Source organism: Rana temporaria, chromosome 2, assembly GCF_905171775.1.
Source record: "Rana temporaria chromosome 2, aRanTem1.1, whole genome shotgun sequence".
Taxonomy (NCBI): domain Eukaryota; kingdom Metazoa; phylum Chordata; class Amphibia; order Anura; family Ranidae; genus Rana; species Rana temporaria.
This window is the reverse complement of record NC_053490.1, coordinates 522,160,590-522,232,678: the sequence shown is the minus strand read 5'-3', so window position 1 is coordinate 522,232,678 and position 72,089 is coordinate 522,160,590. Positions and strand designations below refer to the sequence as shown.

The 72,089-nt window shown below is 45.1% G+C and overlaps 1 protein-coding gene across 1 annotated transcript; it reads left to right on the top strand.

The window, feature by feature from the left end:
* Positions 1-35,055: 35,055 nt before the first annotated feature.
* MAEL (maelstrom spermatogenic transposon silencer) lies at positions 35,056-70,171 on the top strand. The gene is made up of 13 exons (XM_040339085.1): positions 35,056-35,285; positions 38,493-38,603; positions 46,487-46,522; positions 47,960-48,035; positions 52,737-52,892; positions 55,004-55,045; positions 55,740-55,867; positions 59,109-59,163; positions 63,316-63,457; positions 63,661-63,723; positions 64,658-64,793; positions 66,176-66,233; positions 69,945-70,171. The coding sequence occupies exons 1-13, from the start codon at positions 35,154-35,156 to the stop codon at positions 70,058-70,060; spliced, it is 1,251 nt and encodes a 416-aa protein (XP_040195019.1). The 5' UTR covers positions 35,056-35,153; the 3' UTR covers positions 70,061-70,171.
* Positions 70,172-72,089: the final 1,918 nt, after the last annotated feature.

The window sequence follows — 72,089 nt, the reverse complement described above, 5'->3', positions numbered from 1 at the left end:
GGGTTGATGGGGACTTTGGCGGCGGGTTGTCAGGTGAATGTGCCACTTGCCACCAGATGCAGTGCCTCTTGCCGCCCATAGCCTGCCACCAGATGCAGTGGCCACTGTCACTCCCTCTGCATGAGCCTCGGGCATAGAAGAAAAGGAGTGGCGTCACTATCTGGAGAGTGAAGATCACACCAGTTCCTGCTGCTTGCCGCTGGGTGCTGGAGAAGGAGGAGGTGCCGAGGTGGGTGGGGACAGCAGTGCTGCACTAGGCGCAGACCTCGCTCCCGGTCTCACTGTCTGAGAGTAAATTGTCACTGGTTGCAAGATGCCAGGCAGCGCTGACCCTAGCAACCAGTTCTGAAATGTAGTTATTAGTTAGTAGGGAGTGGCTGTGTCCTCTATTTCATTCCGGGACATTGTATTGTCCCGGAATGAAGCTGCCCGGGAACCAGGGACAGACATGTCAATTGCGGGACAGTCCCGGGCAATCCGGGACATGTGGGCACCCTACAATGGCGGCCTCCAGCAAGAAGAAACAGGAGTAATGCTGGAGGCAATTTAGTGCGCACATTCATTTTGGTAGCATAATTATTAATGTGGAATATATGTTGCTTTTGTTAAAGAACATAAATTGTTATCAAACTGTGATGAGTAAATTTCTGCTGGAACACCATAAACAAGCGTTTAACATTTGATGACTTTTTAATCATTTTTCCACTGTAGGAGACACACAGAGAGAGAGAGAGAGTCGGGATGTCAGTTTCTCTGAGCTCAGGGCTCGCAGTGTTATTGAAACAACTTATATAAGAGGTGATGAGGGGGCAGTCAGGTTTCTGTGAAATGTGTCATTTTCCCACTTGCAGATATCAAGGCATTATTACACAATTACACAGGATGGGAAAAAACGATTTATGTGTGTGTTCAGATCAACTTGAAAGCGACTACATAATAAAAAAAAAAGAAAAGAAAGGATAAAATAGATCAGGGTAACAGTTCTTTGCATGGTCTCCTTTGCTACTCTGATCCTCCGGTGCCTCCCTCAAAATCCTGCATCTTCCAAGCATAGAGGGAAGCCTCGTACACATGCATGGTTTTATTGGTAAGAAAACTGCTGGCAGAGCTTTCTTGCCGAGTATACCGAGCGTGTGTAAGAGGCTTTGAGGTTTCTCTTCAAGAAAACTGCCCAGAATCTCGACGAGAAAAATAGAGAACCTGCTCTCAATTTTCTCGTCGTGAGATTCTCGGCAGTGTTTTCTTGCCGAGAAACCCGAGCGTGTGTATACTTACCTCTCCATGGAAACCCGCACATGCTCGAAATTACTTTGACGCATGCGCGGTAGCTTCCAAGGCATAGGTAGGGTGAAGCAAGATGGCGTCACCGCATATGTGCCATTCAAAAGAACGGCGGTTCAACAAAAAGGGAGTTTAACAAAACACATGGCCACTGATTAAAATTAGAAGAAAAGAGGTTTAACCTTAAACTACCTAAAGGGTTCTTTACTGTAAGAGTGGCAAGGATGTGGAATTCCCTTCCACAGGTGGTGGTCTCAGCGGGGAGCATCGATAGTTTAAAAAAACTATTAGATAAGCACCTGAACGACCACAACATACAGGGATATACAATGTAATACTGACATATACTCACATACATAGGTTGGACTTGATGGACTTGTGTCTTTTTTCACCTCACCTACTATGTAAGAAAAGTCACCTTGTGGTGGAGGACCAAGAACGGTTCCTTACAGGGAAGGACAGCCAATTTCGAAAACCCTATAAGGCAAAGCAATGGCAGAGGAGAGGCTAGATGTCCCGAAAGCTGCCCATCAAAAAAAGACCTGTCAGCATCCTAAGCAAGTCTACTTGAGTCCGTAGAGCAATAAATTTTTCTTTTGGGAGGATCACTTGCGCCTAGACAGTATCCAGCCTCTGGTCCAAGATTAAGGCAGATTGCTGTAAATTCAGAGCCCATCCAAATCTCTCCAGTATGCATACTATTTAACCACTTCCATACCGCGCCATAGAGAAATGACGGCGTCAGGAACCCCTCGCCGATCCGGGTGGACGTCATATGACGTCCTGTGTTCCCGGCGATCTAGGGCGCGCGCTCGCGGCAGTGCTCGTGACCCGGCGCGGGTGCCCGCGATTGCCGCCGCGTGCCCGCGATTGCCGGTAATCACGGCAGGAGTGTGGATGTGTGTGTGAGGAGACCAATGTTTGTTCCCAGTACAGAGGAACACACATCGGTCTCCTCCCCTTGAGAGTCCCCTCCCCCCTACAGTTATAACACACCTTAGGATCACATATTAACCCCTTCAACGCCCCCTAGTGGTTAACCCCTTCCCTGCCAGTCACATTTACACAGTAATCAATGCATATTTATAGCATTAATCGCTGTATAAATGTGAATGGTCCCAAAAACGTGTCAAAAGTGTCCGATGTGTTCGCCGCAATGTCACGGTCACAGTAAAAAATCGCAAATCGCCGCCAATACTAGTAAAAAAATGTATAAAATAAAAATGCCATAAATCTATCACCTATTTTGTAGACGCCATAACTTTTGCGCAAACCAATCAATATACGATTATTGCGATTTTTTTTTACCAAAAATATGTAGAAGAATATGTATCGGCCTAAACTGAGGAAAATTTTTTTTTTTTTTATTAAATTGTGAAATTTATTAAATAAAAAAGTAAAAAATAGTGTTTTTTTTTTAAATTGACGCTCTTCTTTTGTTTATAGCGCAAAAAATAAAAAACGCAGAGATGATCAAATACCACCAAAAGAAAGCTCTATTTGTGGGGGGAAAATAAAGATTTAGTTTGGGTCAGTGTTGCATGACCACGCAATTGTCATTCAAAGTGCAACAGCGCTAAAAACTAAAAATTGGTCTGGGCAGGAAGGGGGTGAAAATGCCCTGTATGGAAGGGGTTAAAAAACATTGGTCTCCAGCAGAGAAGCAGTTTGCTCCCACAGAAGTACGTTGTCCAGGTACCCTAAAATGGATATGATGCCTCGAGTCCGCAGAAGCCCCAGAACTGGAGCCAGGACTTTGGTGACAACTCTGGAGGCTGTAGACAGGCCAAATGGCAGGGCAACAAATTGGAAATGGCAATCATCCACTACAAACCATAGAAATTTTTGGTGAGGGGTAAAAATCGTAACATGCAGCTTTGATATCCATTGATGCCTGGAAATCTCCCTGCTGGAGACAGACCGCCACTGACCACAACAATTCCAACCTGAATTTATGCACCTCGCAGAAATCTGTTGAGTCTCTTGAGATCCAAATTGGGGTGAATATCGTCCATCTGGCTTTTGGAACTGTGAAGAGGTTCAAGTAGAAATCCTTAAATCTTTCGTCCTCTGGACGAAATAGATAGATGACATAGATGATCAAAGGCGTTTAAAAGAACAATTTCTGTTTGCGGATTCTAAGAAACATTTGAAAACATGAAGCATGGAGGAGAAAAGCCTTGAAATTGCAGCTTGTAGCCCTGAGCCACTATATTGCAGACCCACTCGTCTGCAATCTACCGCCGCCAAATCTTCCTGTGCTTGCATGGCTTTATTCTTCTAGGTATTCTGGTTTCCTCTCACATCCCAAATGCTGGTACGTTAATTGACTCCTCTCTAAAGTTGGCCTCAGTGGGGCAGATTCACATAGAAATACATCGGCGCAACGTATCAGAGATACGCTACGCCGCTGTAACTTACTTTTGGCTGGTTTGAATCCTGGAAGGCGATTAGGGGGCGTGTTTCATTTAAATGAAGCGCGTCCCCGCGCCGAATGAACTGCGCATGCTCCGTTTCTAAATTTCCCGCCGTGCATTGCGTGAAATGACGTCGCAAAGACGTAATTTGTAAAAAATTAGACGTGACTTACGTCCATCCCGATTCACGGACGACTTACGAAAAAAAAAAAAATTAAAATTTCGACGCGGGAACGACGGCCATACTTAAAGGGGGTTTCCACCCATTTTGTACGTTTATTAAAAGTCAGCAGCTACAAAAAGTGTAGCTGCTGGCTTTTAATAAACCGACACTTACCTGCTCCACGGCTCCATCGACGCGCCGGACGGGGCTCCGCTCCTCGCCCCCCCTCGCCGGCCGGCGTCTTCATGCTCAGTGTGGGCACCCGGCCGTGACAGCTTTCGGCTTCACGGCCGGGCACCCACTGCGCATGCGTGAGCGGCGCGGCCCGGCGAGGCTCCGTCTGATTGGACAGGCGATCGCCGAGGACCTGTCACGTGTCCTGGGCGATCGCCTACAGCAGCCTACAGGAATGTAGGTGATTAAGCTTAATCGCCTAGGCGATTAGGCTTAATCGTCTACCTGGAAGGAGGAAGTGGGACAGGAAGTCCCACTCCTCCTGAAGCCCCCACTCCCCCCCAAAAAATTACATGCCAAATGTGGCATGTAAGGGGGAGAGGAGTGGGTTAAGAGGAAGTTCCAAATTTGGGTGAAACTCCTCTTTAACATGGCAAATCTAACTATACGCCGCAAAAAAGCAGCTTTAACTATACGCCGGAAAAAGCCGACTAGAGACGACATAAGAGAATGCGACGGCCACGCGTATGTTCGTGGATCGTCGGAAATAGCTAATTTGCATACCCGACGCGGAAAACGACGTGAACGCCACCCAGCGGACGCCGAAGTATTGCATCTTAGATCCGAAAAGGCGTACGAGGACGTATACCTGTCGGATCTAACCCAGATGCCATCGTATCTTGGTTTGAGGATTCAAACTAAAAGATACGACGCGGGTAATTTGAAATTACGCGGCGTATCAAGTGATACGCCGGCGTAATTTCTTTGAGGATCTGCCTCAGTATGTGTGTACATGTGATTATGGGGACTTTACATTGTAAGCTCCTTGAGGACAGGGGCGGATGTGAAATTACACCACATAATGTGCTGAGTAAATTGTCTGTGCAATAATGAAAAATGGACCTACAAAGATACACCTAAAAAAAAAAAACTTCCCATGCACAAAATGTATATTCCTGTACTGCCATCCAGTGGTGAAATATGATATCGCACCAAATCTTCCTACAAAGGCCAAATTACAAACCTTGGGCACTAAGGGCCAGATTCTCGTATCCTGGCGTAAAACTGTGCGGGCGTAACGTATCTCGTTTACGCTACGCGGCCGCAAGTTTTACGGGCAAGTGCTTGATTCACAAAGCACTTGCCTGTAAAGTTGCGGCGGTGTAGCGTAAATCCTCCGGCGCAAGCCCGCCTAATTCAAATGATCCAGGTAGGGGGCGTGGATCATTTAAATTAGGCGCATTCCCGCGCCGATCGTACTGCGCATGCGCCGTCCCGAAAATTTCCCAACGTGCATTGCGCTAAATGACGTCGCAAAGACGTCATTGGTTTCTACGTTAACGTAAATGGCGTCCAGCGCCATTCACGGACGACTTAGGCAAACAACGTACATTTTTAAATTTCGGCGCGGGAACAACGGCCATACTTAACATTGGTTGCCCCTCATATAGCAGGGGCAACTTGACGTGTCGCAAATGCTACGGAAACGTCGTAAATTCACTGCGTCGACCACGCGTACGTTCGGGAATCACGCGTAAATAGCTAATTTGCATAGGCGACGGGGAAAACAACGTCGTCGACACCTAGCGGCGGGATCCAAGATCTGACAGCGTAAGAGCCTTACGCCTGTCATATCTAATAGATATCTATGCGTAACTGATTCTAAGATTGGGATTTACGACGGCGCAAATGGCGTTGCGCCGTCGTAAGCCCTTTGAGAATCTGGCCCTCAATCTCACACTACAGTACAACAGCAGCCAAGATAATTTTTTCTAGTTTTGGATAGAGTGGGAAAGTTTAGAATCTCTGGCAGGTTTCCTCTTCTGTCCGGTCTGAGTATTTCAAAACATGCTAATCTACTGGGATTTTCAGGCACAACCATCTCTCAGGTTTACAGAGAATTGTCCAAAAAAGAGAAAATATCCAGTGAGCGGCAGTTGTGTGGAGGAAAATGCCTTGTTGAGGTCAGAGGAGAATGGGCAGACGATGATAGAAAGGCAACAGTAACTTAAATAACCACTCGTTACATCCAAGTTATGCAGAATACCATCTTTGAACGCACAACCAGGTCCAGTACAAGCGGGTGGGGTGACTGCCCTAGGCGTTGTCTTAATCTGTGGTGAGGGGGGCGCACTAGGAGCGTCTTGCTGCTTCTCCTGCCTGACAGGAGTGACTATCATTCTCTCTCCTGTTACTGCATAATGTATGGATTCCTGACTCCTCCTTTCCAGCAACTTCAACTCTGCCTTCTCTCCCCTGCACCCATTAACCACTTAAGGACCCCTTCACGCCGATTTACGTCGGCAGAATGGCTCGGCTGGGCACATCAACGTATATGTACGTTGCCCTTTAAGCCCAGCCGTGGGGTCGCGGGCGCGTGCCGAAGCTCCGTGACCGCGGACCTGAAGAACGGGGAGAGGTGTGTGTAAACACAGCTTCCCCGTTCTTCACTGTGGCGCCGTGATCGATCGTATGTTCCCTTATAAATGCAATAAAACTATCCCCTATTTTGTAAACGCTATAAATTTTGCGCAAACCAACTGATAAACGCTTATTGCGATTTTTTTTAACAAAAATATGTAGAAGAATACGTATCGGCCTAAACTGAGGAAAAAAAATGTTTTTATATATTTTTGGGGGATATTTATTATAGCAAAAAGTAAAAAATATTGCATTTTTTTCAAATATGACGCTCTATTTTTGTTTATAGCGCAAAAAATAAAAACCGCAGAGGTGATCAAATACCACCAAAAGAAAGCTCTATTTGTGGGAAAAAAGAAACGCCAATTTTGTTTGGGAGCCACGTCGCACGACCGCGCAATTGTCAGTTAAAGCGACGCAGTGCCGAATCGCAAAAACTGGCCGGGTCCTTTAGCTGCCTAAAGGTCCGGGTCTTAAGTGGTTAATCACTGCTCTCCTTCAAAGCTCCCCTCCCCCTGTCAGCTTGTTCTCCTTCCCAGTGTTGTGCCCAAAATAGGTTACCCCAAGAAATCCTGTTTCCCCTGGCTCTCAGCTGAGATTGGAACTCCACCCCTCCTCCTAACTGCCACCCCTCGGCACTGCAGCTCCTCCCACTCCCCCTTTGGAATGCGCGCCCCCGGTTTTCATGGAAAAACTTGTTTCGGTACAACAAACACAGGGAGTTCTCCCTGCGTTCCCCATTACTGGTACAACAGACACATGGAGTTCTCCCCGCGGTCCCCATTATTATTACTCCTCCCACCTATTATATATATATATAGCTATAGATATATCAGTATACATGTCAACATTATCATGTCTTACTATTATTTTATCTCCCTTGTATTATTTTATCGAATTAATTACCCCTCCTATTATTTTATCTAATTCATTATTGCACCTCCTGTTATTTTATATTATTTATTATTAACTCTCCTATTATTTTATATTGTTAACCTTCCTATTATTTTACATGATTTAATATTATCCCTCCTATTATTTGATGTCATTTATTATTACTAGGGTTGTCCCGATACCAGTATCGGTATCGGGACCGATACCGAGTATTTGCGGGAGTACTTGTACTCCCGCAAATACCCCTGATGCCTAAACGGCAGTTTAGTGTAGTACTGTAAACGTAATTTATTTAAAAAACATGCAACTGTTCCACTCACATTTAAAAATGCACAAGCCCTGGTGCATACAGGTGGGGAACTTAGCCATAGTGTCAGGTCACCTGTGGCCAGGTGACAGATGCACCCTGTTGGAGACGGGAGTGCACCACAAAGTAGTGAACCTAATAGCCGACTTCTGCAGATGGACAGGAAACGTGAACCCAAGATTCCCCAGGGCGCAGAGTCTAAGGTCCAGCAGGTGTTCACCAGGGCCTCTAGTGATGAGGATGGCCTTCGCTGCAGCTGAACCCAGGTCGCGACCCCTGGGGTCCCCCAGGTCACACCCCGTAGGGAGAGAGGGGAAGCAGCCACTGAGAACACAAGGGATAGTGATGGGTAAGCCAAAGTCGGGGCAACAGGCAGTCAAGGGTAACCAGGGGACAGGCCAAAAGTCAGGGTCACAGGCAAACAAGAGTAGTCAGGGACGAGCCAAAATCGGTACACAGAAAGGTTAACGTATCACACGGCAGACAGGAACAGCTAACAAGGGCATGAGGAGACCAGCAGGAGCTTGTGTGGAGGATTTAGACTGAGCACAGACATGACAAGCCTTAACAAAGTCTTTGACCTCCGAGCATGTTTGATGTTTGGGGTTGTATTTTAATGGAGCTTTTCATTTAACCATTGGTTAAACTACCATTGGTAAAGCTTACCAATTAAATGTAATACAGCCCTATATTTCTTTAAATACATTCTTAATGTAAAATAGTCAATGCATAAATTAATTATTCATTCATTCCATTTTTAACCAGCTCACGCTAATATACGTCGGCAAAGTGGCACAGGTGCGCAAAACAACGTATCTGTACTTCGCTGCATCACCCATGGCTAGCGGGCGTGCATGCCTGCCACGGGAGCGTGCCTGTGGGTCCTGCGGACTCAATGTCCGCCGGTGGCCTGTGATCGTGGCACGGAGGGGCAGAATAGGGAAATGTAAACAAGGCATTTCCCTATTCTGACTAGCAACATGAAAGGGATCTACTGCTCCCAGTGATCGGGAGCAGTGATCTCTGTCATGTTCTAGTGAGCCAATCTTCCCTACAGTTGGAACATGCTGAGGGAACACAGTTAACCGCTTCCCTGCCAATGACATTTACACAGTAATCATTTTTATAGCACTGATCGCTGTATAGATGTCAGTGGTCCCAAAATAGTGTCAAAAGTGTCCGATCTGTCCGCAACAATGTCGCAACTAAAAATCACTGATCGCCGCCATTATTAACCACTTCAGCCCCGGACCATATTGCTGCTCAATGACCGGGCCCCTTTTTGCGATTCAGTATTGCGTCGCTTTAACTGACAATTGCGCGGTCGTGCGACGTGGCTCCCAAACAAAATTGGGGTCCTTTTTTTCCCACAAATAGAGCTTTCTTTTGGTGGAGGATCCAGTACAGAGGCTGTATGAAGGATCTTCTCCACAACATGAGACAGCAGCTCTGCCAGATGAGCACCCGTGGGAAAAAGAAAGACTTGCGCTAAACCTCATAAACGCTGTGTGTGCATAAATGATATGGCAATTGACAAATAAACATTCACATATGTAAATAAGGAATAAACAGTGATTGTTTCCCAAAAACATATAGAAGTCCTTGTGTATATAATGTTATAGGAGTCCTCATAAATTAGAAGCCAGGTACTTTCCAAAAAGAGAGGGCCCATAAATCAAACAATCAAGAAAAGACAAAAAATTGGATGAAACAAAATTGTCTATAGATAAAAAGGGAAGAAAAACAAATCCTCCTCCACCCATGTGAAAAAAAATCCTAAATGGTGTATTCTTGAGTGATGTACATACAGTATATGGTATTGATATTGGGTGACAATTCAACAGAAAGAGACCTCCACCGAAAGAGCACACCGATCTGCTTACCAGATCTCGTTGGTCCCTTATTACAGGGGACCCCAGGTCGCGTGTGTGGTAATACAAACAGCTGGGCTTATCGAGATATGGGCAGCCTGATAAGGGTCATCTCCACAATACAATTCTGCAATAATGATGATCACATGTACATGAAGAGACAAAAGGGATGCCTCGATTGTGTAAAACCTTTTAAAAATTTATTGTAGAGTAATCATATGTAGAAAAACTAGGGTTTAGGAGACATTTACCATATACACTTGCGCTGACGTCATCGGCACATGCGCACTGAAGAAACGGCTGCTCGTGCCATTTCTTCAGGGCCAGTGCCATGACTGGCGGCTGCCGTGTGGGAGTGACATCATCGCGGCTCCGGTCAATCACAGCGACGAAGCCTGCGAACATGGAAATAACTCCGGAGGCTCCGGAGCAGAGCACTCCGGAGCCTCGGCCGTAGGAAAGTCCCCGGCTTAGGCCTAGCTCCGGAGCGGCGGCCATCTTGCTCCACCCCCGTGTGCTTGTCAGAGCACAGCGTGACACGCCTCCCCGCCTCAGCGCGCTCACTACAGACCCGGAACTGCCTGCAGACATGTGGAGACAGCATCTCGGTGAGCTCTGCACCTGCAGGTAGGAGCTACACCATCACCTGGGGAGCATGTCTGTACACCAGAGTGGAGGGGGGTGACGCCAGGGTGGAGGGGGGTGACACCGGAGTAATGATAGTGATTAGGTGGGTGTAAAAAGATTTGGCTTATTTTTTTTTTGCCGATCCGAAAATGATCCGATCCGTGACTCCTGATCCGAGGATAGATCCGATCCGTGATTTTTTTGATCCGTTGCACACCTAGTTAGGGGTCCCTACAACTTGGGAAATTTTATCAAGGGATCACGGCACTAGATAGGTTGAGAACCACTGATCTAAGGTAAGTATTTCATAATGAGCTAGTATGCGATGCATACTAGCTCATTATGCCTTTTACGGGATTTGTTTTCTTTTTTGTGCTTTACAACCACTTTAAAGTAACCCAAAAGGCTTCTTTAAATCAAATACATTTTTTCAATATCTTACATTTTTAAAGTAATCTTACCCTAGTTACATTTTGGCATTTTCTGATGTCTTCTATTTTTTCACCCAATGGCTTTTTTATGGGTAAATAGCCTAGTTAAAAAAATGAAACATTAAATATTACATTATGTAGATTTTCCCAAAATTATTGGAATACTTTCCAATGCCTTGGGTTTTATTGTATTTAACAATATGATAATTACAGCAAGAACAAAGAGAAAAGGATAGGATATACAATGAACATTTAACTGAATGTATTAACCACTTCCCGACGGCCGTACGACTATATACGGCCGCAGGGTGGTTCTACTTCTCTGGGGCGCCGTCATTTGACGTCCGCCCCTTTCCGCGTTCCCCGCGCATGCTCCCGAGCGCGCAGCGGGGAACTTCTGTGCTGGCCGTGTCCCTTGGACACAGCCAATCACAGATCGCCGTGAACGGCCAATCGGAGTGGCCGTTTGCTAGGCCATCTGTGCGGCCAATGAGAGATGATCTCATATGTTTACATATGAGATCATTTCTCATTGCCGGCTCTCACAGACAGCGGTGCTGTCAGGGAGAGAGGAGACCGATCTGTGTCTCTTGTACATAGGGACACAGATCGGTCACCCCCCCCCCCAGTCACCCCCCTTCCCCCACAGTTAGAACACTATATAGGGAATACATTTAACCCCTTCCTCACCCCCTAGTGTTAACCCCTTCCCTGCCAGTCACATTTATACAGTAATTAGTGCATATTTTTTTTAGCACTGATTGCAGTATAAATGTGAATGGTACCAAAAATGTGTCAAAAGTGTCCGATGTGTCCGCCATAATGTCGCAGTCGCAATAAAAATCGCAGATCGCTGCCATTACTAGTAAAAAATAAGTAATAAAAAATAATAATTCTGTCCCTTATTTTGTAGGCGCTATAACTTTTGCGCAAACCAGTCGCTTATTGCGTTTTTTTTTTTTTACTAAAAATATGTAGAATACTTATCGGCCTAGACTGAGGATAAAAAAAAATTAAGAAAAAAAAATGTAGCTATTTATTATAGCAACAAGTAAAATTTATTAATTTTTTTTCAAAATTGTCGCTCTATTTTTGTTTATAGCGCAAAAAATAAAAACCGCAGAGGTGATCAAATACCACCAAAAGAAATCTCTGGGCCAAATTCTCAAAAAACCTGCCTAACTTAACTTTCAGCAGTTAAGTTACACAGGCGTTAAATTTCTACCTAAGTGCCCGATCCACAAAGCACTTACCTAGAAATTACACGCCGTGTAACCCAAGTGCCTCCGTCGCAAGGCGGTCGTCTGATCGAGGGGGCGATTCCTATTTAAATGAGGCGCGCTCCCGCGCCGGACGTTCGGCGCATGCGTGTGACGTAATTTTTCCAGACGTGCATCGCGCGAACATACTTTACGCCGGGCTTTGTGGATCGCGACGGGACAATAAAGTTGCGTCGGGTAAAAAAAAAAAAATACGCGCCGGGAAAAAACATTTGAAATTTAAAAAAAAACGCGGCGATCGAAAAAAAGGTTTGTTTTTACAAGGTCTAAACAGTTTAGGCCTTGTAAAAGCATCCCTAATTTTACGCATGCAAAACGTAACTTACGCAGAAAACACAAAGCTAAAAAGCTTTGTGGATCTGCCTAAGTCCCCAGCGGCGGATGCGGTACTGCATCCTAAGATCCGACAGTGTAAGTCTATTACAGATGTCAGATCTTATGCCTATCTTTGGAAAAATCCTTCTGAGGATCGTTTCCAAAGATAGGCACAGGGATACGCAGGCTGAACAGCAGTTCCGCCTGCGTATCTCCTTTGAAGATTTGGCCCTCTATTTGCGGGGAAAAAAGGACGTCAATTTTGTTTGGGAGCCACGTCGCACGACTGCGCAATTGTCAGTTAAAGTGACGCAGTGCCGAATCGCAAAAAGTCCTCTGGGCAGGAAGGGGGTTTAAGTGCCCAGTAAGGAAGTGGTTAATATTGCAATATTGTAGATCATTGTGAGAAATAGCAACAGCAAATAAATACATGAATCATGCCTCCCTAGATATATGAAACCTCCCAGTCTATACTGTATTTCTCTTCTATTGCATATGATATCGTAGTAGTAGAGTGTGGGAGATATGTCTGAGGTGTAATGGATTTAAAAGCCATTTTAAACGAAATAGAAAAAATATTTAATTGTTTCCAAGAAACACTCCGAAGACTGGAAAAATGTCAAGTGTTGGATGTTGCATATATACCGTATATACTCGAGTATAAGTCGAGTTTTTCAGCACATTTTTTTGCGTTGAAAATGTCCCCCTTGCCTTTTTGCGCTTAATCTAACCGAACTTTGGGGACCCGATACCGGCCGGCGGTCCCCTGGACCCCAAGTTCTCCTCTACAAGTGTGCAAAGTTTGCCGTGTGTGGGACCTACGGCCGGGGAGCAACATTTTTCAAAGTCGGGCACCCCTTTCATAGACTCCCATATTAAACGGTCATTTCGGGGACCCGGTACTGGCCGGCCATAGGTCCCCTAGACAGGGAAACATGCAGCCCCAGTTCTTCTCTACTAGTGTGCAAAGTTTGCTGTTTAGGGGATCTACGGCCAGGGAGCACTGATTTTTCAAAGCCGGGAACCCCTTCTATATACTCCCATGTTAAATGTAAGTCTAGTCACGGACAGTAAGGCATGGACTCAGTGAGGCATGGACATGGACACAGTGAGGCATGGACATGGACACCCTAGGCTTATACTCGAGTCAATACGTTTTCCCATTTTTTTGTGGTAAAATTAGGTGCCTCGGCTTATACTCGAGTATATATGGTAATACCTTTATTTAAAAATCCACTGAAAATTTCTTACCAATAATGTCCAATGATGCGACTAATTGACAGCTTCAATCAACACATTAAAATTAGAAATGATTATCTGCAAAGTTAAAGCGGTTGTAAACCCGCAAATACTTTTTTTTTTTCTTGCACCTGCAAGGCAAAAGCCATAATGAGCTAGTATGCACCGCATATTAGCTCATTTTGAAATACTTACCTCGGAACGAGGTAGGGAACTTACCTGGTCCACGCCGAGCGCGTCTTCCGGGTATCACCGCTCCAGCGCTGTGATTGGCTGGAGCGGCGATGACGTCACGCATGCGCAGGAGGTTTCCTTTCCGGCATGGGTCGGCGGGGTCGGCCCTTCAGCCGAGGATCCCCCCTGCGCATGCGCCGCTGCAATCAGCGGCGCATTGCGAGGGGAATATCTCCTAAACCGTACAGGTTTAGGAGATATTCTTTATACCTATAATAAGGCTTACCTGTAGGCAAAAGTAAAAAAAGTGGGTTTACAACCACTTTAATACATAAACAAAAATTAGTTAACATACATTTTTTGCAACATTTTATGGAGAAAATAGAACATTGTTAATTACCTTTCTTAATGCTGGGGGTTTTCCTTGCCATATATTGCTCATTGCATACGTGTTAATCTGACATGCTTTTTTTGTTAACTTTTTGTTAAAGTTTGCCACCAATAAACAGATGTAGGCATTTATGATCTGCAAAAACAATATTATGAGAGTAAAACCATAATCAAAATAAATCCAAAAAGCATGCGCTTAAAACATGCTAGTGTTAGTGAATTATCAATTAACCAAAAATTTTCAAATAACTCACTTGGCTTTCCAGCTCATTTCCTGGTTTAGGACCAAGGATATGATTGTTAAAAATGGAATATAGACCAAATTTTGACATAAGTATATGTCCTGTTATGTTTCTCCATATCTCCAGTGCAACTATAAAAGGAAAGTAAATTATTTATTTTTAGAAGAAGAACATATTAACGCATTAACCGCTTAAGGACGAGCGCATGATGATATAAGTCGGCACAATGGCACGGCTGGGCAGATAGACATACCTGTACGTCCCCTTTAAGATGCGTCATTGTGGGCGCGCACGCCACCGAGCTCCGTGAGTCCGACCGCGGGGATACCTGCTTACGTCTTACGGACGGGAAGAACAGGGAAATGCTGATGTAAACAAGCATTTTCCCATTCTTCCTAGTGACAGGACACTGATCCCTGTAATCGGGAGCGGTGATCAGTGTTACACATAGCCCACCCTCCCTACAGTTAAAAGCACTCCCTAGGACACACTTAACTCCTTCAGCGCCCCCTTCTGGTTAACCTCTTTACAGCCAGTGTAATTTTTACAGTAATCAGTGCATTTTTATAGCACTGCTTGCTGCATCAATGACAATGGTCCCAAAATGGCGTCAAAAGTGTCCGCCATATTGTCACAGTCACGATAAAAATCGCTGATCTCCGCCATTACTAGTAAAAAATAATAATAATAATGCCATAAAACTACCGATTTTGTAGATGCTATAACTTTTGCACAAACCAATCAATAAACGTTTATTGCGATTTTTTTTTCACCAAGAATACGTATTGGCCTAAACTGTAAAAAAAATATATATATATTTTTGGGGACATTTATTACAGCAAAAATAAAAAAATATTGCATTTTTTTTCAAAATTGTCGCTCTATTTTTGTTTATAGCGCAAAAAAAAAAACCGCAGAGGAGATCAAATTACACCAAAAGAAAGCTCTGTTTGTGGGAAAAGAAGGTCGTCAATTTTGTTTGGGAGCCATGTCGCACGACCGCGCAATTGTCAGTTAAATCGACGCTGTGCCAAATCGCAAAGTACTTTTGTTGAGCATACCTTGAGCATGTGGACTGTATGATTTTTCTTGCGTTTTAAAATCCTCCTTTGGAATGACGCCATCTGCTGAAACAACTTCTCCGATTTTTCTAAACATATAGGCCCAGATTCATAGAATCAGTTTCGCATAGAACAGGGGTCCTCAAACTACGGCCCGCGGGCCACATGCGGCCCGCGGAGGACTTTAATCCGGCCCGCCCGTCCCTGACAGGCAATGCCGGCCGGTTACACAGCAATCCTGCTGTGTCACGGAGATCTCCGTGAAACACAGCGTTAACAGTTCCGGCGCGCTGTGTTAAATGTCCCGCCCTCCTCCTCCTAGAAGACTAGCTTGTGTGATAGAGCCAGTGTGCTGTCTGTCACACAAGCTGGTCTAGGAGGAGGAGGAGGGCGGGACATTTAACACAGCGCGCCGGAACTGTTACAGTGGGGGAGCATCGTGACAGCCAGACTGACACAGCACAAAACAGTAAGGAGGCTGTGAAGTGCTTACAATGGGGGGGCTGGCTTGCGATTGTGAGGGGAGCTAAAGTTTATTTTTAATGATGATGATGATGATGGGGGGTGGCTATATTGTGAGAGGAGCTAAAGATTATTTTATTGATGATGATGATGATGATGATGGGGGGGGGGGGGGGGGGTGGCTGGATTGTGAGGGGCGCTAAAGATTATTTTAATAAGGATGATGATGGTGGCTGGATTGTGAGGGGAGCTAAAGATTATTTTAATAATGATGATGATGGTGGGGGGTGGCTGGCTTGCGATTGTGAGGGGAGCTTAAGATTATTTTAATAATGATGATGATGATGGGGGTGGGGGGGCTGGCTTGCGATGGTGAGGGGAGCTAAAGATTTTTTAATGATGATGGTGGGGGCTGGCTTGCAATGGTGAGGGGAGCTGATGGGTTTTTAATGATGATGGTGGGGGGGGGGGGCCTGGCTTATGATGGTGAGGGGAGCGGATGATTTTTTAATGATGATGAAGGGGGGGGGGGGGCCTGGCTTACGATAATGATGGTGGTGGGGGGGGGGGGGGTTTAAACCAGGGGTCCTCAAACTACGGCCCGCGTGAATTTTTAATGATGATGATGATGGTGGGGCTGATGATTTTGTAATGATGATGATGGTGGGGGGGGGGGGGCTGATGATGGTGAGGTGGGCTGATGGTGATGTAATTAATGATGGTGATGATGGGGCTGATGATGTAATGATGATGATGGTGGGGGGGGGGGGGGGCTGATGATGATGATGATGTAATGATGATTGGGGAGCTTGCAATGTTCTTGATCGGCTTGCAATTAATAATTGTGGGGGGGGGGTTGCAATGAGGGGCTTACAATGATGATGGCGAGGGGGGCTTGCAATGAGGGGATGATGGTGAGGTGGGGGGGCTTGCAATGATCATGATCGGTTTGCAATTAATGATTGTGAGGGGGGGGGCTTATAATGATGAAGGGGGAGGGTTGTATTTGTTCCCATTTTGTTTTTTTCACTTCAAAAACATATATGTGCAGTGTGCATAGGAAATTGTTCATAGTTTTTTTATAGTCCGGCCCTCTAACGGTCTGAGGGACAGTGAACCGGCCCCCTGTTTAAAAAGTTTGAGGACCCCTGGCATAGAATATTTGTATTAGATCCGACCGGCGTAAGTCTCTTACGCCGTCAGATCTTAACTGCATATTTACGCTGGCCGCTAGGGGCGTGCACGCCGATTTACGCCTAGAAATATGTAAATCAGCTAGATACGCGAATTCACGAACGTACGCCCGGCCGACGCAGTACAGATACGCCGTTTACGTTAGGCTTTTCCCGGCGTAAAGTTACCCCTGCTATATGAGGCGTACATGGACGTAGTTCCCGCGTCAAATTTTTAATATTTTACGTCGTTTGCGTAAGTCGTCCGTGAACGGGGCTGGACGTAATTTACGTTCACGTCGAAACCAATACGTCCTTGCGGCGTACTTTGGAGCAATGCATACTGGGATATTCTGCGGATGGCGCATGCGCCGTTCGTGAAAAACGTCAATCACGTCGGGTCACAAGTTATTTACATAAAACACGCCCCCCTGTTCCACATTTGAATTAGGCGGGCTTACGCCGGCCTATTTACGCTACGCAGCCGCAACTTACGGAGCAAGCGCTTTGAGAATACAGCACTTGCCCGTCTAAGTTGCGGAGGCGTAACGTAAATAGGATACGCTACGCCGGAACAAAGATACTCTCTTCTACGAGAATCTGGCCCAGTTTTTAGAATTTTCTCTGTAATGTTGTGTTTTTCTTGCGTTTTATAAGGGGCTCTTCCTGTAGGTATTCTAAAAACCTTAAAATTGTCAATATTTACCATTTCGGTGTTATCTTTCTCATCTGTGATTTGGCCAACTTTGCCTTCCAAACCTAGGGTTGAAGGGTTCCAAAAATTTGGATTCTATCTTTCCCCCCCTTTTCTTTGGAGGGATTTGACATATTTTTGTAACAATATAGGAAAAAAGACTGCGCTAACAAAAAAATATAAAATAACATCAATAAAGATCAAGCCAGCAATAAAATGTGATAAACATAAATAACATAATACAAAAAATAAACTGCACCAATTTTGGCGCAGTTTATTTTTTGTATTATATTTTTTTAACAACTGTGTCTCCTACATGGTAAATATTGCTTTTCAAACCTTCATTGCTTTTTTTTATATTTTCGTTTGCTTCTATTATGTTCTTTTGAACAATTTCAGATATTTGTTTTCCTAAACTCAATCCCTCCAAAATGTCTTCAGTGGCCACAGCTCCTTCTACCATTTCATGTGTTAGTTAGAAGATTCCAACAATAGACAGTCAAGAATTATTACAGGCTATAACCTTCAATAAGGGGAATTCTATTTAACAGAAAAACATTACTAGAAATAATTTAAACAAAATGATAAATAGAAAAATAGAAATCAATTACAGTAAAACCTTGGGAGCATTGCGAGCATAATTTGTTCCAGAAACATGCTTGTAATCCAAAGCACTTGTATATCAAAGCAAATTTCCCCATAAGGAATAATGGAAACTCAAATGATTTCGTTCCACAACCATTTATTCATAAGTCCTTCAGTTTATAGTCCATATAAAAAGATTATAGCAGGTTGTGTAACCATAAAACGTCAATTTACAAATGGAAGCCTCCACAAGGGGATTAGAAGTAAAATCCAGCAGGAGCTACAGTGTATAAAAGAGAAGAGAGGCGCCTCTAAAGCCCTGTACACACGATCAGTCCCTCCGATGAGAACAGTCCTCGGACTGTTCTCATCGGTTAATCGATGAAGCGGACTGATGGTCTGATGTGCCTACACACCATCAGTTAAAAAAACGATCTAGTCCAACGCAGTGACGTAAAACACGACGACGTGCAGAGAAAAATTAAGTTCAATGCTTCCAAGCATGCGTCGACTTGATTCTGAGCATGCGCGGGTTTTTAACCGATGCTTTTGCGTACTAACCATCGGTTTTGACCTATCGGTTAGGCGTCCATCGGTTGAATTTTCAAGCAAGTTCTAAAGGCCAGATTCTCAATGGCGTTACGACGGCGCAACACCATTTGCGCTGTCGTAAGTCCTAATCTGGCCCAGGGTATCTATGTGACTGATTCTTAGAATCAGTTACGCATAGATATCCATTAGATCTGACAGGCGTAAGGCTCTTGCGCTGTCAGATCTTAAATGCAATTTTTTTCCTGCCGCTAGGTGTCGCCTCGTCGTTTTCCCCGTCGTCTATGCAAATTAGCTATTTACGCGAGAACGTACGCGCGCTCGGCGCAGAGAATTTACGACGTTTCCGTAGCCTTTGCGACGCGTAAAGTTGCCCCTGGGTTTAGGATGCGCAGCCAATTTTAAGTATGGCCGTCGTTCCCGCGTCGAAATTTAAAAATCAACGTTGTTTGCGTAAGACGTCCGTGAATGGCGCTGGACGCCATTTACGTTAACGTCTAAGCAAATGACGTTGGTGCGACGTCATTTAGCGCAATGCACGTCGGGTAATTTACCCGAGGGAGAATGCGCAGTACGCTCGGCACGGGAACGCGCCTAATTTAAATGGTGCCCGCCCCATTTGATTTGGGCGGGCTTGCGCCGAGCGCATTTACGATACACCGCCGCAAGTTTACAGGCAAGTGTTCTGAGAATCAGGCACTTACGCTGTAAACCTGCGGCGGTGTAACGTAAATCACATACGTTACGCTGCCCAGGAGCAACGTAATTATATGTGAATCTGGCCCTAAGTGTTTAAATCTGAGACACATTTAGACCTTAAATTTTTAGACCGAAGGATAACTGACCGATGGGGCCCACACACGGTCGGTTTGGACCGATGAAACGGTCCTTCAGTCCGTTTTCATTGGTTTAGACTGATCGTGTATACACGGCCTAAGTGTTGCAATATGGTTACATTTAATGAAGGTATAATAATCAGCAACTCACAAAAATCTCATTTGACTTTGATGAACATGCAGTATATTTTAAATGTTCAGAACCTTGCATTTTCTGGGAAGAAATAAAAATAATAATAATTATATATATACCGTATTTATCGCGGTATAGCGCGCTCCCGCGTACCCCTAAAGTTGCCCCCGAAATTCCTGTAAAAAAAAATGTTATATATGATTTTATTACTTACAGTTTTGGTGTCTTCCCAGCGTCCATCGTCCGGTCCGGCGTCTGTCTGTGGCCTCGGTGGTGTCCTCCCGGCTTCTCCAGCGCGCGCCTCAAGTCGAGTCCCTGCTTCCCGCGCTCAGTTCGAACGCCTCCGCCGACATATACCGAGTGCAGTACACTCGGGTACATTCGGCAAGGCTCGGCTTCACTCGTGCTCACGCTCTGTGACGTTTATGCATGAGCACGAGCGAAGCCGAGCCTAGCCGAATGTACCCGAGTGTACTGCACTCAGTATATGTCGGCGCAGGAATTCAAACTGAGCGCGGGAAGCGGCAATCGGCGTATATCGCGCACCCATGATTTTCCCCTTATTTTAAGGGGAAAAAACGAAGTTACTTACCGGTAACGTTCTTTCCCGTAGTCTTTCAGGACAGCCACCTGAGAGACCTTGGCTCCTCCCCTCTGTAGGAAACACCGCGCCAGCCTTCTATAAATTTCCTCCTCCCCTGCTGGCTCCTCAGTTCTTTAAAGAGCACCTCCAGTTTCTGGGGAGACACAAGAATATATGATACAAATAGTTAACTATATCACATTTCCTGCAAGGAAATTCTTTACTTACTTTTGGGTGGGTTACCCGGCTGTCCTGAAAGACTACTGGAAAGAACGTTACCGGTAAGTAACTTCGTTTTTCCCCTAATCGTCTTTCAGGACAGCCACCTGAGAGGATAACTGAGCACTTACCCTTAGGGCGGGACCACAGCTTGTAAGACCTTACGACCAAAGGTCTGATCTTTTGCTGATAAGAGATCCACCCTGTAGTGTCTCACAAAGGTGTCGAAGCTGGACCATGTTGCCGCTTTACAAATTTGTTCCGGCGTTGCTCCAGCTCTTTCTGCCTGTGAGGCTGCCATTGATCTTGTGGAGTGCGCTCTGATGCCCTCTGGGATCTGTATGCCTCCTAACTTATAAGCCTGTTCAATGACTTCTTTTAGCCATCTGGCTATGGTGCGTCTAGTGGCATTGTGCCCTTTCCTAGCACCAGTGTGTAAAATAAATAAGGAATCTGTCTTCCTGAGTGTTTTTGTTACTTCTAAATAATGTAAAACGCATCTTCTGACGTCTAAATTATGATATTTAACCTCTTGTTCCTTAGTAGGATTCTGACAAAATGAGGGTAACACAATTTCCTGTTCTCTGTGGAATCTCGAGACTACTTTCGGTAGAAAGCCCGGATCCATCCTGAAAATAATGCGGTCTGAAAAAACCTGAAAAAAGGGGGGTCTGATAGATAACGCCTCTATCTCACTGACCCTTTTAGCTGTCGTAATTGCTACCAAAAAGATTGTTTTTAACGTCAATGTCTTTAGGCTACAATTTTTTAATGGTTCAAAGGGGTCTCCTGTCAATGTTTGTAATACTAGTGACAGGTCCCATTTTGGAAAAATTGTACATCGTATGGGTGTTTGTCTGCTCAGAGATTTGAAGAATCTGACTATCCATGGGTCAGTAGCCAGACGTTTTTCTTGAAAAACTGATAGAGCTGAGACTTGGCTTTTCAGGGTACTGATGCTTAGTCCTTTCTCTACACCCTTTTGTAGGAACTCTAAGACTGCTACTGAGCTCTGAGTGTTGAAAGTATTTTCTGTGCACCAGTTATTAAAGCACTTCCATACTCTTTGATATATGTTACGTGTTGCTATTAAGTGGTTTGAGAAACCTTTAGCTTTCAGTAGCTGCTCCTCAGACACCAGGCGGCCAAGTCCCACCTTTTGACCTGGGGGCAGTATACTGGTCCCTGGGAGAGCAGATCCTCCTGTACTGGAAGCAGCCAGGGGGGTTCTATAGCTAGTTCTTTTAGCATAGAGAACCATGGTCTCCTGGGCCAATGGGGTGCTATGAGGATTAGGGTTGTCTTCTCTATGCGCAATTTCCTTATTACTGCTGGTATCAGTACTGGAGGAGGAAAGGCATAGCACATCTTGAATGCCCAGCTCTGTGTCAACGCATCCACCCCTAGGGCCCCGTCCTCTCTTTTTAGAGAATAGAATCGCTTGACTTTTCTGTTTTCTTTCGAGGCAAATAAGTCTATTTGAGGTGTTCCCCATTTCTGTGTGATCTGGTTGAACACCTCTTGATTTAGCGCCCAGTCGCCCTCCTTCACTTGCCTCCTGCTGAGGAAGTCTGCCACTCTGTTTAGGTCCCCTTTTAGGTGGACTGCTGATATCGAGAGTGTGTTCTTCTCTGCCCATGTCAGGATTTCTTGTGCAAGTGCCCACAGGGTTCCACTCCTTGTTCCTCCCTGTTTGTTTATGTAGGCTATTACTGAGGCATTGTCTGATCTGATTTGTAGGTGATGAGCCTTTAGATCTTTTTGGAAGGATTGAAGTGCTGACCCTACTGCCTTTAATTCCTTCCAATTGGATGATCTCATCCGTTCCTTTTTTTTCCATGTCCCTTGTGTTATTTGGGAGCCTAGATGCGCTCCCCAACCTGTGCCACTTGCATCTGTGGTCAGGATTTTGGAAATGGGCAGTGTCCAAAGTCGACCTTGGTTTACATTTTCCTTTGTCCTCCACCACCACAGGGTTCTCTTTACTTTGGTTGGTAAAAGAACCTTGACGTCCAAGGACTCTTGCTTGTGGTCCCATGTTTTTAGTAAAAACATCTGTAGTGGACGGAAATGTAAGGATGCCCATTGTACTGCTGGGATTGCAGATGTTAATAGCCCCAGGGTTGACATTAGTTTTCTGATGGTACATGTTGAGTTTGTTTGTAGTATACCCATCTCCTTTTGTATTTTTGCTATTTTTTCTTCGGGCAGGAATACTTTTTGTTGGACTGTGTGTCCAGTACAAATCCCAGATAGATTAATTGTTGTGTTGGTTGTAGATTGGATTTTTCCAAATTCACTAACCAACCTAGGTTTTTCAGAAATATTTGTGTGATCTCGAGATTTCTCCGTAATTTTTCTGGAGTTTCTGCGAATAGTAGAAAATCGTCTAAGTATGCAATAATCGATATGCCTTGGACTCGTAAGGGTGCCAAGGCTTCTGCCAGAATCTTTGTGAATATTCTGGGTGAAGAAGAAAGGCCGAAGGGCAGGGCTCGGAACTGTAGGTGTCTGACTTTGTTTTTGGTTTCTATTGCCAATCTGAGAAATTTTTGGCAGTTTTGGTGTATTGGGATGTGTAAATAAGCATCCTTTAAATCTAGGGAAGCCAGAAAACAATTTGGTGGTAGTAGGGCTTTGACGGAATAAATTGAGTCCATTCTGAACCGTTTGTATGTTATGGACACATTCAGGGGTTTGAGGTTTAAGATCGGTCTGACCTTCCCGGTGGGTTTCACTACTCCGAACATATGGGAGTAGAACCCTGTTCCCCTTTCCTCTTTTGGCACCTCTATCACTACTTCCTGCCTTTTGAGATCCTCTATGGCCCTCATTAAGCCGTCTGCTTTCTTTTTGTTTTTTGGAAGCTTGGTTACGTAAAATCTGCTTGGGGGTGGTTTTGAGAACTCTAGGTAGTATCCGTCCTTTATCGTTCTCAAAATGTAGTGATTGGGAGTTGTTTTTTCCCATTGTGGTAGGAAGGCCCCCAGTCTTCCTCCTACCTTGATCACTTCGTCATTTTTTGTCATAGGTTGGTTCAGGAGGACGAAAAAACGCTCCTCCTCTACCTTTCCCTTTTGGGACCCAAGGCCTTTTTTGGTTGTCTACCTTGGGAGTAGTGTAACGAGGACCTCTGGGGGTCCAGGTTGCATTTTTCTGTCTCTTCTTGTTTTGTTGAGGCAGATTCCAGGGTGCTTTGCGTTTCAGCGGAAATGCCTTTTTCTTATCCGCTGTCCGATCTAGCACCTTTTCCAACCCTGGGCCGAAAAGCAGGCCTGTGAATGGGATGCCACATAGTTTGGTTTTAGACGCGCAGTCCCCCTGCCATGTCTTTAACCATAAGGCCCGTCTTGTGGAGTTGGCTAGTGCGGATGATCTGGCTGCCATGCGCACTAGTTCTGCTGAGGCATCTGCAATATAGGCTATACCTCGCAGTAATGTGGGAAAAGAGGATAGTATATGCTCTTGCGCAGTTCCTTCCTCGATATGGGTCTGTAATTGATTTAGCCAGAACTCCATATTTCTCGCCACGACTGTGACTGCCATTGCTGGCTTTAAACTTCCCAGCGTGGAGTCCCATGACTTTTTAAGTAATGAGTCCATCCTCTTATCCATAGATTCGGATAGGATGCCCATGTCTTCGAATGCCAAATCTGTGTGCCTTGAAACTTGTGAAAAGGCGGCATCTAGTTTGGGTACTTTGTTCCATATTGATGCTGGATCCTCTGAAAATGGAAAGCGTCTTTTAAGGGTATTAGAAAAGAATGGCTTTCTTTCAGGGCCCTGCCACTCTTTTTTAATTGCTTCGATTAATACATCGTGCACCGGAAAATACTTCTTTTCCTGTTCCCCTAATCCCTCATACATTTGATCATGTAAGGATTAGGGCTGTTGAATATAATCGTAGCATCGATGCATCGAGATTCGACCGCCGGCGATTCTGCATCGATGCTACGATTTGCAATAATCGATTATGCGATGACGTCACCTGCGCGCCGCTATTTCCCCTACCAAAGAAGTGAGAACAGCCGAAGGCGCCTTTTTTCCCTGCCCCCGATAAACTCAAAGCGGCCAAGTGTCTTAGGCGGTAGACGCGCCTCTTTTCCCGCCCCTCGACGAACTGGAAGGAGCCGTGGGCATCCCGACCCCCCTCGCTGACAGCATCCCCAGCCGCCCAGCGCCGTCAACATGGGAGACACGTGGAGTGAGTGTCTGTGTATCCCCAACGATCGCTCCCGAGTGAACTCCCCAGAGCCTTCCTCCTTGGCTCACCTCACGCTGTGTGCAGTGTACACACACTGGCTGCCTCAGCTGCTGCGGAAGACCCGAGATGCCAGACAGCGCGGTTGTCCTCTGTCCCAGTTCCACTGACAGGCTGCTCGAGAGTCATCATCATCAGGTACATTGCACACTGGCAGAATTTAATGGGGCACAGTAGCGGCAATAGATGGGCACACTGGCAGCAATAAATGGGCACACTGGGAGCAGAAAAAGGGCACACTGGGAGCAGAAAAAGGGCACACTGGGAGCAGAAAAAGGGCACACTGGGAGCAGTAAATGGGCACAGTAGTGGCAGCAATAAATGGGCACAGTAGTGGCAGCAATAAATGGGCACAGTAGTGGCAGCAATAAATGGGCACAGTAGTGGCAGCAATAAATGGGCACAGTAGTGGCAGCAATAAATGGGCACAGTAGTGGCAGCAATAAATGGGCACAGTGGCTGCGTTTGGCACAGTGGTGGCATTTGATGGGCACAGTGGTGGCATTTGATGGGCACAGTAGCTGCAATTGATGGGCCCAGCGGTGGCGTTTGATGGGCCCAGCGGTGGCGTTTGATGGGCCCAGCGGTGGCGTTTGATGGGCCCAGCGGTGGCGTTTGATGGGCCCAGCGGTGGCGTTTGATGGGCCCAGCGGTGGCGTTTGATGTTTTTTTTTTTTTTGTTTGCGCCCCCTCAACATTGAGCACCAGCCGCCACTGACTACTAGTGATAACATAAAATATTATACAGTATATCATAAATCTGATGCACCATTATGTGAACTGAAAATTTGCCATATTATGAAAACATTAAAGTGACCAATGAGCATGACAATGCCATTTCCACATTAATTATGGTTTATGTATGCCTTATTGTCTTGGTGATTGATTATCATCACAACTTCATTGATTTGAAATTGATCCCCTTTTTTGTACACTTTTTTGATTTTTCACCTCATGTGTGGGGCAGTAATGAGCAAAACCAGGAATCATAAAACAGAAAAAAAGGGATCATTGAAGTTGTGATGTGAATCAATCACTAAGACAATTAGACACTATACATAAACCATAATTTATGGAATGGCATACATAGTCGTTTGGGGGGACGTTATGAGGACATTGTCTGCAGTCTCTGACCCTCTCTTGTATCATGTCTGCAGTCTCTGACCCTCTCTTGTATCATGTCTGCAGTCTCTGACCCTCTCTTGTATCATGTCTGCAGTCTCTGACCCTCTCTTGTAGTATTTTGGGGTCAGTCTGGAGCTCTTCTTTAAGTTGTCTGTGTTTCCACTTTGCTACATGCAGAGTTTTTTTTTTTTTTTTTTTAAGACCAGATAATTAAAAAAAAATCTGACTGCTTGAATTTTTTCGATGAAAACGCGTGTAGTAATCTTGATGCATCGTGATGCATCGCGGAATCGAATCGAATCGAATCGTGGACTTGATAATCGTAATCGCATCGAATCGTGAGACCGGTGAAGATGCGCAGCCCTAGTAAGGATAGGGTCTTTTTCTCCGTTGATATACCTAATGTGGTATAAATGGCTCCCAGGAGATGATCTACATCCTCCAGTGAGAGCTTGTACCGGGAAGGCTTTCTAGAATCTCCTTCCTGAGCCTCCTCGTCTGACTCCTGGGAACCAGACACTGCGTTATCAGGTTCCTCGTCCGCCTCCTCTGTAGGAGTGTTTGACGGGCCTGCACGGTTGGAAGGTATTTGAACTGCTGTTGTGATTGAAGGAGAAGCTGACTGAAGCTGCTGGAATCCCTCAAAGAAGGTTTTAAAGGAATCAAAGGTATTGGCTAGTTCTTTAACTGATGATGCTAGTTCCGTGTGCTCACTATTATGTTCCTGTACTAATTGATTGATACAGTCACTACAAATTGCCTTTTTCCACGAATCTCTAAGTGTCGCTTTACATTGTGGACACTTCCTTTTTGAGCTGTGGGTGTTTTTATTTTTGTCTGTTTTCTGGAATGACATAAAAAACACAAACCTCCCCAGTTAAATTATCAACAACCTGTACCTGCTTTGCAGATGCGCAGTGCCTACATGTGGGCTTACCTCACTAGGGGCCCCATGCATTACCCTCTGACACTGAGGGAATTGGCTACCCCCCCCCTTTCTTTTTTGGGACCCAGGAGGGGGAGGAGGGGTGGTGGGTTCAGGTTTGGGGAGATCCACCCTAGGTTCCCCTTACCTTTTCATGGCTGGAGCTGGTCTCTGCTGGAGCAGGCCCTCTTCCGTCCGCTTCCGACATTCCTTGTGTCACCAGGGTGCGTTGTGCTGTCTCTACAGCGTGCGCAGCTCCTCCAGCCTTTGCCTGGCTCCATTTCTTGGTACACGGCCGGAACCGGAAGTCGTGACCCCGGAAGTGCACGCCCCCGGTCGCCGTGATGACGTCACCCGTCCTCGGCGACGCGCGTTCTCGATACCCGGCGTGGCTGCGCATTGAGATCCCCATCTCGCGCTGTCCTGCTATGGAACGCCGGCTGCACACTTCCCTCACCGCACTCGGTGAAGAAATGGAGCCCCCTCGATCAGCGCCTGCACTCAGGGATACGAGGGTGGCCAACTTCTAACAGGTTAGTAACCTGTTTGTCCCTGGAAGCCCCTGCTCCTTTCTGGACAATTTTTACCTGAGCCTCCCTGGCTCTCCTGGCAGGTTCCTGCTGGTGTCTCCCCTCTGGAGGAAACACAAATAACTGAGGAGCCAGCAGGGGAGGAGGAAATTTATAGAAGGCTGGCGCGGTGTTTCCTACAGAGGGGAGGAGCCAAGGTCTCTCAGGTGGCTGTCCTGAAAGACGATTAGGGGAAAAAGTGCGCGATATACGCCGATAAATACGGTATATATATATATTTTTTTTTTTTATATAATATATGTGTGTGTGTTTTCAAGCATTTTGCACTGCTCCCTCACAATGTTCCTTTCATGCAAATAATTCATATTCCTTATACTTAACCACTTGACGTTAGGACGTTCCGTGCTTGATCTCACTGACCTCAGCTTCTACTGGCTGCCTGAAAGTGATAGTGTGATTTCACTCTCAGGCAGCTGTTAGAAGCTGAGATCCGTAAAATCCTACCATGTACAGAGCTGTCACTAAATGCTTCTACTTAGAGGCATTTAGTGACAGTTCCAATTAGCTGCCCAGGACCTCTGATGGCTGTACCCTAGTCACAGCCATCAAAAATCCTCAGTGACAGCTGATCCCATTGCATACTGGATTATTGTTGACAGTCCCTAATGTGGGACAGCCAGTAATAATAAAATATAGAGTGACTGCATGCCACAATTATTGCCTGTAATGAATGGCAAGGCCAGTGTTTACAGTATATACACTGGCTTGCCAGGTACTATACTCTACCTTTTAGCACAAACTGACAGAAAGAGAATTGCAATCGTTAAAAAAATAATGACATTACAATTATTGGAAATACATTTTTGTTTACTATTATCACTATGAATATTAACTGTTTACGTTCATTATCTGTAGCTGAGCTTTGAATTTGTTTTGCATCCTAAGGGGTTATTTTTAGGGTTGTCTGAATACCACTTTTTTTTCAAGTACTCGCCGATACCGATTACCGATACTTTTTTTTAATCTCATGTGTCAGTATTTATTTATTTTTTGATCTTTAACAATTTGTTTTTAATTTTTTACAATTTTTTTTATTTATAATGCTTTCTTTTTAAGGGGGGGGGGGGGAGTGGACCGTGTTAATGTGTTTTTTCTTTTATTTTTTTATTATTTTCTACAATCATTTTTTTTATTATTTATTATTTCAGCCCTGTTGGGGGGGCTTTTGTGAGATATCAGGGGTCTTATCAGACCGCTGACATCTTGCCTTTGAGACAGAGAAAGGGACTAGGGACACATGTTCCCCAGTCCCTTTCTCAGCAGCATCAGCTGCGCTGAAAATGAATGGAGTGAAGACAGCCGCTTCTCTTCTGCGTATACAAGATACAGTAATGTTGGAACCCCCCTATGAGGGCTACTAATGTCTTTGCAAACTTTTTCGTGCTTTAAAATAAAAGTGGGCTACCAGGCCCTCAAAAATTCCGTTCTTGACTTGCGTACTCACTAAAAACGCACCTACCACTCGAGTCTGATCACCCCAATCGTATTATTATATATATATATATATATATATAAATAAATATATAAATAAAAAACAACTTGCCTTAATCAGCTGGTGTTTCGGCATTACTTTTATTTTAGTACCTTCTTTCTGGCACTTCTGACATTCTAACACCTGAAGAAAAAATAAATAAAAAATCTTTGTTTGTGACAGTGCGCGATAAAGCACGCCTTCTATTAGAAAAAAAAAGAGAGGGAAAAATATTTATAGCAAAAGAAAAAAAAATATTACAATGGATATAAATAAACATGTTTGCTTTACAAACCTTATAAAATAATTATATTAACAATATTAATTTAACGTAGTTACCTTTGATTTCAAACTTTATAGCTCCTCTACGAATTGTATATTTCGCCAGCTTTGGTTATACCCAAAGGATAACACTTGTTTAGTTTGTAGTTTACAATTTCTTGGTAAATTTCTGGATCCATATTCTTAAAAGATACCTATAAAATAAAAACACGATTTACATTTTAAGGACTTACAAAGTACACAATACATAGTAAAATAAAAAAAAATAAACCTTATATTGATTCAATTTGAAACATATATTAAATAAAACATGGTCGCAATGGGGCAGATTCACGTACCTCGGCGCATATTTGCGTCGGGCGTAGCGTATCTAAGATACACTATGCCGCCGTAACTTATGTTTTTTTTCCCCAATTCCTCAAAGAATTTGCGCCGTAAGTTACGGCGGCGTAGTGTATCTTTGGCGGCGTAAGGGCGCGCAATTCAATTCGATGTGGGTGCGTTTTATGTAAATACGTCGTGACCCGACGTAAACAACGTTTTTTTTTTTAACGGCGCATGCGCTGTCCGTGGGGGTATCCCAGTGCGCATGCTCGAAATTAAACCGGAACAAGCCAATGCTTACGACGGTGACGTCATTCTATGCAAATCCCTATTCGCGAACGACTTACGCAAACGACGTAAAAAATTCAAAATGCGAGGCGGGAACGACGGCCATACTTAACATTGAGTACGCCACCATATAGCAGGGGTAACTTTACGCCGGAAAAACGTAAAAAAAATGTGCCCGCCGGACGTACGTTTGTGGATCGTTGTATTTAGCTAATTTGCATATTCAACGCAGAAATCGACGGAAACGACACCTAGCGGCCGCCGAAAAAATGCAGCTAAGATCCGACGGTGTACTAAGCCGTACGCCTGTCGGATCGATCCCAGATGCCGTCGTATCTTGTTTTGTGGATACAAAACAAAGATACAACGCGGGAACTTTAAAATTACGCGGCGTATCAAGAGATACGCCGGCGTAATTCGTTAGTGGATCATCCCCAATAGCTTTTAACAAAGAACCAAAAGACTGTTGCAATATTCTCATTGACAGACACTGATTAAAAATTGCCGCCAAAGCCCTAGGGCACGATACAATACTTAGCCCTTTCAGTGTGCACAACCAACATTAAAATAAGGGTCGGTCTTCGCTTGCAAGGCTGATGCCCATTTGGGTCTGCAGTGAACTCTCAAGTAAGCAACTAAAAAGAATGGCTGAGCATAATGACATTTTCACCTTGGCCCAGATTCAAGAAGCGGTTGCGCGGCGCAAGGGCTTACTTGCTCCGGTGTAACGAGTGCTCCTGATTCAGGAACCTCGTTACACCGACTGCAGCCTAGGATGTGACAGACATAAGCCTCCTTATGCCTTCACATCCCAGGCTGCATTCTTGCGTTGGCCGCTAGGGGGCGCGGCCTTTGTGATCGGCGTATAGTATGCAAATTGCATACTACCACCGATTCACAAAAGTTGCGCGGGCCCTGCGCAAGCCAGGTACGGAGTTTCCGTACGGCGACTTTAGCATAAGGCTGCTCCTGTTAATAGCAGGCGCAGCCAATGCTAAAGTATAGCTGCGCCTCCCGCTCGCGACGTTCAAATTTCACGTCGTTTACGTAAGTGAACCGTGAATGGCGCTGGACGCCATTCACGTTCACTTACAAGCAAATGACGTCCTTGCGACGTCATTTGCCGCAATGCACGTCGGGAAAGTTTCCCGACGGAGCATGCGCTGTTCGCTCGGCGCGGGAGCGCGCCTAATTTAAATGATTCCCGCCCCCGGCGGGATCATTTACATTAGGCAGCCTTGCGCCTGGCTGCTTAGCATATCGCCCGCGCAATTTACGGAGCAACTGCTCCGTGAATCGCGGGCAAAGCGCAATATTTGCGTGGGCGCAGAGAAAAAAATTTGCTCTTTGCCCACGCAAATATTGCGCGATTCTACTTGAATCTGGGCCCTTGTCTATAAATTGGGATCATCTTTGCAGCCCAAGCCAAATCCCAATAATTGGCAGAAGCGTGTAATGTTCTATTAGTCCATTGTAAAACCTACCATATATACTCGAGTATAAGCCAAGTTTTTCAGCCCATTTTTTAGGTTGAAAAACTCCCCCTCGGCTTCTACTCGAGGGAGCCGTAAAACCGCGCGTGTCTCCTGTGTAATGCAGTCTGTTCGGCCGTCCATTGTAAGAAAGCCCCGCCTCGTCTGTGATAAACGGAACACTGATACAGTTTCCCAGCATCGTATCAGTGTTCCTCTATCACGGACGGACGAGGAGGCGGCGGGGCTTTCTTACAATGGACGGCCGAACAGACTGCATTACACAGGAGTAGAGCTGGGCGATCTTCTCAACAAAAAAAAATCTGCGATTCGAATCAAGTTTTTTTTTATGGACACTGCGCCGGTCCTGAGGCGCTGCAGGCAGGAGTTTTTCAAGCGAGGCCGCGGCCTCGGCCTAGTCCGCGGCATCCGGCCTCGCGGACTAGGCCCAAGCCTCGCCTAGAAAATCCTGCTATCTGAATAACAGCGGTGGGTGTGTTTTGGAAGTGTCTATCAGAGCCCGTGGGCTCTAACGGCTTCCAAATGGTTAACCAGAGGGCGCACAGGCTGTGCGTTCCCTGGTTAACACTGACACGCGTCTCAGCCAGGTCTGGTTACCGTTCACCTGATTGGCTGAAGCGACATCGAGGGCGGGCGAAGACATCGAGGGAGCATAGAGAGGAGGATGGCTGACCCGAGAAAGGTAAATGCCGGGCGGGGGGGGGGCAAGCTGGCGGTATTTTGGGGCAAGCTGGCGGCATTTTACGTGGCAAACTGGCGGCATTTTACTGGACAAACTGGTGGCAATTGATGGGCACAGTGGCGACAACTGATGGGCACAGTGGCGACAATTGATGGCACAGTGGCAACAATTGATGGCACAGTGGTTGCGTTTGATGGGCACAGTGGCTGCGTTTGATAGCACAGTGGCGACAATGGCACAGTGGAGACAATAGGCACAGTGGCTGCGTTTGATGGCACAATGGCTGCGTTTGATGGGCACAGTGGGTGCGTTTGATGGGAACAGTGGCTGGGTTTGGTGGCACAGTGGGACAATTGATGGGCACAGTGGCTGCGTTTGATGGCACAGTGTCGACAATTGATGGCACAGTGGCTGCGCTTGATGGCACAGTGGCGACAACTGATGGCACAGTAGCTGCGTTTGGTGGCATAGTGGCGACAATTGATGAGCACAGTGGCTGCTTTTGATGGCACAGTGGCGAAAATTGATGGCACAGTGGCTTCGTTTGATGGCACACTGGCGACAATTGATGGCACAGCGGCTGCGTTTGGTGGCACAGTGGCGACAATTGATGGGCACTGTGGCTGCGTTTGGTGGCACAGTGACAACAATTGATGGGCACAGTGGCTGCGTTTGATGGCACAGTGGCGACAATTGATGGCACAGCGGCTGCGTTTGGTGGTACAGTGGCGACAACTGATGGGCACAGTGGCTGCGTTTGATGGCACAGTGGCTGCGTTTGAGTGAGTGAAAAACTTATAGAGCGCAACACATGCGAACTGAATCGCCTCTGGGCGCTGTTTCCATTCCTTCTGTAAGGAAACCCTTAACCTCAGAAGAGATGAGTTTTAATCTTTCTCCTGAAGGCCAAGTGGTCCGTCTCCAGTCGGATGGTGGTTGGTAGTGCGTTCCACAGTCGAGGTCCTTGGACAGCAAATCTCCGATCTCCTTTGGATTTGTATCTTGCCTTGGGTATTTCCAGTAGATTTTGATTTGTTGATCGCAGAATGCGATTTGGGTTATAGGTTTTTATTTTTTCGCATAGATATTGGGGAACGTTTCCTTGAATACAGAGTGCCTTAAAAGTGATTCTGTCTTTCACTGGTAGCCAGTGAAGAGATCTAAGCGAAAAGGAGATCGACTCCCATGGTTTTTTTTGATGGCACAGTGGCGACAATTGTGCCACTGTGGCTGCGTTTGGTGGCACAGTGGCGACAATTGATGGCACAGTGGCGACAATTGATGGGCACAGTGGCAACAATTGATGGCACAGTGGCTGCGTTTGATGGCACAGCGGCTGCGTTTGGTGGCACAGTGGCTGCGTTTGATGGCACAGTGGCGACAATTGATGGGCACAGTGGCTGCGTTTGATGGCACAGTGGCGACAATTGATAGCACAGTGGCTGCGTTCGATGGCACAGTGGCGACAATTGATGGGCACTGTGGCTGCGTTTGATGGCACAGTGGCTTGCTTTCGATGGCACAGTGGTGACAATTGATGGGCACTGTGGCTGCGTTTGATGGCACAGTGGCGACAATTGATGGCACAGTGGCTGCGTTTGATGGCACAGTGGCGACAATTGATGGCACAGTGGTGACAATTGATGGCACAGTGGCTGCGTTTGATGGCACAGTGGCGACAATTGATGGCACAGTGGCTGCGTTTGATGGCACAGTGGCGACAATTGATGGCACAGTGGTGACAATTGATGGCACAGTGGCTGCGTTTGATGGCACAGTGGCGACAATTGATGACACAGTGAGACTGCAATTGATTTTTTTTTTTTCATAGTTTGCGCCCCCCAAAAAATGTTGGGCACCAGCCGCCACTGGTTAGAGCAGAGTCCTAGCACCCAAATTGGGGGGTATGCATAGCACACAGTATATAGTAATAGTAGGATCACCACGGATCACGTGACCCGTTATTTGGCGCCCTTTGTGATCACGTGATCAGGTGTTGGCGTGTCCTGTGCGGAGCTCCATTCTTACCATAGAGGAGAGGAGCGCCATGGGCACAGTGGCTGCGTTTGATGGGCACAGTGGCGACAATTGATGGGCACAGTGGCGACAATTGATGGGCACAGTGGCGACAATTGATGGGCACAGTGGCGACAATTGATGGGCATAGTGGCTGCGTTTGATGGGCACAGTGGCTGCGTTTGATGGGCACAGTGGCAACGATTGATGGGCACAGTGGCGACGATTGATGGGCACAGTGGCGACGATTGATGGGCACAGTGGCTGCGTTTGATGACACAGCGGCTGCGTTTGATGGCACAGTGGCTGCGTTTGATGGCACAGTGGCGAGAATTGATGGGAACCGTGGCTGCGTTTGATGGCACAGCGGCTGCGTTTGATGGCACAGTGGCGACAATTGATGGCACAGCGGCTGCGTTTGGTGGCACAGTGGCGACAATTGATGGGCACAGTGGCTGCGTTTGATGGCACAGTGGCGACAATTTGGCACAGTGGCGACAATTGATGGCACAGTGGCGACAATTGATGGCACGCGGCTGCGTTTGGTGGCACAGTGGCGACAATTGATGGCACAGCGGCTGCGTTTGGTGGCACAGTGGCAACAATTGATAGGCACAGTGGCTGCGTTTGATGGCACAGTGGCGACAATTGATGGCACGCAGCTGCGTTTGGTGGCACAGTGGCGACAATTGATGGGCACAGTGAGACTGCAATTGATGGGGTTGTTTTTCGTTTGTTTGCGCCCCCCCAAAAAATGTTTGAGCACCAGCCGCCACTGGTTAGAGCAGAGTCCTAGCACCCAAATTGGGGGCATGCATAGCACACAGTATATAGTAATAGTAGGATCACCAGAACCATATAAAAGTTGGCATACCTCACCTGCTAACCTCCCATTACCATGGGAACCAACCAGACACACATTTCTGTAAAGAATGGTACGGTGACAGAGGAGCGCGGTGTGTCATTATCACTCCGGTAATCACAGTCGTATCCCGGATGGAACAGAAATCCCGCTCGGGGCGCTCTGACGCCCTCCTCACACCTGACAGGAACACCAGAGACGTTTACGCGGATCACGTGACCCGTTATTTGGCGCCCGTTGTGATCACGTGATCAGGTGTTGGCGTGTCCTGTGCGGAGCTCCATTCTTACCATAGAGAAGAGGAGAGGAGCGCCATGCCGAACAAGAAGGCCTCACGGAACGCCTATTTCTACTTCGCCCTGGAGATGATCCCGGAGCTGAAGCGGAGAGGTCTGCCGGTGTGCGGGGTGAAGGACGCCATTCCGTACTGCTCCGGGGACTGGGCGGTGAGTATGGACGAGTCTGCAGGCGGGGGAGGAGGGGCACTGTGGTCTGCAGGAGAAGGGGGGCTGGGGGTGTATAGAGGTGAGATGGATAGGAGGAGGGGATTGCACGTGCACAACATGGCGGGGGGGGGGCAGTGTCATTGTAGTTGGGGGGGCTACGTGGGTTGTCATTGTGTAGTTAGTGGGGGAGGGGTCCTATGGCTGTGAAGTGGGGAGCTCCATTGCTGTGCAGGAGCCAGAGGGGTATCTGAAGGTGTTCATAGGTGGGGGAGGGGTCCTATGGCTGTGCATTTGAGGGTTGTCACTGTGTAGTTAGTATGGGATGTATGGCTGCATTTGGGGGGTGTCATTGTGTAGTTGGGGGGGTATGGGTGGGGTGTCATTGTGTAGTTAGTGGGGGATGGGATGTATGGCTGTGCAGTGGGGGGTGTCATTGTGTAGTTAGTGGGGGATGGGATGTATGGCTGTGCAGTAGGGGGTGTCATTGTGTAGTTGGGGATGGGATGTATGGCTGTGCAGTAGGGGGCATTGTGTAGTTGGGGATGTATGGCTGTGCAGTAGGGGGTGTCATTGTGTAGTTGGGGATGGGATGTATGGCTGTGCAGTGGGGGGTGTCATTGTGTAGTTGGGGATGTATGGCTGTGCAGTTGGGGGGGTGGGGGTGTCATTGTGTAGTTGGGGATGGGATGTATGGCTGTGCAGTAGGGGGGGGGTGTCATTGTATAGTGGGGGGGGGGTGTCATTGTGTAGTTGGGGATGGGATGTATGGCTGTGCAGTAGGGGGGGGTGTCATTGTATAGTAGGGGGGGGGGGGTGTAGTTGGGGATGTATGGCTGTGCAGTAGGGGGGGTGTCATTGTATAGTTGGGGATGGGATGTATGGCTGTGCAGTAGGGGGGGGGTGTCATTGTATAGTAGGGGGGGGGGTGTCATTGTATAGTTGGGGATGGGATGTATGGCTGTGCAGTTGGGGGGGGGGGGTGGGGATGTCATTGTGTAGTTGGGGATGGGATGTATGGCTGTGCAGTAGGGGGGGGGTTTCATTGTGTAGTTGGGGATGTATGGCTGTGCAGTAGGGGGGGGGGTGTCATTGTGTAGTTGGGGATGTATGGCTGTGCAGTTGGGGGGGGGGGGGTGTCATTGTGTAGTTGGGGATGGGATGTATGGCTGTGCAGTGGGGGGGGGGTGTCATTGTGTAGTTGGGGATGTATGGCTGTGCAGTAGGGGGGGGGGGGGTGTCATTGTGTAGTTGGGGATGTATGGCTGTGCAGTTGGGGGGGGGGGGGTGTCATTGTGTAGTTGGGGATGGGATGTATGGCTGTGCAGTAGGGGGTGTCATTGTGTAGTTGGGGATGTATGGCTGTGCAGTTGGGGGGGTGGGGTGGGGGTGTCATTGTGTAGTTGGGGATGGAATGTATGGCTGTGCAGTAGGGGGGGGGGGTGTCATTGTGTAGTTGGGGATGTATGGCTGTGCAGTTGGGGGGTGGGGTGGGGGTGTCATTGTGTAGTTGGGGATGGGATGTATGGCTGCATTTGGGGGGGTGTCATTGTGTAGTTGGGAGAATCTGTGAAGTGGGGTACTCTATTGCTGTGCAGGAGCATGTGAAGGGGGGGGCTGCATGTCTTTGCAGCTGGGGAGGGGGCAATTACCAGTTGGGGAGTATTTGTTGTTGGGGGGGGGGGGGTGCCTGCGGGTGTTCTAGTCTATTGCTGTACAGCAAGGGGAGTATCTGGGTGGGGGAGGGGCCCTATGGCTGTGCAGATAGGGGGGGGGGGGGTATCGGCACATGTACCTGAGTGGGAGACCTCCGGCGGAGGCTCTTTACCACGTGATCAGCCGTGTCCAATCACGGCTGATCACGATGTTAACAGGAAGAGTCGTTGATGGCTGTTCCTCACTCGCGTCTGACAGACGTGAGTAGAGGAGAGCCGATCGGCGGCTCTCCTGACAGGGGGGGGTTCGCGCAGATTTTTTATCAGCGCAGCCCCCCCTCGGATCGCCACACTGGACCACCAGGGATGCCCACCCTGGACCACCAGGGTGGGCAAAAAAAAAAAAGTCTAAAAAAAAAAAAGCATTCAAAAAAAGATGCCAATCAGTGCCCACAAATGGGCACTGACTGGCAACCTGGCAAAATCAGTGCCACCCCAGTGTCCATCAGTGCCACCCCAGTGTCCATCAGTGCCACCCCAGTGTCCATCTGTGCCGCCTGTGAGTGCCCATCTGTGCCGCCTGTGAGTGCCCATCTGTGCCGCCTGTGAGTGCCCATCTGTGCCGCCTGTGAGTGCCCATCTGTGCCGCCTGTGAGTGCCCATCTGTGCCACCTCATCGATGTCCATTAGTGCCATCTCATCGGTGCCCATTAGTGCCGCCATATCAGTGCCCGTAATTGAAAGAGAGAACTTATTTACAAAAAAAATTAACAGAAAAAAATAAAAACGTAATATTTTTTCCAAATTTTCAGTCTTTTTTTTAGTTGTTGCGCAAAAAAATAAAAATCGCAGAGGTGATCAAATACCACCAAAAGAAAGCTCTATTTGTGGGGGGAAAAAAGGACGCCAATTTTGTTTGGGTACAGTGTAGCATGACCGCGCAATTGCCATTCAAAGTGCGACAGTGCTGAAAGCTGAAAATTGGTTTGGGCAGGAAGCTGCGTAAGTGCCTGGTATGGAAGTGATTAAACACCACGACCTACCTGAGTATTGTTGGTGACCATGTCCATCCCTTTATGACTACAGTTTCCCCATCTTCTGATGGCTCCTCCCAGCAGGATAATGTCGCCATGTCACAAAGATCCAATCATCTCCTCACTGGACAATGAGGTCCCTGCACTCCAATGGCCTCCACAATCGCCACAGATGTGGTGGAACAGGAGATTCCCATCATGGATGTGCAGCTGACAAATCTGCAGCAACTGTGTGATGTTATCAGGTCACTATGGAGCAAAATCTCTGAGGAACGTTTCCAACACCTTGTTGTATCTCTGCCACCAAGAATGAAGGCAAAAGGGGGTCCAACCCGGCACTGGCAAGGTGTACCTAATAAAGTGGCCAGTGTGTGTATATTTATAAAGTTTTCATATATCTATACAAAAATGTTTTGCCTTTTGATTTGTTTTAAATGAATGGGTTGTTTTGTGAGGGTTTACATATCCTTTAACTCTTCATCTATTTGCGTTCCTATAATCTCCAATTGTACATTTTGTAGTTGCTGTCGGTGGAAGAAAAAGAGAAGTATGCTGAAAAAGCCAAGGAGTGGAGGAATCGGGAGGATCCCCCCAGTCCTCCGAGGTCCCGCACAGGTGTCACCCGAGGAAAAGTAAGGATGTCTCTCTCTGTCCTCTGTCTGTCTCTCTCTGTCCTCTGTCTGTCTCTCTCTGTCCTCTGTCTGTCTCTCTCTCTCTGTCCTCTGTCCACTGTCTCTCTCTGTCCTCTGTCCACTGTCTCTCTCTGTCCTCTGTCCACTGTCTCTCTCTGTCCTCTGTCCACTGTCTCTCTCTGTCCACTGTCTCTCTCTGTCCTCTGTCCACTGTCTCTCTCTCTGTCCACTGTCTCTCTCTGTCCTCTGTCCACTGTCTCTCTGTCCTCTGTCCACTGTCTCTCTCTGTCCACTGTCTCTCTCTGTCCACTGTCTCTCTCTGTCCACTGTCTCTCTCTGTCCACTGTCTCTCTCTGTCCACTGTCTCTCTCTGTCCACTGTCTCTCTCTGTCCACTGTCTCTCTCTGTCCACTGTCTCTCTCTGTCCACTGTCTCTCTCTGTCCACTGTCTCTCTCTGTCCACTGTCTCTCTCTGTCCACTGTCTCTCTCTGTCCACTGTCTCTCACTGTTCACTGTCTCTCACTGTTCACTGTCTCTCACTGTTCACTGTCTCTCACTGTTCTCTCACTGTCTCTCACTGTCTCTCACTGTTCTCTCACTGTCTCTCACTGTTCTCTCACTGTCTCTCACTGTTCACTGTTCTCTCACTGTTCACTGTTCTCTCACTGTTCACTGTTCTCTCACTGTTCTCTGTCTCTCACTGTTCACTGTCTCTCACTGTTCACTGTCTCTCACTGTTCACTGTCTCTCACTGTTCACTGTTCTCTGTCTCTCACTGTTCACTGTTCTCTGTCTCTCACTGTTCACTGTTCACTGTCTCTCACTGTTCACTGTTCACTGTTCTCTCACTGTTCACTGTTCTCTCACTGTTCACTGTTCTCTCACTGTTCACTGTTCTCTCACTGTTCACTGTTCTCTCACTGTTCACTGTTCTCTCACTGTTCACTGTTCTCTCACTGTTCACTGTTCTCTCACTGTTCACTGTTCTCTCACTGTTCACTGTTCTCTCACTGTTCACTGTTCTCTCACTGTTCACTGTTCTCTCACTGTTCACTGTTCACTGTCTCTCACTGTTCACTGTTCTCTCACTGTTCACTGTTCTCTCACTGTTCACTGTTCACTGTCTCTCACTGTTCACTGTTCACTGTCTCTCACTGTTCACTGTTCACTGTCTCTCACTGTTCACTGTTCTCTGTCTCTCACTGTTCACTGTTCTCTGTCTCTCACTGTTCACTGTTCACTGTTCTCTGTCTCTCACTGTTCACTGTTCTCTGTCTCTCACTGTTCACTGTTCTCTGTCTCTCACTGTTCACTGTTCTCTGTCTCTCACTGTTCACTGTTCTCTGTCTCTCACTGTTCACTGTTCTCTGTCTCTCACTGTTCACTGTTCACTGTCTCTCACTGTTCACTGTTCACTGTCTCTCACTGTTCACTGTTCTCTGTCTCTCACTGTTCACTGTTCACTGTTCTCTGTCTCTCACTGTTCACTGTTCTCTGTCTCTCACTGTTCACTGTTCTCTGTCTCTCACTGTTCACTGTTCTCTGTCTCTCACTGTTCACTGTTCTCTGTCTCTCACTGTCCACTGTCTCTCACTGTCCACTGTCTCTCACTGTCCTCTGTCTCTCACTGTCCTCTGTCTCTCACTGTCCTCTGTCTCTCACTGTCCTCTGTCTCTCACTGTCCTCTGTCTCTCACTGTCCTCTGTCTCTCACTGTCCTCTGTCTCTCACTGTCCTCTGTCTCTCACTGTCCTCTGTCTCTCACTGTCCTCTGTCTCTCACTGTCCTCTGTCTCTCTATTTTTTTTTAAACAGTAAAGTGAGTTTATGTAGTGAAATACAGTGCTTGCAACTCCGTCTTACTGTTAGATGTTGAATTTTAACCACTTAAGACCCGGACCTTTAGGCAGCTAAAGGACCTGGCCAGTTTTTGTGATTCGGCACTGCGTCGCTTTAAAGCGGAGGTTCACCCAAAAATCCACTTTTTGACATTAGCTGTAGCATACTGCTAACATCTGCAGTATGCTGTTTTTTTTTTTTTTTTCTCTTTACTTGTACTTTTTACTTGTACTTATCGTTATATGAGCCCTTGTTTTCCGACTCCGAGCAGGGAATGGGCGTTTCTAAGCGAAGAGGAGTTGATTGACGGCTGCTAAGGCGCGTCTTGGCCTCTGTTTAATCTTCAACTGCCATGATGCTGCACATGTGATCAGTTATGACACCAGCCATTGGATGGTTTGACAGTTTGGTTGAGAGCACAACCAATGTGACAGCTAGCATTTCCGGCATGCCAGGAATGTAACTGCTTTTTCAAACTGTTAAATTGATGGGTTTACTTCCGCTTTAAGGATGCTGGAAAGTTCATTTTGAGGGTGAACCTCCGCTTTAACTGACAATTGCGCGGCCGTGCGACGTAACTCCCAAACAAAATTGTCGTCCTTTTTTTCCCACAAATAGAGCTTTCTTTTGGTGGTATTTGATCACCTCTGTGGTTTTTATTTTTTGCGCTATAAACAAAAATAGAGCGACAATTTTGAAAAAAAAATCAATATTTTTTACTTTTTGCTATAATAAATATCCCCCAAAAACATATAAAACATTTTTTTCCCTCAATTTAGACCGATATGTATGTATTCTTCTACCTATTTTTGGTAAATATCGCAATAAGCGTTTATCGATTGAGCAAAATTTATAGCGTTTACAAAATGGGGGATAGTTTTATTGCATATTTTTTTAATTTTTTTTACTACTAATGGCGGCGATCAGCGACCCTTTTTATTTTTTTTTTTTTTTTTTTTTTTTTCTTTGTGGCGGACACTTCGGACAATTTTGACACATTTTTGGGACCATTGTCCTTTTCACAGCAAATAATGCTATAAAAATGCATTGTTTACTGTGAAAATGACAATTGCAGTTTGGGAGTCAACCACAAGGGGGTGCTGAAGGGGTTAATTGTGACCTCATCTGTGTTTCTAACTGTAGAGGGGTGTGGCTGTAGGTGTGACGTCATTGATTATGGTTCCCTATATTAAGGAACACACGATCGATGACGGCGCCACAGTGAAGAACGGGGAAGCTGTGTTTACACATAGCTCTCCTTGTTCTTCAGCTCCAGGGACCGATCGCGGGACTCCAGCGACGATCGGGTCCCGCGGCCGCCGATCACGGAGCTTCGGACCGGGGCGCGCGCCTGCCCGGGACCCACGGCTGGGCACTTAAAGATGACGTACCTGTACATGCTTGTGCCCAGCCATGCCATTCTGCCGACGTATATGTGCAGGAGGCGGTCGTTAACCACTTAAAGTGGAGTTCCACCCATTTTTTTATGTTTGTCTGTGCTGCATGCTCTAATCTCATAGTGTTCAGAATGGACAATTTTTATTTAATTTGTTGCTTGTAAATAACTTTATTCTGTAGTCCTTTATTACTTCCTCCTCCTTATTTGCCTAGGCTATTTGCAAGGGTTTCTGGGATAGGCATCATGTTTCCCAGTAGTCCTTGCAAACCTGACTGAAACCTATTACATTGCTTGTGCACTGAGCATGTGCGAGATATGCAAAGCTGAAATCCAGGAAGTCATACAGTCTGGCTTCATGATGCCCACGCTTAAGATGGCCACGGTCTATTTCTAGATTATAAACTATCTAAATGCTGTAACAACCTAACAAAACGGACCTTAGTTTACAGACTAACTTTACTAGAATACATTAAGCTTGTGTATTACAGGGGTATTTATATTTAAAAAGTGAAATTGTGGGTGGAACTCCCCTTTAAGGACCGCCTCATGTAAATATACGTCAGCAGAATGGTACGGACAGGCACATGCACGTACCTGTACGTCCTCTGTTTGACGTGGGTCCGATCGGGACCCCCCCCCCCCCCCCCCCCCCCGGTACATGCGGCGGTCCGTAAGCCTCGGGGAGCAATCCGGGACGAAGGCGCGGCTATTCGTTTATAGCCGCCCCGTCGCGATCGCTCCCCGGAGCTGAAGAACGGGGAGAGCCGTGTGTAAACACGGCTTCCCCGCGCTTCAATATGGCGGCGCATCGATCGAGTGATGCCTTTTTATTAGGGAGACTCGATCGATGTCAGTCCTACAGCCACACCCCCCTACAGTTGTAAACACACACAAAGTGAACCCTAAATGTTACAGCGCCCCCTGTGGTTAACTCCCAAACTGCAACTGTCATTTTCACAATAAAGAATGCAATTTAAATGCATTTTTTGCTGTGAAAATGACAATGGTCCCAAAAATGTGTCAAAATTGTCAAGTGTCCGCCATAATGTCGCAGTCACAAAAAAAATCGCTGATCGCCACCATTAGTAGTAAAAAAAAAAAAATGCAATAAAACTATCCCTTATTTTGTAAACGCTATAAATTTTGCGCAAACCAACCGGTAAACGATTATTGTGATTTTTTTTATTTTTTTTTTTACCAAAAATAGGTAGAAGAATACGTATCGGCCTAAACTGAGGAAAAAAATTTTTTTATATATATGTTTTTGGGGGATATTTATTATAGCAAAAAGTAAAAAATATTGAATTTTTTTCAAAATTGTCGCTCTATTTTTGTTTATAGCGCAAAAAATAAAAACCGCAGAGGTGATCAAATACCATTAAAAGAAAGTTCTATTTGTGGGGAAAAAAGGACGCCAATTTTGTTTGGGAGCCACGTCGCACGACCGCGCAATTGTCTGTTAAAGCGACGCAGTGCCGAACTGTAAAAACCCCTTGGGTCTTTAGGCAGCATATTGGTCCGGGGCTTAAGTGGTTAAAAGCTGCGGCAAGCCTGCTAATCTCAGTTTTGTGAACTTGACCGAAGTTCGCTGCTTTTAAAATTCAATATGTAAACATTCACACAGAGTTGTAAGTTCTGTATTTCACTATATCAACTCTGTTTACTGTTAAAAAAACGTCTGTACTGCAAAACACGGGTGGGTGTAAGAAGATGTCTGCTTTCCCCTTCTCGGTGTATCCTTACAATGGATGAGTGGGGGGTGTAGCAAGATGGCGGTGACAAAACGTCACTTCCGTTACACTTTCTGACGGGTCACCTAATCTGATGAAAAACCGGCAAGCAACTTTCAACACATTCAAATGCACGTAAACGCGCATAAATGCAGTGCACTGCAAGGAAACAAAAACAAGTGCATGCCAAAGAAACAAAACATGTATGTATTAACTTCTTGAGACCCAGGCCATTATCAAATGACGTCCACAAGGTGGCTCTACATGTCCGGGAGGCCGTCTTTTTTACGGCCTCGGCTCCTCAGGCCACTGGGGGGTGCGTGAACGCCCCGTGCGTCACTGAGATGCCAATGCCGGGCGGCCGCGATATCCGCCAGAAACCAGCGATCGGCCGTTACACAGCCAAGGACGTGGATCTCTGTGTGTAAACAGAGATCCACGTCCTGTCAGGGAGAGGAGACCGATGCTGTGTCCCTTGTACATAGGGACACAGATCGGTCACCTCCCCTAGTCAGTCCCCTCCCCCCCACAGTAAAACTCACTCCCAGGGAACACATTTAACCCCTTCCTCGCGCCCTAGTGTTAACCCCTTCCCTGCCTGTCACATTTATACAGTAATCTCTGCATATTTATAGCACTGTTCGCTGTATAAATGTGAATGGTCCCAAAAATGTGTCTGTTGTGTCCGCCATAATTTTGAAGTCCTGACAAAAATCACAGATAACCGCTATTACTAGTAAAAAAAATTAATAATAATTTAAAAAAATAGCATAATTATATGCCCTATTTTGTAGCCGCTATAACTTTTGCGCAAACCAATCGCTATACGCTTATTGCAATTTTTTACCAAAAATATGTAGAAAAATCACATATCGGCCTAAACTTTTTAAAAAATGTTTTAGATATTTATTCTAGCAAAAAGTAAACACTTTTTTTTTTTTTTAAACTTTTTTTTGTTTATAGCGCAAAGAATAAAAACCGCAGAGATGATCAAATACCACCAAAAGAAAGCTCTATTTGTGGGGGGGGGGAAAGGACGTAAATTTTGTTTGGGAGCCATGTCGCACGACCACGCAATTTTCATTCAGAGCGTGACCGTGCTTGTAACGGAACCCCCAAATGGCACAGGGGTTAAAGCCGTTTAAGATATTCCATTACGAGCCCAAGACAGCTTATCGACACTCCACAATCCGGCGAACGCGAACCATACGGATTCCCCCAGAAACGACACACAGCTGTTTGACTCAACTCCACCCACAACATGACACAAGGAGCCCAATACACATCTTTTGGGTAGACTTTCTGGCACCAGGTCTGACATTTACATGAGCTAATTAACTACAGCTGATAAGTCAGACATATGACCTCCAGACTGTCTGTTAACTCTCAATACACATTTATCATCAATAGAACTTCACACAATACAGTGTCAATTGGCACAACACAATGAAAGGTTCTTAGAAGCCATACTAAGATTCATTTACATCACAGTAGCAGTTGACATTTACACCTAACAGTCTGTGTTCCCACATTGAATGAGTCACTCAGTTCAATTAACCCGTTGAGTTCAGAATCATCAACCTGTAAATAGTTCTTACAGACATCCTTGAATATATTGTGGATTACAAGCAATCCAAGATATGTCCATTATTTCCTGGCTCGTACTTTGTAAGAGCTTCTGGGTCCCACAGGCCCTCCCGTTACAGTGCCGAAAGCTGAAATTTTGCCTTGGCAGGAAGGGGGTATATGTGCCCAGTAAGCAAGTGGTTAAAGGAGAAGTGTGTGTTTTTTGATTTTTTTGGCATTTATACTTGCCTATGTGGATGCAGCATCGCTCCGAAGCTGCATCTGGCCCCCGCAGAGCCCTACAAAATGACCTCCAGCAGGCCACTGGTGTGAATGTCTCTGACCAAACAATCAGAAACAGACTTCATGGGGGGTGGCTTGAGGGCCCGACATCCTCTAGTGTGCTCACTGCTGGGCACTGTGGAGCTCGATTGGCGTTTTCCATTGAACACCAGAATTGGCAGGTCCGCCACTGGTGCCCCATGCTTTTCACAGATGAGTGCAGGTTCACCCTGAGAATATGTGACAGACGTGAAAGGGTCTGAAGAAGCCGCAGAGAACTTTATGCTACCTGTAACATCGTTCAGCATGACCGGTTTGGTGGTGGGTCCGTGATGGTCTGGGGAGGCATATCCATGGAGGGACGCACAGACCTCTACAGGCTACACAATGGCACCCTGACTGCCATTGGGTATTGGGATGAAATTATTGGACCCATTGTCAGACCCTATGCTGGTGCAGTGGGTCCTCGGTTCCTCCTGGTGCACGACAATGCCCGGCCTCATGTGGCAAGAGCATGCAGCCAGTTCCTGGAGGATGAAGAAATTTATACCATTGAATGGCCCCCACGCTCACCTGACCTAAATCCAAAAGAACCCCTCTGGGACATTATGTTTTGGTCCATCCGGTGCCGCCAGGTTGCACCTCAGTCTGTTCAGGAGCTCAGTGATGCTCTGGTCCAGATCTGGGAGGAAATAACCCAGGACATCATCCGTTGTCTCATTAGGAGCATGCCCTGATGTTAGGCATGCATACAAGCACTTGGGGGCCCTACAAACTACGGAGGACCATTTTGAGTTGTTGCAATGAAATTTCAGCAAAATGGACGAGCTTGCTGCATAATTTTTTCACTTTGATTTTCGAGGTGTCTTTGAATTCAGCTCTCTGTAGGTGAATTTCCATTAAATGATGTGCCATCCTAACACATTACCCCGTCCATATCAGTATAGATATCCAACATGAGATATATATATATATATATATATATATATATATATAATTTTTTTTTTCTTCACTGTTTAAAATGTCATTTGGTTAATGTAATGGCAGTTACCTTTCTTTAATTTTCAGGGTGGTTCTTTGGCAGCACAAGTTACTGACGTATTGGTAAGTAGTTATTGCTTTATATTGATTGCCAGCTTTGAGAGTTATGAAAACAATGTGTATGAGCCAAGGATCACAAATCTATTAGAGTAGCAGCTGCTGTTTAAAGGAGAATCAATTGATACCTCGGCCCAGTCATAAACCAATAATATACTGTATAACAGTGCCAACTACAACACATTTCTTCTCCCTGTTTGCTAAGTAAATATATAAGTGAATCCAGTACATGAATGTGTCTTGTGCAATATTGTGTCGCAATAAAAAGTGTTATTTCAACGGTGTCCTGTGCTCTGAATCTTCAATTTCAAAAGTCTTATTGTCATCATATAAAACTATTGATACTTAAATTTATGCGAGTGCGCATTTATTTTTTTATTACATTTGATGCTCAAAAATATAGCATTATAAGAGGTGTCATATCCACCCTATGCGTTTTGTCATGATGACGTCTTCAGGGACAGGACACTTAAAGTTTTTTCATTTGCGCCTATCCCCCGTCAGCTGGGTGACCATTCGCCTTGGGGGTATAAAAGGCCTACAAATCCTTGGCGAGCCTTGGGGTGGGGAGGGATATTTCAGATCTTTTTAGGGGGTCAGTGGCTCGGAGGTCCTAGGATGCATGCATGGGTGCACTTCTTTCCCTCCTCCCCTTTTGCAGCAGGATGATGCGTTGGGGGAACATCCTCCAAGATGAAGATTGAGCTGTCTAGGTTTGGGAATCCTTTGTAAAACTAGTCCTCCCAGGAGGAATCTTGGGGTCCAGTGCTGTCTGAGGCAGATGGAAATGGGTTTCCTGGTACAAAGTACAAAGTAAGCTGAAGTTGTCACTGGTGGAATCCTCTTTCCCTAAAGTCATTGGTTTTGGATTCTGGCAGTCGCCAAAACATCCCTTTCCTTTCTAATGCACCTTGCCTGACAAGAAGTGATGTATGACAATTGGGTTCACCTGGATAAGATGCTTTTACATTCAAAGTGGTTTGTTCAACAGTACCTCGTGGAATTCTACAAGAGATTGGGTTCTACTACTGTTGACTCCTGGCCTGTCTACCTTCGGGGGTTTCCCTTAAAAGAATGCCCTGATGGTTCTGGTGGGGGAGTTCCTGGACTTTTGAAGGTTGGAGGCCCTGTTAAAGGAGATCCTTCTCTTTTGGATTGGTTCTACAGGCTACATTGGGAGTTTCCCATGCCACGCGAGTATAAAAAGAAAAGCGTAACATACTGCAGAGCCCAGAGTTGGGCTTTACGTAGTTTTGCAGGTTACCATTTTAAAGAGTACACAGTCACAGGACTGTTGGGCTCTGAGCCCCCGGCCACTTTTTTTTTATTTTTTTATTTATTTATTTATTTTTTTCAAAAGCCAGCATGTTTTTATAAAATGGTGGAATTACAATTTTTAGTCCTTGATCACACGATTTGTCTTTTTTTTTTTTTTTTTTTAAGGCGCGAAGTAAGGAAGAGGCATCTAGACATCAAGATCAAGTTAGATATCATGAGAGACTGTATAGAAAATCTGAAGGTATGTACTCGGCTTACGTGAGAATGGGCAAGTACAGTGTCATCTGTTGGCATATATAGTATTAAATATGTTTTTGCATTGTTTACCATAAATGTTTGATATGGGTTTTACATGTTGCATTGGCAGTGCATCTAGGAAGTATTCAAAGCGTTTCACTTTTTCCACATTTTGTTATGTTACAGCCTTATTTCAAAATGGGTTAAATTCATTTTCCTCAACATTCTACATTGTCCATAATGACAATGTGAAAAAAGTTTGTATTAATCTTTGCAAATAAATAAAAAATCTCATGTACATAAGACGTATTTGCCATGACATTCAAAATTGAGCTCAGGCGCATTCTGGTCCACTGATCATCCTTGAGGCTGGGTTCACACTACTACACTACTTTCATCCTACTTTGCTCCATTGGTCCTACATTTATCCTACATTGGTCCTACATCTATCCTACTTTCATGAACAGGATACTACTTTGGTCCGACTTCAATGATATTCAATGGGCCTGAAGTAGGATCAATGTAGGACCAAAAGTAGTACAGGGAGCATTTTCAAAGTCGGACCGACTTGTGTAGGACACTACAAGACGCTCTAATAGGGAAACATTGAACATAGAGCAAAGTAGGATGAAAGTAGTGTGAACCCAGCCTGAGATGTTTCTACAACTTGATTGGAGTCCACCTGTGGTAAATTCAGTTGATTGGACATGATTTGGAAAGGCACACACCTGTGTATATATATATATATATATGTGTGTGTGTGTGTGTGTGTATGTATATATATATATAATATGGTCCCACAGTCAACCGTGCATGTCAGAGCACAAGCCATGAAGTCCAAGGAATTATCTGTAGACCTTCGAGGCACAGATCTGGGGAAGGGTACAGAAAATATTTCTGCTGCATTGAAGGTCACAATGAGCACAATGGCCTTTCATCACCTGTAAATATAAGAATTCTTCCTAGAGGGGGGCTGCCCGGCCAAACTGAGCAATCGGAGAAGGACCTTAGTCAGGGAGGTGACAAGAACCTGATGGTCACTCTGACAGAGCTCCAGCGTTTCTCTGTGGAGAGAGGAGAACCTTCTAGAACAGGGGTGCCCAACCTTTTGAATTGCGAGGGCCACTTAAGCGACTTGATAACTGGTCGTGGGCCACAATCGGCGGAGTGGGTGGATGGCGGATATGCAGAGCGGACATGGACACAGCCGGATCAGATTGAAGGTAGGACACAAGTCGGTTTACATCTGCCACTTGGAGGTGAATGGAGGGTTCAATTGGGTTGGGCTGCGGTTTACCCGCACAGCGGGTGCAACGCTGTATTTACCTTTTGGCTTTTCTGCACTTTGCAATAGACTTCTATTATATTCTGCAGGTTTGGTGCACTTTCAGAAAGCTCACCAAACTCACAGGTAATAACAGAAGTCTATGGCTCAGTGCAGGTAACCCGCAGGTGCTCTGCATCTGCGGATTAGTTTGAAAGCAGCCCAGTAACCACTGCAGAAAAGGTGTATGTGTGTGTGTGTGTGTGTGTGTGTGTGTGTGTATATATGTGTGTGTATGTATGTATATATAATATATATACACTGATTTTAGGAATAAACTGACCTTTAATAACAATATTCTATTCCAGAGCAGGAGGTCGTGGGCCACATCAGAGGGCTCCGCGGGCCACTGGTTGGGCACCCCTGTTCTAGAAGAACAACCATCTCTGTAGAACTCCATCATTTAGGCCTGTATGGTAGAGGGGTAAGACGGAAGGCACATGACAGCCCACCTGGAGTTTGCACCTGAAAGACTCTCAGACCATGAGAAACAAAATTCTCTTGTATGATGAAGCAAAGATTGAACTCTTTGGCCTGAATGACAGAGTCATGTCTAGAGGAAACCAGGCACCACTCATCCCCTTGCCAATACCACCCCTACAGTAATGCATGGTGGTGCTGTGGGGCTGTTTTTCAGTGACAACCTGGGAGACTAGTCGGGATCGAAGGAAAGATGAATGCAGCAATATAGAGACTGCCTTGATGAAAACCTTCTCCAGAGTGATCTGGACCTCAGACTGGGGCAAAGGTTCATCTTCCAACAGGACAACAACCCTATACACACAGCCAAGATAACAAAGGAGTGGCTATAGGACAAGTCTGAATGTCCTTGAGTTGCCCAGACTTGAACCCGATTTTAAATGTGTCTGGCGAGATCTGAAAATGGCTGTGCACCGACGCTCTCCGTCCAACCTGATGAAGCGTGAGAGGTCCTGCAAAGAAGAATGGGAGAAACTGTGCCAAGCTTGTAGCATCATACTCAGACTTGAGGCTGTAATTGGTGCTAAAGGTGTTTAACAAAGTATTGAGCAAAGGCTGTGAATACTTATGTACATGGGAATTAATTTTTTTAATACATTTTTGGAAAGATTTCAAACAACTTATTTTGCGTTGTCATTGTGGGGTATTGTTTGTAGAATTTTTGAGGAAAATTAATTTTTATACATTTTGGCATAAGGCTGTAACATAATCTGGAAAAAGTGAAGCACTGTGAAAACCTTCCAGATGCACTGTATAATACTGTATTTGCAAGGATTCCAGAGACCATTTTAATAGAAATGGGGGGAGGGGGATGTATATTCATGAGCAACTTGACACAAGTGTTTTGTTTTGTTTTTTGTAGCGTGCACAATTTTAACAAAAAGGATATCCCTTTTGTTTGTTTTTTTTTCTATTTATTTATTTTGTGCAATGTTATATTGTAATGCTGTGTATTTTGTATAGCAATATTGGTTATTAGAAGCATACCAATGTGTGGGGGTGGGGTTGAGGGTTTTTTTTTTGTGTGTGTCCTATATTTAGTGGGGCTCTGGAGAATTGTTTGTACGGTGGTCTACTATTAATGGGTGGTGCCATAATAGGGAAATGGTTTGATGACTCTATCCATATAATACATTTTCTACCCCCTTAAGGACCGCCTCACACCGATTTACGTTGGCAGAATGGCACGGCTGGGCACAATCGCGTACAAGTACGTTGCCCTTTAAGAGCCCAGCCATGGGTCGCGGGACCTGCGGACCCGATCGCAGCCGGTGTCCCGCGATCGGGGTCACAGAGATGAACGGGGAGAGGTAAGTGTAAACAAACCTCTCCCCGTGCTTCCTAGTGAGCCGGTCACTGATCGTCTGTTCCCTGTCATAGGGAACGACGATCAGTGACGTCACATGCCCCCCTACAGTAAAAACACACATTGGGTCACACTTGACCCCATCACTGCCAGTGTCATTTTCACAGTAATCTGTGCATTTTTTATAGTGCTGATCGCTGTAAAAATGACAATTGTCCCAAAATAGTGTCAAAGGTGTCCGATGTGTCCGCCATAATTTCGCAGGCACGGTAAAGATCGCTGCCATTGCTAGTAAAAAAAAGGGTAGGGTGTGTGATTAGGAGGGGGGGGGGGGGTTCTTGGTATATTTTTTTCAAAATTGTCGCTCTTTGTTTATAGGGCAAAAAATAAACCGCTGAAGTGATCAAATGCCACCAGAAGGAAGCTCTATTTGTGTGGGGAGGGGTGGGGGCGGAGAGTGTATGTCCACAGTGTACCCAATTTTGTTTGGGTACAGCGTCGTGCAACTGCACAATTATCAGTTAAAGGGGTTGTAAAGGAAATTGTTTTTTTTCATAATGAGCATCCTTTACCTGAAAACATTCCTCTTTTCACTTCCTCATTGTTCGTTTTTGCTCAGAAGTTGCTCTATTTCTTCTCTGTTCTGTTCACTTCCTGCTTGTCTGATTTTACTGACCACCGTGAAGGGAGGCTTTACTGCGGTGGTCAGTGACGTGCTCGCCCCCTCCTGGGAACTACATCTGTGCGGCAGGACGCTCTCTACGTGTTAGAGACTTCAAGGAGGTGTGAATTACTGGGCGTGCCGCAATGCATACTGGGAAATGTAGTTCTTGCATGAATGAGCGCCGCAAACCAGGAAGTGAATGAGAGAACAGAAGCTAGAACGCCGGAGGTGATATAGATGAATGAATTTAATAGGTATTTACTAGTTTTTTAACAGAATCATTACACTATTCTGTCTGTCTACCTTGCAGACATTCATTTTAAGGGCACACATCCTTCCGGGGCTGAAGTGGTTAAACGAGTCATCCATGCTGGAAAACCCTCCTACAGTTATGGGAAAGACTCATTGCCAGTTATTGCAAGTGATTGCAGTTGCTGCCAAGGGTGGCACAACCAGTTATTAGGTTTAGGGGGCAAATTACTTTTCAACACGGGGCAGGTGTGGAGAAATATATATATATATATATATATATATATATATATATATATATATATATATATATAATGTGTGTGTGTGTGTGTGTGTGTGTGTGTTTATATTTATATATATATATATATATATATATATATATATATATATATATATATATATATATATATATATATATATATATATATATATATATATATATATACACACACTGTGTGTATTATAAATAAAAATCTTGAAATTAAAAACTGAATTCTGTATTTACTCAGGTTATCTTTGTGTAATAATAATGGGTCTGAATCATTTAAGTGTGACAAATATGCAACAAAAAAGATGCATTCTCTTGTACAAATTATCATGTTTTGGCAACTCTGACAGTACCAGGAAACAGTATGCACTACTAATCCATGCTTTTTAATAACCATGTCCACTTTATTTGCAGATTTGGAGAGAAAAGTAATTTACGTCATAAATATTTTCAGCCATGGAGACATGCCCACTGCATGTGAACAGAGGTTTGTGCCCTGTGAGATTGGCTGCGTGCGCTACTCGCTGCAAGAAGGAATTACGGATTCTTTCCATGATTTCATAGACCCAGGTAAACTGCGTTTTTTTTTTTTTTTTTTTTTTTTTTTTAATATATATATATATACTCCATTCATAAACTGAAGCATCGTAAACACGGGTTACAATGCTCAGTTATGTGAATGGACAGGGTCGGTGATCACTGACTCTGTTCATTCAGAAAAGGTAGGAGCCGGGTTTACACACACACACTTTTATAAAATAATTTATATTTTTATATTTTTTTTCTGTATGTAAATGCACAACCTTGACTGACTATAAATAACATATTGAACATTATATGATCAACCAAACCTGGCAGAGAAATATACAGGTTTCCATTATAACAGTCCAAGGCAGCAGTGCTATAAATCAGTGGTCATCAACCCTGTCCTGCAGGGCCCACTAACAGGCCAGGTTTTATGTATTACCTTGGGGAGATGCAGTCTAGAATACTGCAATCACTGAGGAGCAAATGATATCAGCTGTGATGTATTTCAGTTATCTTGCAAACCTGGCCTGTTAGTGGGCCCTGCAGGACAGGGTTGATGACCACTGCATGACCCCACACTGTAGAATATGGGTGCTCAACCCGTTACCCTTGGCTGTTGCGAAACTACAAATCCTATCATGCTTGTAACTGGCAGCATTGCAATGCCTCGTGACTTGTAGTTCTGCAACTGCAGGGCTGTAGAACTACAGCTATGAGGCTGGAGGTACAGGCAGTGTACCACTGTTATTTCAGGTGGAATTGAAGACGGGGCTTTTAGGGTATTGTTTAGACTCCATTAACAGCTCTACGTGTTTTGACTGCTTAGACACAATTGACAGGAATAAATCCTTCTTTACACAATTGTCACCAAAGATTTCATCTGCGCTGTTGTCTACGGCGCATGTCTCTTTTGTAAATATCTCCTAAATTGTTGAGGTTTAGGAGATATTTCCAGCACCTGCAGGTAAGCCTTATTATCACTTTAATCATCTGCATTGTTTAGTAGAATTGGCCCTCTTCCACATGAGGCAGACTGTCGCTACGGGAGATCTCTCCGCTGAGCCGGCGGATGACATGTCCCTCTCTGCTCACTGAGCGGGGAGGGGCTTGTGCAGAGCCGCTGTCTCCTATGGAGCGATCTGATGAAAACTGACAGCATGTGCATGGGGACGTATCGCCATCCGTCTGATTTTGGCGGGTCGGATGTCAGCGGACATGTCTCTGCTGACATTTGACACTCCATAGGCATGCATGGAGAGGCCGTTCAGGTCCACCGTCAAAACTGACAGGCATACCCGATTGGTCCAACCGTGTGAAAGGGGCGTAAAATCTTCAGTACATTTTTAGTCATCTTAAATCAAATGGGGTTTAGTTTCATTTTAATGAATTTTGTTTGGGAGCCACGTCGCACAACTGCGCAATTGTCAGTTAAAGCGGCGCAGTGCCGAATTGCAAAACGTGCTGTGGTCTTTGGCTAGCCAAATGGTCCGGGCCTGAAGTGGTTAATTGAACAAGCTGATTGGCTACTATGCGCAGCTGCCCCAGATTCTGTGTACACCAGTCAGTATTTAAAGGATAAGTTCACCCTTTGGGAACATGCTACATGGAATTTAGAGTGGAATGTGTAACTTGCTCCTGCAGTTCTCTCCTCAATCCTTCACACCCACTGTCAAAATTTTAAAGCGTGCGATTCATTCAAATATCAGTGACTGAATGCCTGCTAGCCTACAGCTGAATGAACTGGTGGTGGTTTGCGCTCTTATAATCCATTGAGCTTCCTGGACTGAGGGAACTGCCCATATTGGAGGTACAGGCAGACCGCTACACTGACAGTCTGCAGGTGCCTGACATTCCACCCATGATCTGAGTGCAATGCTTTAGAGGCCCTAAGAAAAATAATCGTAAGTGTGTGTGAGAGATAGAGAGATTATATATACATATATTGTATTACATTACACATATATATAATTTTTTTTTTTTACCTGTGTAAAGGAAAAAACTGATTGGCCTGCTTCTTATTCATTATGCAGCAGATCTGACTGGGGGGGGGGCTAGCACAGGAGGCCAGTTGTGTATAATCATGCAATGGATTGTCTCATTCTATATGTAAAAGATGCTTTAACGGGATTAAATGTCTTTTATTTTTTCTCCAGGAGAGTTGCCTTTTGGTTTCCGTTACCACTGTCAGGCTGGAAGTAAGACACCTTTTTTTTTTTTTTTTGTGTCTGTATATGTATATATATATATATATATATATATATATATATATATATATATATATATATATATATATATAACCTTGGTTTGCAAGCATAATTCGTTCCAGAAACATGCTTGTAATCCAAAACATTTTTTTTTACAGGGGTATAAAAGAGAAGAAAGGCACCTCTAAGTGTAGCAATAAGTTGCTAAATGTTGTACCTTCATTAAATATAACCATATTGCTATACTTCAGTGTTTCTCAATTCCAGTCCTCAGGCCCCCCAACAGGTCAGGTTTTCAGGATTTCCATTATTTTGCACAGGTGATTTGATCAGTTTCACTGCCTTAGTAATCGCCACAGCCTTTTCATCTGAGGGAAATCCTGAAAACCTGACCTGTTGGGGGGGCCTGAGGACTGGAATTGAGAAACACTGCTATACTTAGAGGCTCATCTCTTCTTTTTTTTATACTCAGTTGTGACATGACACTACTCTTATATCAATACTTCGCTTGTATATCAAGGCAAAATGTATTAAAACGTTTTGCGTGTCTTGCAAAACGCTCTCAAACTAAGGTTTTACTGTATCTTCTTTTTTTTCTGTATACTGTCGGTGTAGGATCCTCAGGCCATTGAATTAACAGATACTGCTGAGTTTGTTTAGCTGATTGTGGTCTTTTGCTCCTCAGGTGCTGCTACCCATCAGATTCCGGTGTCTGGATTTGAGCTTGCAAACCATAACTATCACAAACTGTACCGTTCGCTCTGTGACTTTATATGTCCAATGCCTTCTCTACAAGTACAAATTTATTGCAGGGTACGTTTGTCCTTTCTCCTTTCATTTGTGAACCATCCATATACAGTACAGACCAAAAGTTTGGACACACCTTCTCAATCAAAGAGTTTTCTTTATTTTCATGACTATGAAAATTGTAGAGTCACACTGAAGGCATCAAAACTATGAAGTAACACATGTGGAATTATACATAACAAAAAAGTGTGAAACACCTGAAAATATATTTCATATTCTAGGTTCTTCAAAGTAGCCACCTTTTGCTTTGATTACTGCTTGGCACACTCTTGGCATTCTCAAGAGGTAGTCACCTGGCGCAGCACCCCATCACTCTCCTTCTTGGTCAAATAGCCCTTACACAGCCTGGAGGTGTGTTTGGGGTCACTGTCCTGTTGAAAAATAAATGATGGTCCAACTAAACGCAAACCGGATGGAATAGCATGCCGCTGCAAGATGCTGTGGTAGCCATGCTGGGTCAGTATGCCTTCAATTTTGAATAAATCCTCAACAGTGTCACCAGCAAAGCACCCCCACATCATAGTCATGGAAATAAAGAAAACTCTTTGAATGAGAAGGTGTGTCCACACTTTTGGTCTGTACTGTATTTCTTCTCCTTTTTCAGGTTCCTAAGCAGTTCTGCATATCCTCTACCTATGATGGGTTCCCCCCTAAGGGCCAGTTTAACCACTTCAGCCCCAGACTTTGCTGCTCAATGACCGGGTCATTTTTTTGCGATACGGGGCATGCGTCGCTTTAACTGACAATTACGGGGTCGTGCGACGTGACTCCCAAACAAAATTGACGTCCTTCTTCTTCTTTTTTTTTTTTTTTTTTTTTTTTCACAAATAGAGCTTTCTTTTGGTGGTATTTGGTCATCTCTGCGGTTTTTATTTGTGCTATAAACAAAAAGACTGACAATTTTGGGGGACAGAAAAACACTATTTTGCTATAATAACTATCCCCAATTTTTTTTTAAAAAGCTAATTTTTTTCCCCCCTCAGTTTTAGGCTAATATGTATTCTACATATTTTTGGTAATAAAAATCGCAATGAGCGTATATTGATTGGCTTGCTCAAAAGTTATAGCGTCTACAAAATAGGGGAAGATTTATGTCCTTTTTTTATTTTAGTTTTTACTAGTAATGGCAGTGATCAGCGATTTTTATGAGGACTGCAACCTCATGATGGACGAATCGGACACATTTTTTATTCTAACCGTGGGGGGGGAGGTGGTACTGCCTGGTTGAGGAGTGATCGTTGTTCATACCTCACCCCTGACGACACAGAGATCTGTCTGTTTACATTGACAGATCTCCCCTCCGTCTCTGTGTGGAACGATCGCAGGTGCCCGATGAGTGAGCTACTCTGGCCACTGGGAATTCTCCCTACAGGTTATCTGTGACGGTTGCAGGAAAGACCTTTATCATGGGGGGGGCGTGGTTGAGTTCCTGCACCTCCTTCTTTTTTTTTTTTTTTTTTTTTTTTTTTATAAAAAAAAAAAAGCCCTGGATAAATTTATGTAGCCTGGCAAGTGCAACCGGCCCTTTTGAGGGAAACCATAATGCTAGTACGGCCCACAATTTAATGGAGTTTAACACCCCTGTTCCAAAGAGTTCTATGCCAGTAAGGTAGTGGTGTTTTTTTTTGGGGGGGGGGGGGGGGGTTCACCCTTGAAGTGGAGAGAAAGTGTACAGAAAGTTGGTGAAGTAATGCCGCCCCCAACGTACATGCACCTATGGACACAAGTGTCAGAGGTGTCTGTGTACAACCACGTTGATTGCCCCATACATGATGGATATGCCCGCACATGCCAAAGGGAAAGCAATAATTATAGGGTAGGGCCATTATTCCCTTTAACCACTTGCCGACCGTGGACGTTGTATAACGTCCTCGGCTTTGTGGGTCTGTATCTGAATGATGGGTGCAGCTCCAGGCATCATTCAGATATCGGCATTTTCAGCCGGCGATTCCCTACACCAGGGGTCTCCAAACATTCTAAACAAAGGGCCGGTTTATTGTCCTTCAGACTCTAGGAGGGCCAGGACTTTGACCAGCGGGGGTGTAAATTTTCCTGGCATCAGTGGGACTAAACATCTGGTATTAGGGGGAGGAATAGTGCCCCATCATTGGTATCATAGGGAGGAATAGTGCCCCATTAGTGGTGTCAGTGGGAGAAATGGTGCTTCACTGTCGGTGTCAGATGTAAGAATAGTGTCTTGTATCAGTGGGAGAGATAGTGCCCCAAGGGCCGGATAAAGGCAAGCAAAGGGCCGCATCCGGCCCTCGGGCCGCAGTTTGGAGACCACTGCCCTACGCCATAAGAATGATCATAGTGGCTGTTCCACCGATTTGATCATTCTTACGGGCGGCGAGAGGGGACGTCCCCTCCCGGCACACTCCGGTGCTTCTACCGACTCACCTGTGCAGTCGGTGACCAGATCCGCTAGACTCGATGTTATGACTTCACGCCTGGGCCTCTGCATTCAAAAAACGGCGTCGCTTCGGCTGTGAAGCGGTGATTTTTTTTTTTTTTTTTAATAGTCTTCCGAGCCTGGAGGTGAGATGTGGTGCCTTATTGACATTTTTTTTTGCATGAGTTGTCTGTGCAAATACCGTGCGAGATAAAAAAGTTGCAATGATCGCTATTGTATTCCCTAGGGTCTCTGCTAAAAAAAACATACAATGCAAAAAAATTATGATTTTTTACTTGTAGGAGCGAAGTGTCAGAATTGGCCCGGGTGGCAAGTGGTTAAAGGGTGACTCAACTTTCGTGGAAAAATTGCAAATGTATTTTCCACAAAAGTTCTATATTTGTATACAATTGCAACTCGAGTCATATTGTATTTGAATGTTGTGAAAAATTACCTTTCTTTTTTCCAATCTGCAGCTGTCATTTTCTGTATAGTGCAATGCAATATGGCTACCTGGAGGTGTTATTTCTGTGCACAGCTGAGCAGGCAGATGACGGATCCGTCTGCGCTCACTGTGCAGGGACGGACCTGTCGGAGCCCCGCTCTCCTCTATGGGAAGAACAGATGAAAACGGACAACCTGTCTTTTTTCATCCGATCCTACCCGCTAGACTGATGGCGAACGTCTGTTTTCAGCGGATCCGATCGGATGGCAGGTGGGTGTCACGGACACGCATATCCGCTGACATCTGCCTCCCCATAGAAGACAATGAGTGACGGATCAGATCCGCCTGAATCTGATCGTGTGAAAGGGGCCTTGCACTTATTATACATGTATTTCGTTTCTGTTTTTCAGACTAATGACATGTACAGAGTGAAATGGTGTCTTCAGTGGCTTGCTTATAAAGCTGGTAAGTATGTTGTCTGTTGTTTTTTAAAGGGGTTTTCTTTTTCTTTCATTGATCGGGCTGTGTTTTTTTTTGTTTGTTTGTTTTTTCCATAAACGTTTAATGTGTTTTTTTATTTCCTTTTCTTCAATCATAACCTGTCTCCACACTAGAGCTACATCTCTTTGCAACTTTCACACAGTTATCCTTTAGGCTGGCTTTTAGAGATGGGGCAACTGGTCCCTGCAGGACTAAACACGTGGGACAGTCAAAGTGACTTTTTAAGAACTGGGTTCCTCATTGGGGCACACTTCTATACTTAATATAAAATTATATTGTGCTGTATCTTTTTAACCACTTCAATACGGGGCACTTTCACCCCTGCCCAGTCCATTTTTCAGCTTTCAGCACTGTCGAACATTGAAGGACTATTGCGCGGTCATGTACACAAATTAATTTTTAATAATTTTCTGGAGCCTTTGGTGGCATTTTAATCGCTGCTGGGTTTTTCTATTTATTTTTATTCCATAAAGGCATACAATTTTGAAAATCGCGTGTGGTTTTGGTTTTTGTTTTGTTTTTGGTTTTGTTTTTTTCTGTCAAATTTTGTAAATAAGTAATTTTTCTCCTTCACCGATGGGCACTGATGAGGCTGCACTGACGAGGAGGCACTGGTGGGAAGCACAGATGGGCACTAATTGGTGGCATTGCTGGGTCTTTTACTGTCATCAGGGTGATAATCCGTGCCCTGATTACCTTCCCTGGTCCCCCCTGCAAGGAGATACCGCTGCTCGGCACTCCTTGCCACACAGTCTGTTAGTGTGAGGCGAGGAGAACTGATTAACGGCACTGCCGCATTTGCGTGTGACCGATTGTGATTGGACACAGCCAATCACACGGTTAAAGAACCACGTCGTTGGCTCTTTACAGAGTTTGGGTTCACGCCGTGTCCTATGAACACAGTGCTGCTAGTGAGAGCGACCGTTCTGGGGCAACATCATGGTGTCCTCCCAAAACGAGAGAAACGCACCTCTCCATTTGACGGCGGGCATCAAGTGGTTAAGTTCATCAATCAAATACTAGGAGATATCGAAAAATGCATACATCATGTGAAGTCACCGCAAATGGTGCAAAATCATAAACTATAAAGTCTACCATAAAATATAAGTGATGATTTCTTCCATGAATCCTTTTTTAGGGAGTTCCATCACTATTTCTATCCATCAGAGGTCTAATGGCACTCATTGATACCATAGGATAACCTGCAGCAGTCTACCACAGGTGCAATAATAGGGAATTGCAGGTAACGCCAGCAAGGCTTGGTAATAGTTTACACTCAGTTTGTTACAGGATTATGGCGAGACACAAATCGGAGATTCCGTAGTGTAAAACTGCTCGGTATGATGTTGAAAATAAAGGTACTCACATTTTCTATGTGCCAAGGATCGCGTAATACACCAACCACCGTTCAGTCCTGCAAAATAAACATGATGATGTCGGCGCTGGCTCCGCCCAACACGTTTTATTGTAGGAGACCTCTTCAATGGACTGGTCCCTTGAAGAGGTCTCCTACCACAAAATGAATCGGTGGGAGCCAGTGCTGACACCATCATGCCAATGGACTGACTGGCGGCTTATTTGTTATAAAGTCTTCTGCACAATTTTACACTATGAAGTCTGTGAATCATGTCTTGTTGGAATTTTGTTGCATACCGAGTGGTGTTGCATGCTATTATGATCCACGCTGGTGTGACCTGTGGTTCACTATACTTGTCCCTGTGGTGGATTGCTCCAGGTGGTCCTCTGGTATCAATGAGCGTGATTAGGACCACCTATGCTAAGCGGTCTGATTTTGGTAAGAGGCCGATGGTTTGCAATGGTGGTGGAACTCACTAAAAAAAATTAATGGAAGAAATTTCTCTTATGGTGGACCTTTTTTATGGTTTATGATTTTGCATTATTTGTGGTGTTTGTACATGATTTACACATTTCGATATTTGATATGTGTTTAAAGGTACAGCGCATCATACTTTTTATATTGCTTTTTTTTACTGTACACATGCACATATGGCAGGGATATGCAATTAGCGGACCTCCAGCTGTTGCAGAACTACAAATCCCATGAGGCATAGCAAGACTCTGACAGTCACAAGCAGGACACCCAGAGGCAGAGGCATGATGGGACTTGTAGTTTTGCAACAGCTGGAGGTCCGCTAATTGCATATCCCTGATATGGTATTAAAAGTCAGCTACAAAAAGTGTAGCTCCTGACTTTTAATAAACGCTTACCTGACCCACGGTCCAGCGATGCGGCTGCATGGAGCCTCCACGGCCAGGCAGGCACTGCCCATTCGTGAGTCGCACTGTGCTCTAAGTAGACGGGCAGTCTTCTGGGACCTGTGACATGTCCCAGAAGATTGCTGAGAGGGAGGGGCCACCTAGGTAGTCACCTTGTCGGAAGTGGGACAGGAAGTCCAGCTCATAAACTAGGCACCCAAATGTGGCATGTAAGGGGGTGAGGAGTGCCTAAAGCGGACGTTCCTCTTTTGGGTGGAACTCCACTTTAATGCATTCTATGCATTAAGGCAGGGGTGCTCAACCCTTTGAAGTGCAAGGGCCACTTAAGCGACTTGGTAACCGTTAGTGGGCCACAATGAGCGGAGCAGGTGGATGGCAGCCCACTCGGCTCTATAGAACCCACTTTACTTTTTCACAGGAGCAGCACAGTCCCCCTGTGGCTTTCCTGCAGGTTAGCTGCACTTTGTCATAGATTGTAGTGTGGTGCACTTTCAGAAAGCTCACCAAACTCGCAGGTAATAGAAGTCTATGGCTCAGTGCAGGTAACCCACAGGTGCACTTCTCTGCACCTGCGGATCAGTTTGAAAGCAGCCCATTAACCACTGCAGAACAGATATGCCCATATATACACTGTGATTTTAGGCCCCTTTCACATTGGGGCGTTTTTCATGCGGTACAACGCTAAAAATAGCGCTGCTATACCGCATGAAAAATCATGCCCTGTAGTGTTCAATGTGAAAGCCCGAAGGTCCTGCTAGCCGCATGTTTACCGCAGTATAGGAGCGGTGTGTTCAACGCTCCTATACCGCGCCTTCCCATTGAAATCAGGGCGGTATTAACCCTTTTTCGGCCGCTAGCGGGGGTTAAAACCTCACCGCTAGCGCCCGAATATCGCGGTAAACACGACGGTATAGCCGCGCTACAAATAGCGCTGCTATACCGTCACCGTGGCTCCACGCTGCAATGTGAAAGCAGCCTAAGTAATAAACTGCCCTTTAATAACCATATTCTATTTTATTCCATCCCAGAGCAGGAGGTCGCAAGCCACATCAGAAGGCTCCACGGGCCACTGGTTGGGCACCCCTGCATTAAAGGGGGTGTAAAGGTAAAAAAAAAAAAAATTCCCTAAATGGCTTCCTTTACCTCAGTGCAGTCCTCCTTCACTTACCTCATCCTTCCATTTTTCTTTTAAATGTCCTTATTTCTTCTGAGAAATCCTCACTTCCTGTTCTTCTGTCTGTAACTCCACACAGTAATGCAAGGCTTTCTCCCTGGTGTGGAGTGTCGGGACTCGCGAGCACCCGCACAGGGCCCCCAAGGGAAAGCAGCTCTCAATGGGGGCACTAGAAGAGGAGGGACCTGGAGTGCCACCGGAGCACCCCAGAAAACGAGGATCGGGTCCGCTCTGCAAAACCCTTGCACAGAGCAGGTGAGTATGACTTGTTTAAAAAAAAAAAACTTTTCCATTTACTTTAAAGGGGTTGTAAACCTTCCCAGTTTTTCACCTGAATGCATTGAGGTGAAAAACCTTTTGTAGTGCTGCAGCAGGACAAGGGAGCACGCCGCGCACGGGTGACCTGAAGAAGATCGCTTCTCTGGGTCACTTGATGCGGGGAGGAGCCAGGAGTGCCGTGGAGGGAACCCAGAAGAGGGATTGGAGCCACTCTGCAAAACCAACTGCACAGCGGAGGCAAGTGTGACGTCTTTATTTTAAAAGGAACCCTTTTTAGTGTCCCTTTTTATAAAATGATTTTATGACTTTTGATGGAGCTTTGTACATGTGGCCAGTAGGTAAACATCACCGGTTCACACTGACTTTGCTAGAGCTCAATGGATCAATGTCAATCCCAATGTAATGCTTCATCCTCTGTATTGCAGGCATGGATAACCGTTTTGAATTGTTGGATCTAGAAAGTTTAATATTGAAATACTTTAGAGACAAACTTGGTGAGGAGCCTTCAAAATCCACTGTGAATCGGCTACTGGAAGTCGTTCATTGGGATTACGCCAGCAACACCAGGTAAAAAGACCATGCCCAGCTTGCAGGTGTGAGTGTGAAATATTGTGATTTTGCAGGAAAAAAAAAGTCTTCCTTTTTTCTTTGGCTCCCAAACATTCCAGACATTCAGGTTTGTATCACATCATTGTTTCTTTATCTTTAAGAGCTGAAATTCTTTCTATAGACCTCCTGTTTACTAAAACAACAATTTTGTATCTTGACAGGTGCAAATGGCATGAGGAGAATGACATGTGGTACTGTGCTCTTGCCAGCTGCAAGAAAGTTACGTAAGTGTATAGACATTGCTGTAACTATACCTTACCACCCACAGTCGGTAGAGTTGGATGGCGTGCGCCCCAGACTCTGTGCACGAAATCACGTACAGGTACGTGATTATGTGCAGGAGTGCCTCCCTGCCGCAGTATATTTGCGTGGGGCAGTCCTTAAAGCGGAGGTTCACCCGTATATATGACTTTTTCCCCTTAGATGGATGCTCGTTTTGTCTAGGGGAATCGGCTAGATGTTTTAAAATATGAGCCGTACTTACCGTTTACGAGATGCATCTTCTCCGTCGCTTCCGGGTATGGGCTGCGGGAATGGGCGTTCCTATGTTGATTGACAGTCTTCCGAGAGGCTTCCGACGGTCGCATCCATCGCGTCACGATTTTCCGAAAGAAGCCGAACGTCGGTGCGCAGTATAGAGCCGCACCGACGTTCGGCTTCTTTCGGCTAATAGTGACGCGATGGATGCGACCGTCGGAAGCCTCTCGGAAGACTGTCAATCAAGAAGGAACGCCCGCTCCCGAAGACCCATACCCGGAAGCGACGGAGACGATGCATCTCGAAAACGGGTAAGTACGGCTCATATTTTAAAACAACTAGCCGATTCCCCTAGACAAAACGAGCATTAATCTAAGGGGAAAAGATCAAAAAATAAATAAATGGGTGAACTCCCGCTTTAAGTGGTTCCAAATCCTGTAATCGCATGGAAACTGGAGGCTTCATTCACAAACTAAGCCTGCAGATGGCAGTACAGCCTGAAGTTAGCAATGTGTGTTTCTGTAATGTAATTGTCAGATACAGTTAGTAATAAAAGAATAATAGTGTTTGTTTGTTTTTTTTTTATTGCCTCTTATTAGGGTTTTTATATGGAGATCACTAAACTGCATTAAATGCTGCTGCTTTTTTCTTTTTTTTTTTTCTACACTACTCTTCCTTCAGCTACTGTATCAGCAAAGCCTTGGCCTCAGTTTATGACGTGACTCTTACACCGTCTCACTTGCCCAGCCCAACTCCAAAAGCGAGGTGGTCGTCTGGTGATAATAAAACCATCATCCTCGATGCTAAAAGATTCCAGGTATGCCAGCTTGGCCAAGTAAGGTTGGTTATCTTGGCATAGTGTTTTGGGGGAGCTAAGGAGAGATTTGGCATGTAGGGAAAACCTACATAACATATACAGGTTATTGCCCTAGTGGGAACTGAAAGCAGGGCTACAGTGCTGCCGACTGTGCCGCAAAGCTGCTTCATGATGGGCTCAAATAGTTGTAAAGTCACTCTGTGTAATTGGTAGAATCCCTTTTGTTATATGCAGAGCTTTTTTTGTTTTATACAAATTATGCCGCGCAATACCTTGAACTGCAGTCTGCTCACATAATTTGTAATAAAAACATCTTTGCCAATTTTTTTCCCCCTCCACCCACTTTGCATATTTTTATATATATATATATATATATATATATATATATATATATATATATATATATATATATATATATATATATATATATATATATATAATTGTAATTCTGTACTTGCCAAATATGCTGCAGAAATCTCCCTCCATTGAGTCTGTCTGCAACCATTTTAACTGTGGGCAGTTGAAGCTGCTGCCTGTTAACTTCCTGGATTTACACACACGCACCTCCAGCTCTGCAGCTTTCATTGGCCCTCCTTATTTCCCTTCCTAGCAAACTCTCACGAGAGAGAGCGAGCGCTGTGTATGATGTAAGCCTAGGCTACTGACCAGACAAACAGGAAGTGGGCTGTATAAGGTATTTACTGGCAGAAAAAATGTTTTTTACTATCCAAAGTTAAAATCACAATGGCAGAGGATTTAATAGATTGAAAGATGAGAAAATTACTGAAGTTTACGCTTTAATTCATAGTGCTACTGTGCAGTCACTTGAAGTCCCGGCACTCTCCTTCCCCCTTTTCTGAGGATTACAGCGGGAGGGGCTGAGATTCCCCTCAAGTTAGCCAGTAGGAGAGCGGCGGGCGGTCACGTGACCACACAGAGCTCTGCAATAAGGTACTGCGCTGCATCATTTTTATAAAACTTGTATAAAGACATTCTGCAATATAGTTGCAGATAACTGTAATCGGTAGAATCCCCCCTGTTTTTTTTACATAGCATTGGGAGGAGATGGGCACAGACTCCCAATCTGATAGGGAGAGGGGCGGGTTGACAGACATGTAAACCGACCAATGTATCATGGCTCAGCAGCCATGATTACTGTGATCCGCACAGCCAAGGGGACACGGGATCAACCAGGTTTTTTTTACAGCATAGAACTGGACAAATAATGCTGCATAAGCACTATGCAGTATAACCAGTTTTAGAAGAACAGATCCCCCCCCCCCCCCCCTTTTTTTTTTGTCACAGACACTTTAATGTTCTGCGTACAAAATAGTACTTTTGAATGAATAACCATATCACATTATTGTACGCACTTTCTACAGAAAAAAAGTGATCGTCTGCGTTTCACTGACAATTTGGATTCTGCAGGGGCTGCTTGTGGTAAGTGTCCTTCCTTGAACGGAGTTGTTGCTTTAGGTGATGTATCAAAATATTATATATATATATATATATATGTGTGTGTATATGTTGTAACCTTGCGGGAACAGACTCCAACGGTAGATGCGTTTTTAAGGGCTTGGTAGCCCACTTTTATTTAAAAACATCAAAAGTTCACATATACATTTGCTGCCCTCGCAGGGGTTCTATCATTCCTGTATCTTGAAAAAGAATCAATAGTTCAGCCTCCCGGCTTTCACACTAGCCGTCCTGCTGTTTCAGGCCTTTAGCCCAGGCCCCAAGTTCTGCTCCTCTGAACTACCAGTTTCAGAGATAAGCACACATCTAGCTTACGTCTTGCTGCTCCAATATTAATGACCTCTGCCTCCTGCAGAGATACATCCACTCTGTGACTTCTCTCACAGAGCTTTGGGAGTCACCTGACTCCTTAGCACAGACCTCCTGTCTGTGGGGTGGGGCCCTGAGCCACAGCCAGGCCAGCACTAAATAGCTGCCCACACAGCTGAGTAATTAAGGCGTCTGTCTCGCCAAAATATGGCGAAAACCAGCCATCCTTCAGGGAAGACAGACCCAAACCATCACAATGTGTGTATGTATGTGTGATTTTATATATATATATATATATATATATATATATATATATATATTATAGTGCAATGATGCTAAACCCAAATTCTATACAAATGTAATCTGCAAAAATATCTACATGGTTAGAAAAAAATAGTGACCAGAGTGCTGAAATGTATCACTAAATGGCACACAACTATATTATCCACATATTCCTATCCTTTAATCCCCCATATATCAGATAAAATACACTCTCTGTGCATGCTTAAAGGAGTTCTCTGAGCTAAAACTTTTAACCCCCGCTGTGCCCGGGCTGTAAAACTATACAAAATAAACTTTCACTTACCTGCCTACGATCCCCCGTTGTTCCGATATCGCCGTCCCGGTCTCTTCCACTTCCTGCGGGTCGGTGACTCACAGTGCGCTCAGCCTATCAGCGGCCGCAGCAATGTCCCGTCGCGGCCGCTGATAGGCTGAGCGCACTGAGTCACCGACCCGCAGGAAGTGGAAGAGACCGAGAACGGGACGGCGATATCGGAACAACGGGGGATCGTAGGCAGGTAAGTGAAAGTTTATTTTGTATAGTTTTACAGCCCGGGCACAGCGGGGGTTAAAAGTTTTAGCTTAGAGAACTCCTTTAAATTTCTTATAAAAATGATTAACTTCATAGAAACCTGCTCCAAGGTGAGCTAATGAACCACTTCAAATCAAGCTGTTTTTATTCCACCACACGGTGCTCAGTATGCTCTCGCCTCTGCATTTGACCCAAATTTACTATAGCTCAATTAACGTCTTGCCACTTCACCGCCGGAAGGATTTACCCACTTCCTGACCAGGCCATTTTTAGCGACACAGCACTGCGTCGCTTTTGGTGGTATTTGATCGCCTCTGTGTTTTTTTTTTTTTGCGCTATAAGCAAAAAGACAACTATATTTTTTTTTTTTTTTTTTTTTTTTTTTTTTTTTGCTACAATATCCCCCAAAAAATAAGTAAAAACAAATTTCTTCATCAGTTTTAGGCATGTATTCTACATATTTTTGGTAAAAATTGCAATAAGCATATATTGTTTTGCACAAAAGCTCCAACTTGGCGGGCAGGCGTGCCCCCTATAACTCTTAAAGTGGCCGACGTACACCTACAGCAGTTTGCGCAGCCGTGCCAACATGCCGCTGTATAATGAAGACAGCTGGTAGGCAAGAGGATATTAGACAATGGAGCAAATATGTTCCCTGTATCCCTATACAAAAATGTAGCTTAAAGCGGAGTTCCAACCACAATTAGCATTTTTTAAATGTATGTCCTTTCATCCTGCGTTTTTATAATATAAATCCGGTCACTTACTATTTTACAATCTGCCTCCGATCCGCATAGATATTCAAAAAAGATGGTTTATAAAACTGTCTACACTGTTGTCATTTTGCTTGTGGGCATTGTGAAGCCTACAAGCACTTCCTGGAAGTCTTGGATGGGGAGTGATAATTGGACAGCGCACTGCATCCTGGGAAATGATGACACACATTTCCCAGGAGCATTAGAGGGAGATGATGTCAGAATCCTAGGTGGTTTCAAAGGCAGATTTTGTAGGACCGCATAGCAACAGGCATTTCCAGATGAGTAAAAAAAAAAAATTCTGGGATGGAAACTCCACTTTAACTATAACTATCTTTTGAGCTTCTCCTCTCTGTTACTATATTTTACCTTCACACATTCTTGATATTTCGGGGTAAAAAACCTGCAGTGCAGCCCCTCCAAATACTCACTCGGCCTGATTTTAGTCCAACGCTGTGCAATAGCTCTTCTCCCCTCTCCTGGCTTTTATAGGCTTGACTGAGCAGTGAAAGCCATTGGCTCCTGCTGCTGTCATTCAAAGCCTGTGGGGGGGTGGGACCGAGCCTGCACGAGTGACCCCGGGGGGGAGAGCAAGGAGCGCCAGCGGGGGGACCTGAAAAGAGGATCGAGGCTGCTATGTACAAAACTGTTGCACAGAGCAGGCAAATATGACGTGTTTGTTTCATTTTAAACAGTGCTAAATTGGGAATGTGACCGCCTGTTGAAGGGTCCTGCGTGGCTCCGAAACATTGCCTTTTGTTGTAAAAATGTTATCGTTGATTAACGTTTTGGGCCCGTTTTTTGGAGGTCCTGGTGTGCTGGTGACCTTTTCTCTGACTGTTCACTGTCACTGCTGCTGATCTCTTCCAATTTTTAAAATGCAGCCATTTTTGCAGGAACGTGTGTGTTGGGAATGTTGCATTGGAAGTTCCAGCTGGGAGATGCCACCTTTCTTTGGTATCAAAGTGAAATTCTAAATATTGGAAGACGCAGGCGGTTAAAGTTGAACTCCAGAAATTAAGCCACTTTGTAAAAGGTGCTGGAATATTATGAGTTTAAGTCCAATGAGGTGCATGCCACCTGTGGGCTTATCTTTTTTAATTTTACATCTAACAGTTTTGGAGAGCTCCAGGAGCATATGACTAACAGATGCTGCTTTCTCACACATGCCAGCTCTGCTTTCCCATTCACAGAAGCCTTTTGTATTATATGAACCTATTCACAAAGAACTCTGATTAGTTGGGAGTAGGGTTGGGTACTGTAGCTGCATGCGACTCACCATCCTTGTAGCATGCACCCTGTTGGACGTTAACTCATAGCATGCCTGCACATTTTACAAAGCCCAATGGGGTGCATGCCTTGAGGATGGCGAGTTTCCTGCAGCTACAGGACCCAGTCGCAGAGCACTTTGCATTATATGAACCTAGTCACCAAATACAAAGGCTTCTGTGAATGGGCAGTAGAGCTGCTGTGTGTGCGAGAGAGCAACATCTCTTGAGTGTACTGATGGCTATCCTCCTGCAGCTCCAATAATGTACTTTAAAGAGAAGTCCAGGGGTAGCATGCACCTCATTGGACTTTAGCCACTTTGTAAAATGTGCTGGCATATGATGAGTTAAAGTCCTGGACAGGAGGTGAAGGGACATTTCACTAAGGACGAAGACGCCAAACAAAAACCTGATTGGGTTTTCCACTGTTTCTTACTGTATCCAAAAAAAAAAAATATTAAAAATAAACCCTTTGTGTCAATTTGCCAAATTGTAGTGTTGATGCAGAGTTTCTGTTCTGTCCATACAGGAGCCAGTACTTCCGGGATGAATGGAGCGGCTTCCTTTAATCCCAGGAGAGGGCGAGGAAGAGGAATTCTGAGACTATTAGAGGAAATGCCAGATTTTAACCCTACTGAAGGATAAACATTTTGTGATTTAATGTTGAATGGTTAATTTCAGTTTCTTGCATCCCTGCACTGAAAGTTGGTTATCCAAAATCTTGCCTTTTCCTAAAGATGAAAACCTTTTGATTTATCAGTTCGGTTATGTTTGTGTTTTGTGATCAGCTGACCAAAGATTCTGACCAGTGTTCTGTAGTTGTCAGGGTTGTAGAAAAACCCTACGTGAATTGTTTGCATTTTTTTTCACGCAAACTGATTTTCTAGGCCAGGTTACACAATGTGTGTACAGTTCTGTTATTTGCTGCAACAACCAGGTTACTGATGGCTTGTAGGATGTCATTGGTTTGATTTCCCGGACTGTAGATTCTCTTGTTTTACAGGAAATGCACAAGTTACTATGAATGACTTCTACAAGCAAGAGCAACTGAGGAATCCGCAGGCACTTAAAGTAGATAGCAGTACAATTATTATATATATATATATATATATATATTTTTTTTTTTTTTCTTCTTCTTTGTTACCATTGTGCCTAAAGTTGATGTTTGGTTACCAGTGACTAACCAACTTGTGAGTTTTGCTTTTGAATGCCATTCACATCTCATGACTTTATTTTGGTGTGTTTATGGCTGGAATAAGAAGGGGGTTAGAGCTGTTGCAGATTTTCATTGGCTTTCTGTCTGGTGAAAATCATAATGGAGCACCCGCTAGCCAAAAAAACATAAAGGTCCTTCCCCAATCAATCCAGATTTAGCCCTGGTTCACACTGCTGCGTTTCGATATGCGACTTGACATGTCAATTTGGCGGCAATGACACCGTCCTAATTAATGCAATGCCGCGCCAATTTCAAAAAGTAGTTTCTGTACTACTTTTAGTGATTTCTGCCCATGATTTACATTGACATCTGTGCAGACGTCTCTGTAATTGCGGCCGAAATAGGGACTGCCAGCAGGAGTGAAATCGTGTGAGTTCAGCTGAACTCAGACGCTTCATTCCCACAGACCAGCGTGAACCTGGGCTCGGTGTTCTGACCTTTTTTTTTTATTATCCTGTACCAGACTAATTTCCACATCATTGTTGCCATAAAAATCATATGTGCATTTAACATATTTTTAGGCACCTTATTTACCACCTATGTACGTCTCGCTTTGTATAGAATTGCAAAAGCCCTGAGGCGTCCTGGATGTAATGGCAGGCTTTGACCTGGTGGGAGGTCTAGGGAACTGTCACGTTTGATAGCTAAAAGAAATTGCAGGTTAATTAAAAAAAAAAAAAAAATATGGAGAGAAAAATTGCTGCAAGTAATTATAATACTTTTTTTTTTTTTTTTCCTGCAATTTTCTTTCATTGAGGACAGGTTCTCTTTAATTGTGTGTGTGTGTGTGTGTGTGTGTGTGTGTGTGAGAGATGGGGGGAGAGAGAGATAGATAGATATCTATCTATCTATTTATCGTATTTATCGCGGTATAACGCGCTACCGCGCACCCCTAAAGTTGCCCCCGAAATTCCTGTAAAAAAAAAGTTATGATTTCATTACTTACAGTTTTGGTGTCTGTCCAGCGTCCATCGTCCGGTCCGGCGTCCGTCTGCGGCCTTCGATGGTGTCCTCCCGGCTTCTCCAGCGCGCGCCTCAAGTCGAGTCCCCGCTTCCCGCGCTCAGTTCGAACGCCTCCGCCGACCTATAACGAGTGCAGTACATTCGGCAAGGCTCGGCGTCGCTCACGCTCTGTGACGTTTATGCATGAGCGAAGCCGGGCCTGGCCGAATGTACCCGAGTGTACTGCACTCGGTATATGTCGGCGCAGGATTTCAAACTGAGCGCAGGAAGCGGCTATCGGGGTATATCGCGCACCCACGATTTTCCCCTTATTTTAAGGGGAAAATAGTGCGCGATATACGCCGATATATATATATATATATATATTAGCATTTTTATCAGTTGGGACAATATAAGACCTTGGGGGGGGGGGGGGTCACATTCGCCAAGTACATCAATGCTATATTGGTACATAGGGGCGGCTGGAATTCAGAGAAAAAAAAGATGACCTTCGAC

Coding starts and splice junctions, on each gene's coding strand:
- MAEL (XM_040339085.1), top strand. CDS start 35,154: ATGCCGAACAAGAAGGCCTCACGGAACGCCTATTTCTACTTCGCCCTG. Junction 55,868..59,108: donor AAGTACAAATTTATTGCAGG/GTACGTTTGTCC, acceptor TCTGTTTTTCAG/ACTAATGACATGTACAGAGT. Junction 59,164..63,315: donor GTGGCTTGCTTATAAAGCTG/GTAAGTATGTTG, acceptor TCTGTATTGCAG/GCATGGATAACCGTTTTGAA.